The following is a 58,697-nucleotide window of genomic DNA, read 5'->3' as shown; positions in this document are numbered from 1 at the left end:
AAAAACTGTGAATTTTTCCTCTTTTGTTTTTGTATACCAAATGTTTTTTCTTCGCAATAAAGAAGGTTTTTGTTTTAATTCCATTTGGATTTTCATAAATTGACGAATGCAGAGTGTTATTTATATAATGTGATCATAATATACATATTAATTGAAGACCAAAGTCATTAAATTAAAATAAATTCCCGTATGTTTTTAAATGAAAAACTAGTATTGGGATTTTTTTGTTTCAAATTCTCAGTTAAACAGTGTCTGATAACTATGAAATTTTCAGGACAAATTGAATGCACGTGTACAGCCTCCTAAATAGTAAAAAAAAAAAAAAAAAGGGTATCGTCTTATGAATTAAATTAGTAAGTTGTAATAACATTTGTTAAAGACTTATGTGTATCTATAATAATAACAATATTGAAATTCGTTGGCGCCTATTGCACACAAGTATTTTATGCCCAACAGTCAGTAATTTTTAATGGTTTCAGTGTTGCAGTAGATCCATAGTCTAACATTGGCAGTTTTATTTCGTTTTGTGGCAGTAAAATGTAATTTGATATATCTTTTTCTGTAGTCCATTAACGTTTTTTTTTTTTTTTTTTACAACCTCTTTCATTATTATTTTATAACATAACGTCGTTTTTAGAGAATAGAGTGAATGCATCCCAATTTCTACCTATCCAATCAGTTAAACAAAATATAGAGGAGCTTCATGATCGTACCGCATTTATAAGACTCACTCTGGGACCAGCATAAAGTGAATTTTATAAGCTTTCAATTGATTGAGTCGGATTAAAAACATTAAAATCAAACAAACACTTTTCTGGATACAGCGATTTCGACTCAATTACACTGACACGCCATTGGTTTATATTTTGTTCATAAAATGCGTAACTTTTTATCAGATACCTGATAAGTAATAGCCTTTAATTGTCATTTGTTTTATAAAAATGTATTCATTTCTACCGAACTCTTGTATGTTTCTTGAAAGAGCTAAGTAAGTAGTAATGTAGAGTTAAGAATCGTTTTAGAAGATAAAAAATATATCGGAATAATACTTTTTTGGAAAATTTTTTGAATTAAGATTGCCTATTTATTACCTTTATAGCGAATACGCTTTTTTACCTCAATGAAATATTAACAAATTGCGTTACACGTATTTGAAACTTTTCTCATCATTATACTTTCATTTAACTTTCCAATCTTCATGAAATCGTGTTTAAATTAACGACATTCACCAAATGACAACTTTTTTTATTTTGTTCATGTATCAAATCTTATTTAAAATTCAGAACTATAGCCATAAGACTGACGTAAACGATATCAGTACTAATTTGAAACTCGTAACAATTCTTATAATATAGGAGACGTATACATTTTCAAATAAGATATGAATGGATTGAAAACTGCGTAATTTGTTTAGAATACGAAATTTAACGGTTTCAGTTTTTTCACTGCAGTGCCAGTTGGATATCAAATTCGAATTTTGGATGTACGTAACAACGGAACAACAACCATATTCATCTAGATAATATTAACGAACGTGAACCTGCACGGTTCGACGTTAGTCGTGACGAAGTAAAACTTCATCGTGGAATTAACACGGCGCGGTTACATTGTGATATAAAAATAATTTATTTTCAGATTTATTTCGTTACGAATGGAGTTCTTATTCTAATTACTATGTGATACAATAAATGATTATTGTACGACACAAAAAGCGATATTTCGTTCAGGCGTGGCGCATAGGCAATTCGGTGTGTTTATATGCCTAGGAAGTCATAACTGATTTTTAATGTGTTCACCAGGCACAGCATGAGAAAGGTTTACACTTGCATGCACAAGAATAACTAGTACGATTCGGCGTACACCTTGTTGTGGCTACCGTTTCACGCGTGACCGAGTTGTACGACAAAAAGATGTTCATTTTTATCCCGACGCGCTGATTGTCCAAGAACATAATGTCAGTTGTACGTCCATACCATAGGATTCGGAAAACAGATACGATTATTATAATCATTGCGTTTCACTCGACCTACACATTCGATCTTATTGAATCCAAAAAAAAAAAAAACAATCGGTAGTATACATTGTTTTATGGAATTTTGAGTAAACGTTCACAAATTATGAACGGTTGATCACTAGGGCTCGAAAGTTGATATATTTTGCATTTTTTTTTTTTTTTGAACTTTTTAGATGAAGCTCTCCTGGCCACAAATGCGTTTTATTAGTATGTGAATCCGAATAACTAATTTTTATTTTACATTTTTAAGTCATTTTCCCACATTTTTAGTTATTTTTACTGATTTCTCACTAGTTCACTTCTTACCGTTTATTGTTGACATTATTTAGATAAATTAAGACTTGTCCGATTTTATCTCGCCGATTAAAGTCGTCACATCGTTATCATTTTATAGTGAATAATAACTATTATATCTAAGTTTTATAATTTTTTTCGTAATATTTTCGAAATGGCGAAAATTAAAATGCCGCGGCGCGCCGGTTAGTGTTCGTTTGCGTCTCCCAATTACTTCAGTGGAAGTGGAAAGAAGTTTTCCCAAACATAAATATTTATAAACAGATAATCGTCGTGCATTTACTTTTAATAATATCAAATACGCTCAATTGTACAATACAATGGTTTTGATTTTTGAGTACTTCGTAAGCTTTGATACATTTATAAAACAAATATTTATAATTTTTTATATCATATTTTATGGGCATTTGTTGTCATTTTTATGTCATATTTTGAGTAATTTGTAAGTTTTAATAAATTCATATAGAACGTTAAAGTAAAATAGAGTAAAATATTTAATAAAATGTATTTTTATTAATTTAAAATCAATATTTGTAATATTTTTAAGTAATTTTTAAGGACAATGTTGTCATTTTTTTGTCATATTTGCATATTTTTTAGATAATTTTTTAATGTTTTTAAAGTCATCAACTTCCGAGCCTCAGTGATCACCAATAATTTGTTATTCCGATGGTTTAAAATATGTTTATTAACAATCCACCGTGATATATATATGATATACAAGAAAAAATAAGTAGAACAATGCTGTACATTTATAAACCTGGTTTTGTGAGAAGCTCTTCTAAATCAATTATTCTATCTTTACTTTCGGATTTCAAACAGTATTGTTACACTCTTGTGTATAGATCAGCGAAACGAAAACGATTGCAAGATTTCGTCTACATTACTGAATAATTCTTCAAGGGCTTATTATTCAATCATATAACCACGTTAGTTAAACTGAAACTAATAACGTTCCGTTACGATATTCGTGTTTGAAAAATGAATTGTGCACGCAAATAATCTCATCTGTAACTTTTATAATTATGTGGAACAGTCACTCAAGGCTGCGAACATACACAATAGTTTTATGACTAATTCCCGTGAAAAAAATAATGATGCTGTATTGTGTTTTGTTTTTTAGATTATGAATGGAACGAAGAAGCCTTTGATTTACCATGATGCATGTTTAATATTTTTTTAAAATTGTTCTGCCTTTGTATACGATTTCGATCAGAAAAATGTTCAAAGATTTAGATTTCTTTTTGAGTTATTTATACATAAATACAATAACATTTCTACAAATATTTGAAAAATTCATATTAACTAAGCTTTTTTTTTTATAAAATTCAACAAAAACACGAAATTCTACAAAAGTATTGAAGTTAAAAATTCATAAAACTTTTAATGCGCAAAGCTTGAAAATTAGATGCAAAATTTTTCAAAATAATTTTTGTAATTATTTAAAAAAAAATATTTACCGAAAATTCGCAAACATATTTATAAGCTTAAGAAAACGACATTTTAACGAAATTTGGTATTTCAACGTATTTTATTTATACGATAATTATAGAATATTTTTTGATAGAACAAATAGTGTAACTTACTTATCTACCTTTTTTACTATTTTTTTTTTTTTTTTTTATTCTAAAGTAAAAACTTTAAACTACCTTGTTAAGAAATTCGGTTCTACTACCTACTAAAATAACAGCTATATTTAGAAGTATTAACAGTGACTTCTGCTAGAATAGTTTTTTCGAGAACAATGGTAAATTGATTTCAAGTTTAAAAGACTAATACAGCAATATTCCTGTTTCTGTATCTCATCCAACCAAGGAGTCTCACCCGTTTTAATAATTTTATTTTCCTAATGAATAAGATATATATAATAAGATAAAGATAAATAAAATATATATATATAATAATATAATATATAATATATGAATAAATATATGGAATGAAAATAACGAATAATCACGAATGGAACAGTCCTATCGATGGTTTGCAATAGGTGGAAGACGACCTGAGGATCGATTTTATGCGTCATTTTAATAACGCCAGCCATCCCATCCCTTTTCGTGGGTACTTCGTATTCTCTTCGCATTAATGGGCCTCCCATTGATGTGATGACGAGCAATATGTGCAACGAATACCTACGAGCACACGGAATAGAAATGTTCTGAAAATTTAGAACATTATAAATTAGTGATGATATATTTACATAACATGCTTATTGGAGAATCTTTCAAGCAAAGGAAAGTTAAAATGAATTATTTATGAAAGGTTTTGACTCGTAAGATCGATTAACTTAAAAATTATGCATTTGTTTAAAATTTGATGGATCACTTGGGATTCCAATTGCCTTATTTTTAATACCGCATATACCAATGATGTCCAATCTTTTTTCATAGGCAGGTTATTTTGGTAAACAGTTATCTTAGAGCTGGCCACTAAATATAAAAGTACAAATAATATCAATATTAATCTATTAATGTTATTTTGTTACACATAGTAAGTATAAAATGTGCATTTAGGTACGTGTTGAATTGGTTTTAAAATATTTTATTGGCTACTGGAAAGATTACAGATCGAGTTGCACGCTGTAGGTACACATTAATTTGATCAGTACGCTATTTTAAGTGCACGGGTTATATCGTGAAATATATACTTGAAAATGTTTGAAAATGAAATATTACATTTAAAGAAAATCATATTTTATAATTATTTTATTTTATTTTTTGAATATTTTGTTTCATTTTAAAAAAATTGAAACATTGAATACCTCCGTGGGTCACATGTGGTTCGAGTCATATGTGGATTGAGCACTACTGACTTATACAGTTGTGTATAGCGTTTACTTTAACTAAACTTTTAATACTAATTAGATGGCATATTCTACGAAAGAAATTATATGGAATTCATAGTTCTATCTGCTAATAACTTTTTAACACTTTAATCCCTAGTGATTTTTGCTCGTGTCGTAGCTTATAAACACTATAGATTACATAGCGCCTAATATGTTTCTACAATTTTAAACTACCATCTTCCCGTAATTTCGGTGCAAGAGCTACTTTGACACGCCTCAAATTTGCAATAATTGTTTTTGATTATTATTCTTTACCAACACCAATGAGATTATATCAGCATAGTAATTATACTTATTTTTAGTATGAGTCAGCGCTGTTTATTTACACATCAATATAATGTAATACATCGCGTTTTTAATTAAAACCGTTTTTTTATACTTGAAGATTTAGTTAGATACTCAAATAGGTAACTCCGATTTACCGTGGGAGAACAATTTGTTTATTCTATTTTCGAGTGGTTAAATATACGAACAAATATTCAATAATATACTGTACATTCAAGTTCGAGAAAAAAATACATTACTGAAAGTATAAAGGATCACGTTGTTTGAAAGACGAATGAATTATGCAGTGTTCATTATAAAATGATAAATATATTATAAAAGTATGCGATGCGTTCCCGTTCGAATTACTGCTGTTCAGTGTGTATTTCATTTTCGGACGTATAATGATTTATAATAGTTCACATGCAATGGACTATGTCTTGTTTAATAAACAAATCCCATGTTGAATACACGTTTCCATAAACTTAATTGTAATTAAATAAAATATGTGCTAGCGTGTGCACTCAGTAAATGTAGTCACATTCTATAAACATTTTAAATTTGTTTTTTCGATATCAATTTGTTATCTAAATTGCTTATGACATAATCATTGATAATAATATACATAAACCTTAAAAAAAGTATACTTATATAGTGTTACGCAAGTGGGATATATTTAAAAATTATATTTACATTTTTTTTTTTTAATTCACCTTTGCTCTAAAATTAACGTAATACGGAATATAGTATTCGACTACCGTGCCCGAGTAATGAACGAAAGTATTTGATCGGATTTTGAGGTACGGAAATAATAGTACAATATCATAATGTGTGTTTTTGTATGAAAGTAAAAGTCGTAGGCTTGAGTCACCATAACTGGTCGCTGACAAACGCGATGTCGATCTGGGCGCATATATGTGGCCAAACAGGCGATCGTTTACCGTCACTTCGATCCATTTATGTTCAAAATGGTTTATTTATTTTTTTTTTAATTATACTTGTCATAGACTAGTAGATTACAAAATTTAATTATATTTCGTCCGTATGTGATGCAGTTTAATATTTATAATAAAAAAATATCTATTGTTTCTTTCGATACTTCTCAAGTATCGAATAGCCTTTGTTTTCGATACTCGCGGCCCCTTCACCAACGATCGCACAAGTAATGTAACAATCTGCCTACGTATGGAGGTCTGTACGAACTGGTCTCGAGTGGTAAATAATATAAAGCGATTGATTTGAAATTTTCTTTACAATTAATATTTTCATACGAAGATTGAGCTCGACAACAAATTTTGAATAAATTACGAAAATAAATTTATCATCGTTATATTTTATAATTAATATTTATTTTGATAATACGTGTATGTATTATTCATGTGATATGTGTGTAGAAGTAAAAATAGATAGTTTTCTATATTCTACATGGAGCCGAACCAATCTGTAAAAGAAGTGGTTTTAAAATCTGGAGCCCTATGAATACCCTAATAACCCAAAATTAATTAAAAAAAAAATATTCATCAATAGTAATTTATTCTAAAATTTGTTGATCTAATTGAAGGGTCCATAGAAATACCATAAATGTTTTTAATTAAAGTATTAAATAAAATTGAATGTCTAGAGCACTAGCTATAACGGAATTCTAGAGCCAAGTGGTACACAGCTTAGTACCATTGGTTCAGAGGACTAAAATGGTCGGAAAAGTGGTATTTTCAAATGGCTTACTCCTCCGCAGAAAATTTATTTTAACGGTTCGTTGTCAATATTGAAATACATTTCCATATAATTTCTGGTTATAAAGTTGATGACGTGTAGGATTACGCACATATATATATATATATATATATGTGTGTGTTATACTGTATACATTATACATATTACCAACGGTAATTTTTTTCGCTTTAATGTTAAATTCCGTGAAAACAAGGGGAATGTGGTTTATAAATTTTAAAACAATGTACATGTGTTATTTGATCTTAAAGGATTGACAACAACTCGAAAGACAATAGTGTTCACAATAAATCATGGTTTCTAAATATCGAGGTCGAATGCAGGTTCCTTCTCCTCTCTTTTCGCATTGTCAATGTCCTATTGTATTTATATATATTTTAAAAATATGTTAATTGTGTGTTAGTAAAATCTTAACGTCTTACTATAATTTCAAACTATTATACCTGTATTATATTTATATATTTATAGATCACATTGCACACGTTAAGTATAATATATGTGACACGAATGATACGACCGTGTCAGTGTCAGTCTTATGCGTACAAATTATTAGTGTGAGTATTACATATATGAAATTTCTCCAATTTCTACGTTTAATTATTATTACAACCTTATAGTAACGAGCCTAAACAATATCAAACTACACATTCTCAGTACAGATATATTATCTACGTGTATATTCGTTTGTTGATATTTTAACTGATCTAAGATAAATCAAAAATATAAATCGATTTACCTTATATCAGTAGTTCTCAATCGGGGTGATATGGACCCAGTATAAAGGTGACACGAAATCTCCACTAGAAAAGGAAATAAAATAATCGTTACTATCATGTAAACAGCATACCTCAAAGTTTGTATATTTATATATATATTAAGTGTAATTGATCCAAACGATACAGTTAAGATTGTTTATTACCTATTTTGATGTTAGGGCGATCCAGTGTTCGATTCTAGTTGCTAAAAATGACATGAACCAAAAAAGGTTGAGAACCACTGACTTATTTGATTAATATTGTACACAGTTAAAAACATAAAAGAAAATAATGTTTTTGCAATAGTTCCTGTACAAATAACGAATTGTATAATAATAAGAATACATAAATAAATAGTTTATGTTTAGAAATAAATATACAAATGCTTAGCCTGTAATATTGTATTTGTAATATACATCCAGTTTCGAATTAAAAATATAATAATGCTCTAGACTAAGCATTTATTTATTTCTATATAAAAAGTATTTATTTTTATATAAATATAATTGAATAAATATAATTAGAATAAAAAAAAACCTTGAAAAACGGTGGGTAGAAAGAAAAAATGAATGTATGACGCCATAGGCGGAAATCGGAGGGGGGATTGAGGGAACTAAGCCCCCCAGAAATGTAAATTACAGGCCTTAGCCCCCCTAACTCTAAAAATTGTGAAGTGACTAAGAATACAATAATTATTATAATTGTTAAATGCATTTTTAATAACTGAATTAAATATTCTGTGATAAAAATTAAATCAAATTTGTAAGATTTAACAAACTTATTGTCATGACTTGGAACGATCGTAATTAATGTAATATTAATAATATGTAATAATACCCACATTGGTTGTTTAATTTAATTAATTAATAATTTTTGTTTAGAATACTTACTTCAAAAATGTTTAACTTAACCTAATTGTTTTTTTGTTTAAATTGTTGAATATGTCAAATTGTCAAACTTTGCAAATTGCCTTGTTGAAATAAATAATTGCGTACAGGGGTACCTATAGGTATAATAATCAAATAATGCTTAGCCCCCCCCCCCACTAATTTCATCAAATTTCCGCTTATGTATGACGTATATAATTACTATGTGTTCCTTATAGTTTTCAAAATTTAATTTTGCTTTAATTAAATCAAATTTAAGATTTTAAAGTTGGCTTTTTTATTTTAAATCTAAAATAATAGTACCGGCCGTGTGACCGGCGTGAACAATATGCACCTGTTTTACGTAGTAAATTAGCCGAATAATATTCAAATCGAATATGGGACGAGGGATGTTGAAATTTACTTTTGAGATCGTCAAACGATACAACGGTTGTATAATCATTATACTATCATCGCGATTAAAATAATAATAAAACAAGTAATTACCATAATGCCGGAAATATATTGAAGGTGGGTCTGATATTATATACTTTTAAATATTATTTTGTTATAAACATAAAATGTTGTATATATACGGCCGCTTGGTGTTCTACAAAGAATATTATGTTTATATTACACTATACATTTGTTGAACGCATTTTCGAAACATAATGGTTTTCTTAAATCGGTTTTAGTGCAAATATCATCGCATCAATTAACAAATCATGAAATTGTTTAAAGAAGTAAAATTATAACAATTTAATTTTTACGCGTATATAAAAGTCATTCGTAACACATCGTTTGTCAATTAATAAATAATAAAAAAAAAAAATCAAAGGGCACTTACATTGCAGACAGCGATTATATATAAAATATATGTACTTGTCACGTTCTTTAATTGGATATTTTCTTGGACGAAGTTTTTGAAATCCATTAAAACGTATGTAGTGATAACCAGGGCTAGGATTTGTATGCAATAAAAAATTGTAAAATATGTATTTTATTTACAAAAATATGCAAAAATATGCATTTACATTTTTATAAGATAAACACAAAAATATAGTTACAAAAAAAAAAAAAAATTATTGAAATACATCAGTGGTTGACTGTTTATCTTAATACCATATAATCGAGAAATAAAATAAAATATATGTTTGATAAAAAAATCAAGTTTTATACTTTAATCAGCAGGGTTAGAATTAAATACGAAATATTGATATTAAACTATAAATATTAATTACGAAATATACTATAAAACATTAATTTTTCGCATTCTTATAATCGAAATATGCAATAATATTCATTTTATTCAATATATGCAATAATATGCATTTTATCCAAAATATGCAAAATATGCAAAATAAAAACACCGCCATTTATCTCATCATGAGGTAATTCGTGGACATTACTGATAAAATCAATAATCAGAAGTCGCAAAAAAAAACATGTTGTTGCATACAAATCCTAGCCCTGGTGATAAGATACAAACATCACAGACAGAACCTTTGTGGTATTCAGTTTTTTCTTTATTTCTAATCGATTCGATTACTGTTTGTTGAACAACATGTAGACAATATTGCTTGCTACTCATTGTTGTTATATAGTTTATGTCCGAATAAAATACGCTTGAAATCCAAGAAATTAATGAGCATTCTCGACATTATTTTTCAACGCATTTTATTAATTATATTGTCAATTAAGTCTAATGTATATCATTCGCAACTTAACACATTTAATTATTTTTATATGCAACACCATAAAACATGTCATCGCAATTAATATCTTCTATTTAATTATTTGATTTAGCAACGGTATGTATATCGTATTGAAATTCTAATTTGGGAAAAAACAATATTAATTTACGAACGTCATTTTTATTTTTATTTGATACGTTTTATAGTCTTCTTTTCTCTGCATATTTTAAAAGGGAACAAAGGACCAATTAATTATAGTGACCGCTTATATGCATTTAGAAGAAACGCGTTGCAGTTGAAAATAGATTTTCAACGTTTAATTCTCATACACAAATTGTTATGATACTTATAGCAGTGGCGTATACAGAAAATATTTTCGGGAGGGGCTACTCTGGACAGAATTAAATTAGTTAAATTACCACTGCTATCTAAGAATTACTAACAAGACACAATAGGTACTTATCTACATTTAATTTACAGAATGTCCCAAAACGATTTGACGTTGGACGCAAATTCTAAATAAGCATAAAGCGCCATTAAATTATAACGTACGTTTAAAATAATTTTTAAGTTTTTTAAAAAATTTCGGGATGGTGGGGAGGGGCTGTAGCCCACTAGGCTCCCTCCTATATACGCTTCTGACTTATGGTGTATACGATAACAAGTTGTATCAATTGTATTATCACACAATTATAATTACTTTATATCTAAATTTGTACTTCTTTATTAGGACAACCTATTACTATAGTTTTCGTAATTGGCTTATAGTAATGGGCCCATAAGCCATATTATATATAATGTATGAGTACGAACTGAGATGACATATTTCACATTTTATTTTACTTTGCCGGTTTATATTTTTCCTCCGAAAACAGAAAAAGGTATAAAGTAAAATCTGCTTGTACTGTGTATATTTCCATATTTTAGGTTTTTCAGCATAAAAGCGCTCATTCAGTGAGTGTTTTTGAAAAATGTATTTTAATTTTTTAGAAAAATTCGGGTTCGTTTACAATTATTTTTTTGTTTACGCTCCTGTTACCCGTGTTGTTTTATAATTAATAATTTATTTTAGTTACATCTATACATTTACTACCTAAGTAATCTTTATTTTATGTATTATAATGGCATTAAACAACTTTTCGTATTCGAACTAATTATGATTCCATATTTCTATAAATATAATTATCTTTTACAGTATTATAAAATATACATTAATTTTGTAAAAAATATTTTCGATAAAAACATTATTTTTAAAGATCAAAAATATATTTTAATTTATGTTTATATATACGAATTACGTTTTTTTAAATGATGGAAGTTAAAAGTTATCAATATTGATATAATATATCTAATTTCCACATAATGCAATCAATTTTACATCTTCAACTTGTAAGAAATCATGTTTAGAACGCTATAACAGTAACCATTTTAAATAATTTATGTATGTATTATCAAATTTAATTGGACGTATGAGCATTCTGGATTCTTTTGTCTCCTTAGAGGTTCACCTTAAACAATGTTTTATGCATTCACGTTTAATTTATTTTCTCTATCGTACAGTTATTCAAGTAATCAATTTTTCAATTCTATGATTTCCATAAATTATGACTTTCAAATCATTTAAGCACTAACAAAATTGATTAGTTTCTTTAACGAGTTGAACATAAGAGTACATATACATGAATGATTAATTCAAACTTTTTATGGTATGGTGATTTAAGATACTATAATTTGTTTTTACTTTTAATTGTTTTTTGTTTATAACCAGCTTTACTATATTTATAAAAATGGAAGTACAAAGGCGGTTGGTTTATATGGCTAGCACTATTAATGAACTCTTTGCAGATGTAAAAGAAATACCAATGAAATGTATTTTTTGAAAATAACCCAATTTGGTATTACTAATGTTTGTGAGCAAAGCAATTTACATAAATATATTGCTTTGGAGGATTTAGTCGTTTAATTCAAAAGGGGTTTTTTTTTTTTACTTTAATCTAGAATATTAGAAGTATTGTAAAATATTTAAATTTATTTTTTTAAAACCGAGAGATGAAGAAACAAGGAAAGCGTTTTCTAACATTAGTAACGTAATTATTACTTAAGAAAAAAAACACTGAGACCAAAATTATTAATTTTTAATGTAGATAGCAATAAGAAGTTGTTTACGATTTTATACACAAAAACAACGAATTGCTGCATTTATATGTTGACCTAAAAAAAAAAAAAAAAATAGGTAGATATAAATATACATTTTAAGTAAAAATGAGTACACTTATTCGAAATTTTAAAAACAAAATTAATTAATTAATTAAAATAAAATATTAAAATAATTAATAATGTATCAAATATTTTTGTGGTTTAAGCTAGCTCATCTCCTCGTGATGTACCCTGGGTAATTCTAAATGAACTGGAACGTACTTGGGTTATGGACAAATAAGACGTATTTTTTTTTGAGACGCACACGGGCGATACCTTATTCTGGAACTGTAAATGAGGGTCATTACAGGACTTGGGAACCTTCCATATGGATAAAGTAGAATCCAACTACAAAACATAAGGTAATATGTACATAAGGAACATAACATAAAAACTACATAAGGTTGAATACGAGAAGAAAATATATTTAAATTGAATTTCTCAAATACGCATAAAAATATTACGTGCTCTATGAAGATAAAATTATATAATGACAAATATTTAATGAGTTTTTTGTCTTATTTTTATGGGTGGTAAACATGATAACCCTACTACTGAAATCCATGTAACATAATAAGCAAGTATCAATGGCGTAGCCAAGATTTTAAAAAATGGGAGAGAGGCTAAACACTTCTTTTGACAGATTGGGTGAGAAAAGCTTTAAGAGTTCACTTATAAGCACCAAATTTAAAAATGTGTTTCCAACATTTTAAAATAGTCTTAATAATATTTAATTAACGGTAATCAGCTGCAGCAGCATCGCCACGACATAACATGTTATAAAAACTATAGTGATTATAAAATATAAGTGTTAGACGAGAGTCACCACAACTTTCACAGTAACCACCAAAAATATAGTAGTAATCACGGTAGACGTAATACGTTTACCAATGATAAACACCCGTTATTCGTCAAAATTTGGTTTGTATCAAAGTTTTAAATACTAAATAGTAGCACACTAGTTTAGTACATACACAAAAACATGATCTATAAGAGGACTATAACCCCCTTAGCCCTCCTTCCTTAGGCGACGCCAATGGAAAATAATATTAAAATTAATAAAATTTTAAATATTTTTGCATATCATTAAATTTACATGGTGTTTTACTTGATAGTTATAAATAATCGTTAAAAAAAAAACCATTTACTGATAGTACAAATAAAACTTAATAAACACATTTTTCCAAATCTTACACTCGCTTTTTATACCTATACCGATCGCCATCCATATCCTGTCTTTTAGGAGTCAGCAAGCGATGGAATACTTATGCTTTTGTGGGTTTAATGAAACGTTCGTGCAAATTGTTCGTTGTTTCTTTCGCCTTCGAAAAAAGTAAAGAGTAAATACTATAATAAGCTAGGGGCGTATTTTATGCGGGGCGAAGGGTGCGATCATCCCCCCTCCTTGATTCCGTATTTAAGGAATCAATCATAATATTAAAAAAATTTGAAATGTGGATCATTTTATAACGATACTAAGTGTCCAGGGGACCACAACTTTTTTATTACATTATAAGTATATCGTTAAACTATTCAAAAAGTGATTGAAATCGATAACATATAGTGAAATTGAAACGAAAAACAATTAAAATTAATATCGAATAACATAACAGAAAACGATTAACGATTGAAATATAAAAGAAATTGCCATGGAAAAATATTTATAACTATCAGTAAAATAGATTTGGAACATAATATTTTGGTAAAATTGACTTAAATTACTAAGTAATCTAAATAAAATATATATAAAAATGATATTTAAAACAGCAATAAATGTATCAACTAATAATATATAAATTAGCATTACCAATTATGATTCATAAATATGCTTTATGAAAATACGTCGGATATTGTCGGCGTGGAACCCGTATGGTCTTATCAAAAATAATTTTGATGAACACCGATGAAACATAAGTAGTAATGCACCATACGTAAGTTATAAATTAACAATAAATACATTTTTTACGTCGTATGTGCATTTTATTGTTGTTATACAACAAATATGATTGCTTTATTTATAAGTTATGAGATATGAGAATTACATAAAAAAAATATCGTTAATGCCATTTACGTACTGGTACGTATACGCGGGTATACGGCGTATACACATCAGTAGACTAGATTTTCGGCGTATACCTAATGTACAATATTATTTTACGGGTATACACTTCTAAAATAACTCGAAAACAAAAAAACTTATAATAATTTAATAGTTCATTGGAAAAAATTGTAATGAAACATGAAATTGATTGAAATATTTAGCTGTTGAAGATAACAGTGTACGTTGTGTTTAATGTATTTCACAGTAATAAATAACATTGAATAAAATAGTATAGAGCAAGGGTGCCCAAACCCAGGCCCGCGGGCCACGAAGTGGCCCGTCAACGCTTTTGGATTTGCCCGCCAACATCTATACTCTATAGTCTATGACATTTTAAATTATTATTAATATTTCTTTTAAGTTTAAATTTTGTTGTATATTTTATTTTATATACGTGTGTGTATCAAATTAGCACTAGGACCATTCCACACAGCAATGTTATCGGGTTTTCCTGTGATGACCGGATGCGTTTTACCCGAACCCGCATTTGTCGCAATGTTAATCGGTATTATTTTTATGTTTATAGATTATCTTGATTGTCCGTCGACGTAGTCGTCGTATATCGGCGAATTAAGATAATAAATTGTTATTCGAAATATTGTACAAACAGCGACCAAAATCAGTCGCTCCGCACCCGCCTTTTGCTACGGTCGTAAAAATAATACGTACAACTTAATAAATATTAAATTATTTTGTAATAATTGCGTTTATTCTGTGTTTTTACTTGTTAATTTTAAGCCAGAATGGCTCTCAGCAAACCAATTACGTCGAAATTGAAAGAACGTTCTCGGACATTTCACGAAGAATGGGAGATGCAATATTGCTTTACTGAAAGCAAAGCATTGAAGCCCATATGTCTTATTTGCTCCACTACGATTGCCGTCGCCAAAAAATATAATTTAGAACGGCATTTTAAACAAAATCATTCAAGTATTAATAAAAACTACCCGGAAGGAAGTTCTCTAAGAGCTGAGTTTATAAAGAAGAAAAAAAAAGAAATATTTGGTCAGCAGAATTTATTTGTAAAAAAATTTGATGAACTCGAATCTATGGTAAAAACATCATATGAGATATCTTTACTTTTAGCCAAAAATAAAAAGCCTTTTTCTGATGGGGAAATTATTAAAGAGGCTTTATCAATTTTTTCTAATAACTGTAATGATAAAAATATAAAAACTAAAGCAGACGGTATTTCACTTTCGAGAAATACTGTAACAAGACGAGTAGAGGAGATGTCAAACGATATTAGCAACCAAATAACACAAACCGTAACGAAATGTAAGTATTTTTCATTGGCGTTGGATGAAACTTGTGATTTGACGAGTATGTCACAGCTAGCCATCTTCGTGAGGTGTGTTGATGAAAATTTTAATGTATTTCAAGATTTATTAGAGCTCAGCCAGTTGGAAACTACAAGTACCGGAAGAGACATATTTATGAAAATCAAGGAATGTGTCGACAGAAAAGGTATAGCATGGGAAAAAATTAATTCTGTTTGTACTGATGGAGCACCCGCTATGACGGGAAAAATAAATGGTTGTGTGGCCTTGTTAAAACAGTTCTTAGGCCGGGAATTATTTTCATATCATTGTATCATCCATCAGGAAGCTTTATGTGCCAAAGATATGAAGTTTAATGATGTTATTGATCCTGTAGTACGCTGTATTAATTATATCCGAGCCAAAGCTCTTCATCGAAGACAATTCAGGGTTTTATTTGAAGAAGAAATCAATGAATTCGGTGAGTTACATTTGTATTGTGCTGTCCGCTGGTTATCTAAGGGTGAAATGCTGAAACATTTTTTTCTTTTGCGGAGAGAGGTCTTGCAATTTTTAGTAGAAAAGCAGGCAATGCCTGATGAGCGAGATTTACTTGAAAGTGAATCATGGTTATGCGATCTTGCGTTTTTAATAGATATTACACAGCACCTCAACATACTTAACTGGAAGCTGCAAGGGAAGGACTGTTCGTTACCAATAATGTTCAATTTGGTTTATGGATTTAAAGCGAAACTCTCCCTTTTTTTGACAAATTTGACTAGAAATAATATCGATCATTTTCCTACGCTTGTAGATATAAGAGGAAAACTAGAAAATACTTCACCTGACATCTCGAAATATCAAACACAAATTCAATTATTGTTGCAGTCTTTTGAGAACAGATTTCAGGATTTTGAGAAGGACAAAAATAATATTTTGTTTTTCATGAACCGATTTTCAATCACTTTTAGTGAAATACAAAAATATTCATGCAATATCCAGTTGGAAATCACAGAAATTCAAAACCACGTTTCCTTGAAGCAGATATTTACCGAAATTGTATCATCACAACCACAACTGCAGTCTTCAGAAAATGTATTAAAATTTTGGAAATTAGTACCAAAAGAAGACTTTCCTGCAACGTGTGATCTTGCCTTGCAGATTTCAAGCAGATTTGGATCAACATATATTTGCGAAAAAGCTTTTTCTACTCTAACCTATGTCAAAAATAAATATCGTAGTTCGTTAACTGCGCCTCATATTTCAGATTTGATGTTGTTATCAACATCAGATTTATCACCAGATATTGAAAAATTATTAGCTAATAAGTCTCTTCATAGGTCTCACTGATGTTTTTTTTTAAATATTATTAAAAATTAAAACATGTGAAATTTAGAATGTTGTTTAATTTAAATACCTATTTGTTCTATCTAATTAAGTATCTATTGAAAATAGAATTTTAGATGAATTATAAGTGTAAGAAAATCTTGTTCATAACATGGCCCACCAGCTAAATGTAATTGCAATTATAGCCCGCTTCCAAAATAAATTGGGCACCCTTGGTATAGAGTGTGAACTTTCAGCCCATGGTTCTAAAATCTGCATTACAGTGGCGCACACAGGATTTTTTTTTTGGGGGGGGGGTCAAGATAAAAATATAACACATTTTACATTTAACAAAATTATGCAAATCCTTAATATATTTTGACTTAAATAATAGTATTGATAATAGAATAGACTATTCTATAATCAATGATACTAGGTATTCAATACTAGCTCTTCATATTTCAAATTTGTAAAATTTATAAACATCGGAGAAAATGTCGGTGGGGGGATTTACAACTCCTTAACCCCCCCTCCCTATGTGTGTGCCACTGCTGCATCATGCAATTTATAACGCGCTACAAATGTATATCTTGTGGTGTTATATTTTAAAGTCTTAGTAGACGTTGTCAACATGTAGTTACAAAGGATTGATTAAATTTTTACGAACGTATCGAGAGAAAACAATTGATGAGCGAAGTGAGAAAATTTATTTTAGGATTAATATCCATATTTTTTTAGTGCGTATACCCACAAATATATTTACCAATACACCACTGGTTAAAGGTAATATATATATATATATATATAATATTTAAAATATATAATGTTATTTTACATAGTATTGATTGCTTAATACTACATTTGAAAACGTTTCAAATTTTATACTAATTTAAATAACTCAAAACGCTAAATTCTTCGTAACGTTTTAATTGTCAATAACGGTAAACGGAAATTTTTTTAAACATTTAAATTATTTATAGCGTTAAACGTTCAATTGCTTATAACGTTTAAATGTCCTATAACAGTAAACAATATATATTATTTTGATTTAAGCCCTGGTCCATACTTAGTGAAAAATCAAATAAAATATAAGCGAAACTTTCAAAACACACATAGGTGTTAAAAAATAACTACACAAAAGTCGATTCTAAGTGGATCCGGCATTAAATAAAAAAAAAAAAACCACAAATATTAAGAATTCACTTGATTTAAATGTTACCAAAAATTTTACTTGTACATTTTGAGCCTGAATTAAAGAAAAAATTCGGGTCGCTCCCCCCCCCCACCTCCTCGAAGTAAGTCAAAATACGCCCCTGTAATAAGCCAAGTGTTGTGTATACCATAATATATACCATAATGTACCGTAATGTGAAATTAACTCGTATTGCCACACGGATTTTTCGATAATATAGGAGAGAGTAAATTCAAGACGGAAAATGTTACAATTGTTTTTCGATCTAAACATTTCGATGAAAATATAACCGACGGTGCAGAAATGCTGGTCGTCACGGGCTGAGACGACGTCGTGTACATTTTCGTCCGGCCAATAAAGGGACGTGGGCTCCCCACGCGGTATGTTTACCGACGTGAGCCGTAAAACCTAAGGCGCCCATAGAAAATTCTCATTCTCAAGGGGGGGACAACATTTTAATTTATCAATCTATTTATAAATAGGAATGACCCACGATATAGGAAGGGGTTTACAATTTCACATTATACTATTAGATCATGTATACCAAACTGGAAGACTGTAAAATAATAATTATTTAACCAATTTACCATAAAAGTAATTTATTGAAGTTTTTATTTAATTATTAATATAAATTAGACACTTAAAATATTAGTTATATTTATTAAAATATTAATTTACAAAAATTATGGTTGAGTACACTCACACACATATACATACCGTCAGTGGCGTAATTGTGGGGGGAAAGTGCTCCCTCTGACAATTTTTTGAGAGATAACGGTATAATTTTGCCCCCCCCCCCCAGATAATCCAACAATACAAATAGCACCTTTTATTAATGAACTCTTATGGATAGTATTTAACGATATTGGTACCTAGTACATGCTACCTACAATTCATGTTTATCTAAACCATGAAATGAGTTAAAAGACATGTAAAATCAAACAATTAGATATAGTGTATAAAATACATACAATAAAAATATGTTTTAAACGGTGTGGGGGAGGGGTGTCAGGGTTTTGGTAATAATAAATATATTATATTGCCCCCCCCCAGGTTTTTACCAACCAGTTACGCCACTGCATACCGTATATCTAGAAATACACAATATTTTAAGAATTGATAATTATCCATGGAATAGAAACGAAAAAGCGTATTGTTATTTATAGCTGACATCCTGATATTCCAAACTAAATAGATTATTTATAAACAAATTATAGATTTTCATATATTAAATTAAATTTTTAAATCCTATTTAAATAATTATTTTCTGATCATGGGAAACAATTTTCCAAGATTTTTGACATTTTCCAGGGGGGGGGCATGTGCCTCCCTTGCCGCCGTATTTGGGCGCCCTTGGGTACAACGTTTCGCGCGACCGGTCGGGTTTCTGCGGAACGTTACTGGAGGCCGTGTTCAAACGACGGTCGCACGTCGATCGCCAAGCATTTCAATTCGATAGGATCGGAACGTGTTGCGCGTGACAAACGGACGGTTTTTGGCGCCTGGAATCGAACGCACGTACCGTCGCTGACCATCTACTCCTCGCGCACAACACCTGCCCGCCCGGTCGCACACGAACTCCGCGACAGTCCTTATGAATAATTGATCGTACCACGTTGGTGCGCGCACGTATTCGAAATGTCAATCCAAAGCGAACGTCAATGGTTATCAACACGCGCAAACAGTAGCCGCGCTACGCACGTGCAGACGGCGTTCCGTAACGACCGGGTCGGGTTTGGTGTTCGCCGACGACGTTGGTAACACTGATTTTCCCGCCAAACTGGTAATGTGTCGTCGACGCCGCCGCCGCCGCCGCCGCCGCCGGTATTCGTCGCGTTCTTGCACACACACGCGCAGTCTCCGAACAGAGTGTGTTTGGCCGTCCGCTGGTCGAACGTTAAAACGTGAGCGCGCGCGCCGATACCCGATTCCGTTCGTTTTCGATTATTTCTCCCCCGTCGTTTTTCCGCCGTTCGGGCGATCGCGAATCGTTTTCCGACGAAACCGGTTCGATTCGATACCGATCTGCTAGCAGCAGTCGACGGACCCGATAGTTGCGTCGTCGCCGCCGCCGCGCGCGAGTTGTATTCCAATCTTACGTTGGTGACAGATGTGATGGCACAGGACCGCGAGGACGTGGTGGAAATGCAAGACAAACCGGACGGCTGCCTTTCGGTGGTGGACGAGGAGCGCGAGCCCTGCCTGAAGGAGTCGACGGACAAGAACAACGGGACCGCGGTCGTCGTCACGCCGGCCGGTGACAAGAAACTGGAGAACAACAACACCGCCGCCAACAACAATGGCAAGTTCCACGCGTTCGCCGCCGTTACTAGTCTGGAGCAGAAACTCCGCGATAAGACTGGTTTCTCCAGGATCGGGTTGATACTGGTCTTGGCCGCGGTGTTCTTGTGCCTCGTCTTGATTGTCACGCAGCTTCTCATGTTGATCCTGTGGCCGCGGGCGCAACCCCCTCTTCTCGTGTGCAAGACGACTCCGTGTCTGAGAGCTTCGGCCGAGGTTAGATTTTAAACATTTTTCGTTTAGAATTAATATGAATATAAACGGGCATTTAATAACGACTGCATCTTGAGTCGTACGGTGGGGTACACGTTTTTTAAGGGGTAGTTGCAGGAAAAATTACCGATAAAATGCAATTTGTGAATAGTTGTATTCGTGTGAATACCTCTTTGTTACTGAGCACATAATATTGTTACGTTACTATTGTAGACTTTGAGTGAGAATGATTGGATGGCAAACGACTGATAATTTTTTTACGAGTGATCGTGGAAGGACTACGAGTTAGAAAATAATTTTCGAAATAATCCTGTGAGAAAAAATTTTGTCCCTTCCGATTATACGGAATTTTCAACTATTTTTTTTACCACTTCATGTGTCTCGGCAAAATTGAATCAACATTTATTGGTCAAAAAAAATATAAACTCTTACTGACAGTGCTTTTTTTGATCGCACAATGAGTGATTCTACATTGCGGTGGCTTTTTGATTTGTTGGCAAAGGTAATTTGTTTTCGTTATCGTGTCATATTCACGTTGTTAAATGCAAATTCTATGTTCAATTTTTTTGTCTGATGGTAACGCGATCAAATGCGTTCCTCGGCAGTGTTCCTTGATACATTTTTTTTGGTAGTAAATCTCTTTCAAGCGACTAATCCCTATTGGAGGATTTTTCCCGGGTTAAAATATGCGTGTGTTTTAATGAACCAGATGAATATTTAGATTAAAATGTTTTCGTTTTAATCGTCCAAAACAATGAAACTCGTTTATCTCGATTTGTGTACTACCGTAAATCATTCGAAAATTATTCCATTCGATCCATACCGATACCGGAATACCTGCGACGCTGTTCTGTGTATAGGTCGAAAAACGACTGCGGGTCATCGCAGTTATTTGTTATTTCTAGAAATTCTTCTTAGACTTAAACGTGTTCGATTAAGGTAGCATGATTTGAATTTATTAATTTTTTCCACTCCCCTGCCACTTATTGAACGTGAAATACCCGTATAGAATCATTTTGTAACCTATTCAGCATGCAAAAAGACCAGCACAGTATATTCGTGTATTTGATAGCAATAATACAAATCGAAATGTCGAAAACCTTATGGTGGCGGCCTGCTGGAACCCCTCTCGAGCCGACACAAAAGACCACCGCCACAGGCTCCGTACGCATTATTCGAACACGATCGTTGCAGGTACAAAAAGGGACGACGTCGGTTATTTTTTCCATTCTCTCCGTTTTTACGACCGCCATAAAAACGACCATACGTTCACCGTGTACACAGCGGTATAGTGTGTTTTTCGAATAAGAATTTCACGCCGCCGACGCATGTATGTGACTGCGGCATGTCGTATGATCGGTCGTCTATAAAATAAAATACTAAATCGTGAGATTCTGTAGGTACCTAAATTCTCAAAAAAAAAAAAAAAAAAATCGTCACAAATAATGTTTCTTTATACTTATAACAAACTGTGATAATAGTCGTTTATATCCACATCTACGTCACATTATACTATCGTGACATTAAATTATTGGAAAAATGCGTCATACGTGGGTTTTTAATCTGTACTAAAAAAATAAATATATCAATTAAATATCATTATTAATCAAATGTTTTTAATTCGATGTTGATTTTTTATCAATGCGTTCGAAAGTACTTTATTCTTTTACCCCTCTATACCCTTCGTATGTGTCTTAGTACAAGGATGTATGGTTTCCACTCGATTACACGATCCTTTGAGCTTCTGATCGGCCGAATCCTTATTGGCGTTTTACAAGTAAGGCCGTATTATTGTAAATTCCTGTAATTTGATATCCCTGATCTATGTGTATAATAATAACTCGTATATGGTTGAAACCACGTGCAGGATGTCGTTAAGCAGGTGCAGTTCGCGGATATCGACTTCTGTCGAAAGCGACATTGCGTATTATTATTATGCATTTTTCATTCGGTTATTACTTTCATTATTCTATCATCTCCTTCTGTACATTGGGCCAAAACCACTTGACTTTTGATTTATATATTATTATTGTTTCGAAATAACAACAAAAACGCAAATTTATAGTTATCAGTATAAGTCTAGTCTTAATAAGGTGAATACGAATCTATAACGTTAGGAGTATTGTTTTATGTACATGTGTTGTTAAAGATTTCCACTTACACTGGTTAGAGATTTAAAAGTGACAGCCGTAACGTAGTTCGATATGTTTTTGTTGGATGAATAGAGTTATGTGTGTTAGTATAAAGTATGTTACGTGAAATTTAATTTAAACAATTATTCAAGACCGGGTGAATAAATACAGACAGTTTATTAAATTTTTACGAATCAAACATGAATAATAAAAATGCTTGCTTTTATCCAGTTACATAATATTATGAAAACATCTATTCGCACCGAATTACCTGCAGTGCATCACATCGTAGACATATTGAATTTTTGTTATATCCCCAAACACTTTCGTGTTTTTTATTTAATTTTTTTTATCTATTATTAATCTTATCAAATATAGTACAATAAAATAATGCTTGTCATATGGTGTTAATTTTATTGATTTTATATGTACACAATCTGGCCAGTTAAATTAATTTACATATGTTTTTTTAGAACAAATTTAATTAATATTCACGTGAACTAAGGACGTTATCGTATACATAAGTTGTATATATTTAAGTGTAGATATATGTGCATACATACATTGGTTTGATACACATTACACTTGGACGAATAATTGAGAAGTGTGTAAATGTTAGTGTTATTATTTTATAGTGTTTATTACGTTTTATCGTGAAATTTGAGTATATTTATTGGTAGATAGTTATCGTTTTTGTCGATGGAAGTTATACCATAGGGCCAGATTTAAGGAAGGGCTAAGTTGGTTGTAACTAAGAGGCTTCATAAATTCGGAACCTCACACTTTTGTTATTACAGTAAAATGTAATTAATTAATTCTAAATTTATTTTTCTATGTAAAATTAAATTATCATCCAAAATATAATTGGTATTTTTATTATTGACATATTTGAATGGAAGTAATTTATGTGTAATAATAATTATCGAATTTACGTACATTGCAATAAGCATTAAAATTGAAGAAAAAAATAATGTTTAATAATCTAAATAAGACAAGTTTTTTTGCCGTCCACGATAAAAGTGCACTTAAAGTTGAATTAAACTTGCTATTTATAACACGATGGTAATCAAACAATTCTTCGTCAAAAAATAAATAATAACTTGTAACTCATTAGATAACAATAACATTATTATAACTAATTAGATGAGTTTAATCAATAGTATCAACAATAATTTTAATGTTCGGAGGTTCAATAGTAGTAAAACTATTATTAATACAACTTATTAGTACTTACGTTTTTTTTATTTACAAAATAGCAATTATAATAATAGTGTAATAATTTTCCACAAATCATTAATTTAAGTCGCTTAATATGTTTCATTATTATAAGTACAAATGTACTTGATATATCTCACCAATTTAATTCTTGTTATAATTTATTATTAAGTTAAATGTAATAAATATCAAGTACTAAATAATAAATGTTATTTAATTAATAAAAATATATTATCCTTTTTATTTGTTAGGGGTCCCATATTTTATTGAGCCCCCAGGTTCAAAAATAAATCTAGATCTGTCCTTGGTTGTACTTGTTATAAAATCACGATAAAATTGTAGTTCGATTTGTGTGTAAATGTATAAAACCAATATTTAATATCTATTGTAGGTTGCCTAATTTATATTATTTTCCTGAAGCAATTTTGGCATCTTACTGATAGGATTTGGTTTATATAATATTCCGCAACGATACCATCTTTAATCTTAACACTGGCTTATGACTTAGGTGTGGCACCTCGTTGGTACAAAACTTATCCTATACAAAAATCACATTTCGCTGAAAACGTAACTGTATATAAGATAACAATTAACAAAATAATTTTCATAAAATCCAAACTTTTGAACTCTTTATGCTGTATACGCTTGTAGTATGTAACTGTATGCGTATTATAAAAATTAGATACATCGTTTTATTTATTTCCACTCCCAAGTAAAAAAAAACCTTATTAGAATACGTTTGTTTCAAAATTTAAATTTTTTCGTAAAGCGGTTTGGTTCATAAAACGTGCTTGAATTTAAAAAATCACAGATGAGTCATGCATAAAATATTTTCTGTTATATTATTCAAATTTAGATATATTATATGTGTAATATGTATATATAAAAATTCATATAATCTGTGTATAAACTATATATATTTTATATTGCATAAAAAATTACTATCATATAATAATAATTATTTGTTAGCGTGTTTAATTTAATATAATAATGATTATTAGATTATTATCCACAGAGGCAACGTGTTTGGTAATTAATGTCGAGATGTTTATAATTACTTGCAGTGAAATCAGTCGGAATACGTTGTGTACATTTTTTTTTTTTTTTGTTTACTCGGTAATTTTGGGATAAATTTAAAACGAACAATTAATTTTTCTTGCATTATTGCAAACTGATAAAAATGCATTTCTTAAACTCGATATAAAGAACTACAGTTGTAATTGTTTTATATGTCCATCAATCAATATAAAAATAATTTGATTATTTCAGTTATATTATTTAGGTTTATCAATTGTATCAGTAAGACAATACATTAATTGCGATTATTTATTAGTTTTGAGTGGTGTTATAGTTTTAAAACCCGTATGCAACAATATGGTTTCCAATACAAGTAGTGTCGGCTTTCAATACATTTAAAATTTAAAATGACGTGATACCCGTATACCGTCTCAAATCAAAAGTGTGCTGTCTTAATTAACTTGGTTAATAATAATTATAATTAATACATAATTTATCAAATTAAAAAAAGAAAATATCTCAAAGATAATGTTCTATCCTTCTTGTAAAATATAGTTAAACATAGTAAAGGAATAGTGTTTTTATGTTTATTCGAGTATATACTATAATTATATTAATAATACTGTAATTTATTCGTTGGACAGAATTTTAAATGGAAATATGACACAATACTATATAATATTATACGTAGGTATTTAAAATTTCGAGGGGATTTAATGTTTTATTTGTACAATTGATGATTTCTAGTTAAGTTATCACGAGCCGAGATTTTATTACATATCGTGATTAGACAGTGTACAATCATCAACTTTTCTCTCAAAATTTACGGTCTGGTTAAAAATGAAACGTTGATTGTTGGATATTTAAAAATATAATATTAATATTTATGATACGATATTTCGAATAGTCGTTTAAACAACTGTAAGATTTTGTGTACTATTGTGTATCGTAAATTTCATAGTTGTATGTCATACTCACGACGAAGATGAAACGGATTTACGTGGGTTCTGATCGTGTTTGGTTACAATGGTGGTTCACATCGTGAATCGTCCTCGGCGTACGAAGATATATTAGTTCTATTTCGTTTCCGTTAACCGGAACCTGAACACACACGGTTGGTGTTGTATGCGTCTCTCTGCAGTTCAACTATTATTTTTTTTTTCTTTCTACTGTTATGGTTAAGCGTGAGAAGGCATCAGAGAATAAGAAACACAAGCATCTGGTCACGTGTTAAATTATTTTCCATGTACATTGCCGCATGAAGAATTTTCTCGCAAAAAGAAAAAAAAATTACTTACATAAAACAACCGATTGTCAACTTTAAAAGTGTCGAAGACTGGGTTTGTGTGCGTGTGATGTGTACCAAGACCATTAGTCATACCCACCGAAAATGAGAAGTCATCGTCGATTTCAGCACGATTTTGTGTCAAAAACAAGATTTTTACAACCATTAGGTATTCCGAAACGATACAAGAGTCAATGACACTTTTAGTCGCTTTAATTGAAAACAAAAATCGTGGCATTCAATATTGTTATTTGTTACTCGAAAAAATCGTAAATCATTCATTTTGTATTCTGCGATATCATGCCGATTTTCAGACGAGAATATCAATCTCGAACAGTGGTGGTTCACATACATGATGTTCAAGGAGAAGGCAAAAATAAAGCCAACCCTCCCTCTCTCCATATATACAGATTATAGGTATAAATGAATAATAATGTTTATTTATTAATAATATTAACCTTTAACATTAATATACTAAAAAAATATTTAAATTTATTGATTTATAAAATATACCTTATAATAATTATATAAAATTTGCAGATAGGTGTTGTTTGGTCAGCGATATACTAAATTAAAAAAAACCAAATTCTAAAGAAGGGGGGCTACCCCCCTTATAATGGTCTTTTTATCCGGAAAGCGTACCTACGGATATTTTTTATAGGAAATATTGGTTGAAAACAAAATTGACAACCCATCATTAACCAAGTATTTATTAATCCCGCTCAGAATATAAGGAGTGTTTCATGTAGACGTGTGTTTAAAAACGGTTGATTCAGACACAGTACGTCGTGCATTGACGCCTACTCTTGTATAAAGTGCGAAAAGCGAAAAATATTTTAAAATATTCTGACACATTGGTACAGTAATAATTTTGATTAGATGTACTGTATGTAAACAAGGAGGAAATAATCAAACTCGAAATTATTAACTACGGAAGTAAAATAAACTGATAGGTTGGTTACGGTCTGCGCTCTCTGCTATTATGGTAAAAATGAAAAAGTAGAAATACGTCATGAAATCATGAATCATGATGTGATAATTATAAAAATATATACTGTACTATATAATATAACTAGTGTTATACAGTGTACACACAATATTATGAAAACATTAAAAACACTTTTCTGTTGATAATATAAAAGTTGAACGAATCGAAGAATGTTGTCTCAGTGGAAGACTATACGGATGACTTCTAAACATCATATTTTCATATCGTAAAAACGTCGAGTGCCTATCCTGCTGAAATCGGCAGACGTATAAGTGTAATCGTGGAGATCCACAATGCAGCCAGATCCGTCCCGCGTGTGTGATAAATGTGTTTGGACTAACAGAATGTGATGAGGAGTAAAGGGATATGAAATAAAATATGATGCAATATAACTACAGATTATATAGACGTATATGCATTTTAAGTGTTAACAAATATTGCGATAACATAAAAAAAAAAAAACATTTGTTGCTTCGACTAGCAAATCCTATAAAATTAATAATTGTCGATTGGACGATTAAAAAAAAAAAAATTATCTGAAAGATTTATGCGAATTTCAACCGTGGAGGTCACAGTACCCTAGGAGGCCTATACAGGAGACGTGTAAGCCCGGCGCCGAAGTATTGTAATCGCACTAGGTTGCTTAGGTATGATCGTTTCGTATTATTATTCACTTCAATATTTATTTTATATATTTATCTAACCAAAATTAAATAATCGTTTTCATTGATTTATTTTCTATAAATTGAATTATGAGTTAATCTAAATGATCTTTAATTACTTGTTGTTTGTTAGATTATTTAATCTCATGTATAATTATAATTCTTTAAATTGTTTACGTAATATACGTTTAGAAAAATATGAGAAATCAGTGAAGGGGCTGCATACTACCAGGGGGTGGACACAACACGGCGGCAACGAAATAAGCGGCCATTTTAATTGAGGTACTTTTGTTATCAAATTGTAATCAGTGATAACTGATACTCGTTATTAATTGTAATTTCAATTATGGTAATTGTTCAATATGTGTTCTACCATCAGTGTGAAACATGGCGATCTACTGGGTACCAAGAAATTTTTACTTGTGGATCATTTTTTAGATAGTATGTCTATCATAATACAGGCCCAAGTGCAGGATTTCAGAATGGGAAGTGTTTAAAAAAAAAAAATGTATAAAATAGAATTATCGATGATTAAATAGTATTATACAGGTATTTATATAATTTTTTTAAGTATATTAAAAACGTTTATATTGATATAATACTATAAAATGCAAATCATTGTTGTAGTAAATTTACAAATACAATTGAAATACATTTACAAAAACACAATTTATATTTTTTTGGTAATGATGGGAGGTTGGAGGTTGACCCATGGTCATACCATAGTATAAGACTTATAAGTCCCCCAAATCTCAAACTCTTGTTGCACCTAAGATCTTGAAAAATAATACTATTATTAGTAACATTTGAAAATGCGCAGTAGCTTATAAAGAATATTACTACCGTTTCATGATAAAATAAGATGCTACTAACTTCCTACTGTACCTCAAATAAAATGGCTGACTGATTTCATTATTGTCCTATGCTGCCCATGTAATTTGTTATCAGTGTCCATTCTGTTTTATTCTGTGATACTACTTGCGTTCCCCAAAAAAGTGTATTTTTCAGGTAGTAAATTCAACAGGTAACTTTCGTCTCATCTTGGGGACGCAATTCGACCATATTATTTTTCTTATCTGCTATAATAGTCATGACCGAGATGCGTCCATCAATATTATGTGTTACAATAATCATGTATGTATAAATTGTGTATACGGTATAGTATCTACGACTATCCATAAATTAATATTATCAGCTACTATATAGAGTTTCAGTTTGATAAAATTAATTTAATTAATTTAACCATGACAATGTTCGGTTGTCGCCAAACAATTTCCGAGCCGTATTTATAAAACTGAAAACTTTGGAAAACTTTAAATGTAATTAATTACTTGTAATACTTATTTTATGCTATGGTTATGACATATTTGTGTTGGGACGTAACTTGGCTGTCTCAAAAGGTACTCTTGGACGCAAATAGGCTATGATCTTTTTTGAACCTTTTTTTGGTGGGATGCAAATTACTGATAATAATCTCGGACGCAAGTAGTATGCACCGAGTGAAGGAGTATATTTCGCGAACACCACACTGTTACATATATTGTATAGGATATAATGAACTCGCCAATAATTTTATTAATACCATTCGACATCATGTATCGCGTAACAACGTACATTCCGAAATATATTAATGTATTACAAGAAAGTGGCACGTTTAAATATGTATTTTTAGACAATCGATGAAAACAAAATTAACACGTGGCCCCAGTGTTCTTGAGTGGCGTCACTCCATTCCTCTCTACGATACCCGTGCAGTGTAAAACAGCACGTGGCCGTGTTTCTCCACCGCAGTGTTTTCATCAAGATTCGTATATCCATTTGTATGACGCACATAGTTTAGATGTTTAATAGTTCTATAAGTATATACGTATTTATAATAGGGAGTAGTATTGTAATATTCAAATATATTTGCCGCTTTTGTCTTCTACGAACTGGTTGCTTGGTTGCGAGTGCCTGCCGTCCTTGGGCGCGGAGTTCTGAAGCTGTCTAAAAGAAATGGAAGAAAAGGAAAAAAGAAACAGTTTTTGTCCTACCCCCACCGCCGCAGGAGTGTCGTGTTCTCGTATTATTCGTGCACATGTGTAAGAATAGTATATATGTATTTAGTATATTCAGTACTTTATACCTGTATAATAATACGTGTGTGCGCTCTCGAATGTCGATCTGCTGCCCACGCGCGCGTTTTATGTTTGGATTATAGTCCGTTTCATCGACCAGCTGAGATAGTAATATTCTCAGAGGGTTTATGCGAACGCGCACGTGTGTAGGTATACCTGTCTCTAAAGTATATTCAAATATACAGCGCCGATTGTTCCTTCAAAACGTAGGTTTCCCACTCTCATGCATTGTTGCCATTGCACGGTAATGTTGTAAATATTATTTTTGTTACTAGAATTTCAATACCATTAAGATTATAAAGATTTTTCTGTACGTACAAACGGATTTTTATCAATTTGATTTCGAAGTTGACTTGGCAACTTAACATTCGTAAAATGTGTATTACTATTAGTGATCGATTGATCACCGAAATCGGACGGAAAACAATAATTTATGATGATTGTTTGATGAGAGTATAGCGTATAGAGAATATAATCCCATAGCGAAGCCGACATTATAATTAACTCTGAGCACTCTAAGAATAGTATCTATCGGTTTTCTATACGTATTAATATGTACTTATATTAATGTAATTTTTAGTTATTTGTGACATTTTTGATTTACTCCACTATTTTCCAATGAATATTATAAGCAATTCGTAATCATGGAATTCCTCTGAAATAAATCAGTTCTATATGCGAATTTGTTGACTCAACGTTTGAGCAACACCCATTTTATGTGTCGAGACATGGGTTTTCACTACTGGCACGAGTTTTAACATTAGTTTCGCTATATGTATTTATTTGCAGACGTCTTATTTAATGTTCATACGATATTATATGTGCATAATATGTATTTAAATATTATGTTGTTTTTTTGTGTACTTATGTTACTTGCAATTTAAATGTTTATTTAAAACATTGATTTTATGTGAGCAGGATTAGCAGGATAAAGGAGGTTTAACAGTAAATGTAGAGCTGTACGCGTTGTTTTTTGCTCTAATATTTTCTAATTTTTATAATTGTATTTGGAGGACTAGTTTGTTTAAAGTCTATAATTTTATATTAATTTTTTACACATGCTGCACCATTTTGCAATTCATTTTTTCGCACACATTTTTTGAACGACTTCTCATGGCCTGATGTTTATGCAATTAAAAATACTTAGAGCATACCGTCAAAACATTTTCTGCCATTTATATATTAATCTGTATGTACTTTGATAGATTGATAACCTAAAATATCGATTACTCATCATTTGAGAGCATAATAAAATCATAAAATCTAATATTAATTATATCGGATTTAAAACGTAAAGTAAAATTCTAAAATTTTTGACCGCTTTAATATACACTATTCTTAAATTGGATCCAACCTTGATCTTTATGACGAGACTCACGAAACCATAATTTAATTATATTTGTGTGATTCTGTTTCATTATAAAAACATTTGGCACAATATGATCATTAACGGTGACGAGTTTTTGATAAAATATTAAATGTATATCAAAGAATATCAAGTTAAAGAAATTATATTGTAGAACACGAACTAAAGTCATTAAAAAATGAATCGTGCTAGGCTAAATGTGTTTTTGTATGTTTGTCTTCAATAAAATTATTTTTATAAAAAAACGGTTAGGAACCGATTTTTTGTTGAAATTCAAAAATCATTCGACCCTGGGGCTTCAAAGAAATGTATGAGTGTGTGTTTGTTCTCGCATGCTTGTGTATTATATCGGTTGAAAATCATTTTTTATTGAACATTCATAGTAATATCGTAAATGCTCTCCATTGATGTTAAACAAAACATTTATATTAAATCATATTATTAAGTTGCGTGCAAAGACAGCTCAACAGTTTGTTAGGCTGTTATTTGGTACGCCAAACGAATTCAAGATGATGCGTCGCATAAACACGACGAAACTCGATTTAAGAACTGTTGATAAAACTATCAACAGTCGCGATAATCGTTCAAACGCGAAAATCGGTATACTATGGATTTAATTTTAAAATAAAAATAAAATATGTTTCTACTCGTGACGTGGTGTTAATTGTTCATAATAATTACGTGTGCGACGAGCGTAATACACAATCGTCGAATTCGTTGGTGTGGTCAATATCGAGGAACGGTGTTTCCTTTTATTTAAATTTTTTGTTTTCGCTCTTCTTTTTGTGAGGCTACGTGTACACGAGTATTGTTGGTAACTATACACAACTACTAGATGAGTGACGGGCTATATCCAACCGACAATAATGGGTACCTATTCGGAATGATTTATATTACTTAAGCGTGAGTTTATGTACGTACACTGGTGCACGACGAGTCGGCGGGCGAATTTCGCTTCAGGGGAAACCTCGTTTTTTGTTCTTCTTTTTCTTCATACTTCTTTCCGTGCAGCCAGTCTTGGCATTCCGCCGCCGCTGTGTACTTTGCACGGAGCGAGTGTATTGTCTGGCGTGCTTGTTGTTCCATATATTATTGTGCGTACTGTACATTGAAAGTAGACGAACGAGAAAAACTAATCCAGTATGTACGCCGGTAACGGTATAAACGGGAATTCGCGTGCGTTTCGTATCGAAGCTCGTCGTCGTTGTTACTGTCCGTATTACATATAAAATGCAGTTTGTCGTACAAGTTATAATTTATATATATATAGGTACAATAATGCCGCTGAAAAATATTATTATTTAGTTCTTTATAAATATGGCGCGGTTCGGTGTAAAAAAAAAAAAAATTAGTCCTTAACGTTATGTCTAAAATCACGTGCTTCTATTATAATGTATTTTGTGTTTTATTTGTGTGATTAATACGCTAGCGGTAGATTCAGAATTAGATTTTGGGACGAACCGACAAAGAACAAAGATATGCGTGTAATTTATTACTTTGTCTATTCATGTTATCTTTTCAAGATTTTAATATCTATAATGACACAGTTACGTTAAACGTAATAAAAATGTTTTCTGGCTAAAAAGTTTTGATTATTTTAAATATTGCATTCAATAAAAGTATTCTTTTAAAAGAATCTGTTTATGTATATGGACAACAGACAAATATGTTTTGGGTCATTGGAATGGGAGGGCCAATGGCAATGTCCCGTTTGATCTCTCTGGGATTCCGTCAGTGACCACAGTGTTGTATACAGGGCGTCTCACAAATATTTGAACTGGTGAGATATAAATGATATCTTGTATATATCCCATTTGATACGTACTGGTAAATCTCCGTTCAACACGCTGTATATTAATATATAGCCTTATGTTTCGTAATTATTTTAATACTCATTTTACGCCTTCGCGTTCTTCGATTCAGTTAGTCCGACTGCAGTATAAAATGGTATTACAAATGTGCATGTATGCATCATAATTATACGTGCGTCTTCGTCATATAGTGTTATAATTACACCGGACGGATCGAGAACTGTTAAAAATCTTGAGTTTTCACACTTGCCTCGAGAAACGAGCAAAATTATACGTGTGCAAACGAGGCGGATCAGGTTTTAGTTTCGTTTTCATTAGTCAGAGCGAGGAGTCGAGTCTTCAAATACTCAAATCTTGGTTATAACTCATTTTTATGTTTTGTAGACATGTTTTTAAAATTTAATTATGATTTAACCATATATTAATTGCACTATAATACCGTTCGATGTAATATAATTAAAGCAAAATTCAAACCATATACCGATAGTACCTACGTCTGCCGAAAAAATGATCGGTTTATAATGTAAACAGTTAATTATTAACAAAGTAATTATTTCATTATTTTTGTAAGCGAATTCTTAATAAACGTGAACGTCAGACAAGTTTTCTTCAGCGCACTTTCAGATTATTACATTTATCTGTGTGAATAAAAAAAGTCATTTATCTCCGCACCGTTTTTCTGTGTATTTTTGTGTACATTATCAGTCGATGCGTGTGTTGTTTCTGATTTTTCAAGTGCATTCGAACGAAATGCTACTTCATAATGTGTACACAACACTAGTACTACAGTGTACGAAATAACATTTTCTACGGTATATATTTATACAGGCCAAACGACTATTAACTATTATTCATAAGCTAAACGAAAGCAGTTTTGTTCAACAACTATAGAACATAAAATTACCATCATTATAAATTTAAATTTGTATTTTATTCACTGAATTTATGTATTTTATGAGCTAATCTAATGTACTCGTATGTTCATAATACAGTCAAAGTAAATTTACCTAAGAGAATCACCAGATAAAGGAGTGTAATTTAATTTATGGCTGAGAATTTGTTTGAAATTCTTTGAAAATTATAAATAAATATAAATTGCTGGTGAGATCAATTTTGTAATGGTACTAGGTGCACGCACACGCATATATACATGGTTTTGTATTATTGTTGCATTAGTGGCGAGCAATGAGCTGTGTCAGTATTAAATGAAATACCAATTTTTTTTCATCGTTGTTTTCTGTTTTATTTTATCCAGCAAACTAAAATACGGCGGGTAAAATATTAATTCACGCGACTCAGCGATTATAATTACAGTTTTATTTTACAATAAATTATTTTCTACAGTCACAATTGGTTACGCGCCTTGTGTGTATGTTATAGATGTGGCATATTGACAATTACGATTTTACTCGTCAGACTGAATTCAATATATAATAGCGCGTTAAATTGTTTTGTTCGAAATGAAAAACGAACTAATCAAACAGACATACGTGCACCGACTGCACGTTATATTGTTGTATAATTAATACTATTGTTTTGCATATGTAAATAAAAGTATTCCTATATTAGCCGAAAAAAGAGTCATGGATTTGTTGTAATTTATATTTCCCCTTCAATGTAACTTTATTGAGTATATGTACTGTATATATATATGATTCTCATATCACGCGAGTGCTGTGTGAATATGGCTGATAGTTTTTTTTTACTTTATGACTGGTACGTTGATTAGAGACGTTATATGATCGTTGAGTAATTAAATATATTTGCGAATCACTGCTACTCAATGACTACTTATTTTAACCTAACTTTGTTTAACTTAAAGTCAAAGTGGGCGAAAAGGAGAGAACGAATACGAGAAATGAAGTGTAATGTTTGTCTTATAAAGTTTTATTGTTGGAATTTTTCGTTTTTATTGTTTTATACGGAACATAAACACGAGGGGCGAATCACCTCTATTTAAATACTCTTAAAAAATCTTTAAATCGTATAAACGTAATGTGTTACATACGCGTAAAACACGTCCGATTATATAATAATATGGTATACACGTACATATCACATACGAATTCGTTCCGTTGTCCTCGTCACTGTTCAAACGTACGCGTAAAGTTTCTCTAAGCTGTTGCAAAAAAGTGCAAAAAGAAATCAAAAATGAAGAAAAAAAACGATACGATAATGTCACGGGTCGCAATTTAGGGATAAGATTACCCGCGCATGTGGCAGACGATATATCTGCTGGGCACGCAATAATACCCGGGTGTTGTACGATGTTACATAATTTATTTAAGTGTAACATGTTTTGCATGATGAATGAACGATCCGGTGTCACCGCGGGTGGCTGTTCGACGCCTTTTTTTTGCTCCGATGACTTTCAGCGGCTAACTTTTTACCGCAGCCTCCACCCCCGTCACCGCCGATGAACAATGCATCACGAATGCGCCAAGAGACAATGACGGCGATGACAATAAAACGACATTATGACGTGTTTTCGGGGTTAAACCGTTCGTGTGGAAATATGACTCAAAGCAAATACGTGCATACGGATACTATTCATACAATGAAACCTGTCTCATCGTATTTGGTTCAGTTCCATGTGATGAAACTCACCTGAATCCAAAAACGTTTCTTCGATCCCGTACGCGATTATGTTTTACTAACCTAACCTGGATTGTTCGACAGCTAGCTGTATTGCATTTGTTAAGAAACGAAATTTTCTTAATAATATCGTAATAAAGTTAATCAAGTCTTTAAGTATAAATTAATAAACTATAAACGTATTATATTATTTGTTCAATTAACACCGTTTAGATTTGACCTTATGATGTGTGTTCGACGATTTTTCGTGTGATACTTGTATTACTGAAATAATGTTTGCGTTAATATTGTAATACGTATTTCGTTATAAATAACGTATTTTGATCAAGTTCATTGCCTTTTAATATTAAACATTTTTCAAAATTTGTACTATATTTATATTTTTTTTTTCGAGTACATAGTATGAGTCTATTAAATATACACGTTGACCATTTTCACAGGGCTATAGAACCGGCGCTCATCAAAACCGCACACTTACCGTTCATAACCGCACATTTTACATCGTTCAATACTGCACATATTTATTCTATTGTTAAAAAGGGAAATTTGAAAGGTCGGTAGTTCAAAACCGCACATATTTGGTGTACAGTTCCTTTTTCTTTGCACACTTTGCATGTACAGTTCACGTTGACGGTTTCGTATGTGTTCCACACAAAATCTTTTTTTAATCCCAGGACCTACTTGGGGTGATGTTACATAGCAAATCGGGGGATTTTTTCGTTTTTAACTGTCTGAACGAGCTAGTGATCCCGCTCGGTCTCGAGGTGCACTCATGGTATTTTAGATTAATGTTTACGTAATTGATATATATATATATATATATATATATATATACATTTGTGCGGTATTGAACGGTTTAATTTGGCGAAAATATGTAGGATTAAGTTATAAAAGTGTGCGGTTATGAACGACGCCCTATAGGATGACGTTTAATTGAAACCATATTATATTTATGTCGTTGGTAGTTTATAGTGGAATAATATTTAATTTATAGAAATAAAACTAAAAGAAATTCATAACCATAACAATAAAAATAAAAAAACACTCGAATATTATGTAGTTGTAGTTTGAGGTTTACCAGATGATAAATACTCGGGTTAATGAAATAAATATCATACGCGTTTTATCTTACTCTTTCCATACTTGTATTTTACCTACCCTTCTCGTGGTTAGAGAGATACAACAGTGTTAGTATCTCTGTGAATTGTCATAGTATATTATACTTTTTCGACCAGGCGGGTGGTGTTTTCGATGGAACACAATGCGTATTGTACGATTTTCGTTTAAATCAGACAAATCTTATGAGTTACTTGAATCATGTTCGCGTGTACGTTTTAGAAGTATAGTAAACAACATTTCCTCTGCTACTGCTCATTAAATGGAGCACATTATGGGTCGGTTGAATTATGGCTTTTTTTTTTCTTTCGGTGGAAATAATTATCTGCCGCGAAACTATACGTATTGAGTTTTCCCGAACTGCGGGTGTCCGGTTCAATAATAACGGCGAGCACACATTTTATATTCTACGATCGTCGAACAGGTTTTTCGAAAATTTCTAGCCCGTGGATGATGTCCACTATAGTGTACCATCGTATACGAATTTTACGAGGGTATTACATTTTAGTATATATTCGTTGCGGTCACGTTTAGTAACATAATACGTATTGTAAACTAATACGTAGTAATAATAATAATATTCACGACTTCTACGTACTGTTTATGTGTCGGTAATATTTATTTTACACCGCAGAAAATGATTAGTTTTTTTTTTTTTTTTTGGCGTTCCCGTCGGCCTTTTATTCGACTCGCACTCGTTCATCACTGCTCTTCGCGCTCCGGTTCAGAAACGTTTTTCGGGTCGTCTACCTCTGCCAAAGCACGCGGCAACTGCAGATGTACACAATAATAATAATAATAAACGTACGTACAACTGCAGGTAATATACTATTGTTCCACGACACGAGCTGCGTGCGTATAATATTATAATTATTCCCCTTTCCGTGTGCGCGTGTGAGCTTTAGTGTTTGTGTGCGTTTGTATTTCTCGTATTTTTACGTTTTCAGCCTGGTGCTGTGTAATCGCGGAGTGATCTCGGTACGTGTATACGCTGCATTCTTCTGCGGCTCGTAGGGAGACTCGGACCAGATATTCTGCCGCGTCGGTGGCGGCAGTCGGATCGGCCGTAGGGTAACGACAGCATAAAGAAAATGAGAGAGAGAGAGAGAGAGGGACAGAGATGAACGATAATTTAGCGGAACACGTTCGTTTCTTAAGACTGGTTTCCTCTGTTCCGCCCTTTCCTGTACTGTATTTATTTGCAATGGTTCTCAAACCCGTGGAAAGAACGCGGCCGAAATAAACGACTACTGCTCTAGAATAACTAACCATATGCCCGATCGCCACGTGCCATTTGTCACATCCCGTGACAATCCGCCATCCTCGTCCCCTCCTCCGACGAACGCGAGAACCTCTATATTTTAACATGTTTACCCGACGCGAGCTGTTATATCTTTTGGATAAAAGCGAATAGAAAAGTTTACCTAACGACGATTTTCTATAAATATGCTCGTAATTGGGTTCGTTCACGTATAAATAACGACGGGGGTGAGCCGTGTTGAGGAAATAACGTCGCGCGTTCGAGTTGATGACTGATGGAACGGTTAGTGTAATACGGATCACTTCTTATGTAATTTTGTCGTATGCTGCGGTTTCGTTCGGTTTTTGGTAAAAATTCAGCAGAGCAAAAGATATAACTTTATTATTTATAACACTTAAAATACGACTAATGCGATAACATAATATAATACGATCCTAGTATTAAAATTTCGCAAATATCTTGTCCAAACATTGCCGACCGAGGGATAAGTTTTTTTTAGCAACCACTGATCGTATGAAAAGTAGGTAGAAAACAAACGTGTTCTGCATATTAATTTGCGAACGCAAATGGTATTCATAATTTAGCATATATTTAATTTATCTATAAACAACTGATGCTTGAGGCTGATTATTAAAATTGGAGCTCACATTGTAACCGTTATCGTTTCGCCCCCGTACTATTTTACTGTAAGCCCTAATATTTATGGAGAAATAATAAAGATTGTTTTTCTTGTACCACTCAGGCTTTGAGCTTGAGCTTAAATTAGATTATGATTATATTGAACATCGCAATCAGTATGTTTTTGTCAACTCATAACTATTAAAATATTTATGAACTAATACGTTTTCATATCAAATTTGTTTTGTGTGAAATATTTTATCTTGACACTCATATTTTATTTTATTTTATTAGTAATTTTTATTTATAACATGGGACATTTTGCGGTTCATCAAAATGACTTGTATAATAATGATTAAATGTTTCCGCCTTATCATGGTTTATAGAATAATACTTTTTACTTGTATACAGCAGAGATGATAAGCAAAGGTCATGTTTGAAAAAACAGTGTTTGAATAGTCGCCTGCTGTTTATTTTGCAGGAAAAAAAATCGAATTTATTGATAATTCATTAAAAAAATTGTAGCATAATAATATTTAACAAGTACATTATAATATGAGTGTATACTTGGGTATATATATGTCTTTAACGAAGGTAATATGTTATACGTACCGTATTGCTTTTGCACGTGATAAAACCTGTTGAAAAGATCAAACTGACAAATAACCTATTTTTTCTTGCACATCGCTAAATATTTCGACTGGTGGGTGTATGCATACATTTACCTATAACTAAATGCAGTTTTCATCTGGTTTCATCGACAACCGCCCTCTTAAGATTCAACAGATGTGCTCGCGTGTGTGATGTAAACCAGGTCGGACGGGCGTATAAATCAGCGAAGTATGTGATCTGTACCAGGAACTAGTACATCGTTGTCGCCGTTCAATATTTAGGACTCAGGAACACGGTATATACTCGATACGTGACGTACGGTTTATTATTGTGGTTATTTTTGCAAGTGCACTCTACATGCGCGGCCACGGACGTGAGCGTGTTGCAGATTAATCGTTACCACACAATATACGTTATAATATGCTATTTATGATTCCAAAACTTTATTTCACCGTACGTTTGAAAGTTCCGAAGTATAAATATTATTTTATAATTATATATCATCTATTTGACGAAAAGAAATATTTTTTTTTTTTTTAATAAATTTATATAATAAATACTTATAGTAAAAGTTTATTATTCCATAAAAATATTTGTTGTTTAGAGGTTCGACTATATTTGTAATCGGGAGAGATGACCGAGACGACGGGTTCGACCTCCGCCCGTGTAAATATATTGAAAAGTTTTCCGAATATCCGAAAATGTTTCAAGGGGAGTGGGTTTAAGAATAAATATCCTGTAGATACAAATAGGAAAAAAATCAAAACAAATAAATATTAGGTACAATCGATTTTAAACCGTTTAATAATATATTATCTGTAATTTTCAAAGCGGTGAGGTCCATATCACCATGCTCGTATATACGCGTTCAATGGTTGCAGGGGACACATTTTGAGCAGCAATATTACAATTTAATAAAAATATTAAATTTTTTTTAAAAAATGTTATTGTATTATATCATCTCCACCGACCGTCTTCGCGTTGGAACTCGGACACACACATTCCCTGCCGCGGACTGTGACGAATTCAATTAAAACACACGTATATATATATATACGCTCCACGCGCTGCAGTGTGTCCTTAACCTTGCCTATTGTTGAACGCGGCCACGACCTCCTAGTGAAAGTATATTATATACAATATAATTGTGTCGGACTGTGTTATAAGGACTGAAAAAAAAAATAATAATAATAAAAAAAATAAAATAAAGAATATACGTTATACGCGCACCGCAGTCCCGGTAGGCACTCCCGTGCATTATACGCCGTATACTATGCGTGCATAATGTTCGTATTGTAACGTCGTCCGCAGTGAAGGGCGCGGTTCGAGCGGGCGGAGTGTAAAATGAAATAAAATTAAAACGTATTGGCCCATCCCGATCCCGATAGGACACCGAACACGGTTCATTAACCGCATACTCGTACTGTACGCGGGGGTTACGCGTCGAGATTCTCGGGGTAAAAAATCATAAAAAAAAAAAAAAAACCCAGTAAATACGTGTACAAATTGTTACCACGCAAGCGAGCACGGACGACATGGTGACGGTGCGTTTATTTTCGTCGTACCGGTCATTTGACGAGTGGACCGGAACGCCTCTCATCCGTTTCGGAATTCGTAAAAATTCCCTTTAATCGTCTACCGCACGATGTTGTTAGGGTGAGAGGGAAGGACATCGCGTGTACACCGGTGTAGTTTATAATGTCAAGACGTGAATTCATTTTTCCATGTCGTTGTAGTATCATAATGTCGTTAAATCGTTTCAGTAGCGATTAGCAGCAGTACGATATTATTTAAATTCATGAAACGAAACGGTAGACAGTTAAACTACGTATAAGGTAGCCTTTTCGAAATTTATGCATTTTTAGCGTCGTCGATGTGTTTGTGGGTGTGTGCGTCTTCTCAATGAAATCCGTGAAATTATCTTTCTAACTACGTTCATATGCTTTACATGTATACGCATATGATTATAGGAAGGTAGAATGCTTACTCGAAAATAATTTCTGGGAGGGCGTAGACGACTGATTCCATTAGCAGTGTATGGTTACAAACTCATAACAAAACCACTGCGCTTGCGGTGGCGGCGGCGGGTACCTTTGAAAAATGATGAGAGTGCCCATATGGCTACATAATACAGAACTGCAGGAATAACTATAAAACACCGTCTTGTGTCCGGCTGATTATTTTTCATTTCGTTTACGAAATCGAACACGGGCAAAAGAATTGTACTGCGGTGATTTCGATTGTCATAAATACGTTCATTTAAACTGTGTACACCCCTCAGCGGCAATCGTTACTCGAATGCAGGTACTGTTGGTTCGGTGTTGCGTTCATATTTCACCGTTGTAGATCCGCAGCTAGCGCACAAAAAGTATACTATTATAACACCCGAAATGAATACTAATTACGTTCCTGTAGTAATTATTTAGAAAGTTTTTTACCCAATGCTTATTAATCGATCGACAATCAGATCTGATTATGAATGTCATTTGCGTGTTGTCATATCCATGTATTATGTTGTATACTCGTGAACTTAATTTTGTAACGACTGTTGGATGCGTGTCTAAAATGAATAGGTAGTGTCTATTGTTTTGACGTTACGACACATGGTACGGCAATAGAAACCTTACCTAAAACGCTTTATATGATGTCTGGTACTAAACGGTTGTAATAGGTCGTTGGTATATACATATAGATACGTATTATATACGTATAAAAATGTTTTACAACACTTTATAAAAACAATCGTGGAACATCCATGGTATTTCGTTTGGTAATTTTTTTTTTGATTTTTTTTTTACACAACGCCTATTGCGCTTCTTTGAGTTTTAAAATCGAATTAAAGCGTGGAGTTAACGATCCGCGACCGAATATACTACTACAGGAAACTCTTTGTAATTATTGTGCATGGAAATCCGTAACATACTGTTGTGTAATAAAATCGTAAATTTCTGTTTAAAGGTTTTGCCCAAAATAAACTTTACACAACCGCCGTGCGAAAGCTTCAGAGAATACGCTTGCGGAGGATGGCTACAAACCAACTCGTTGCCCGGGTACATGAGCACTTGGAGTTTGAAAAATCGGATTCAACAAGAACGTAAGTGTGCGGCGCATCGAGTGCATCTGTTTAAATTATTTTACTGTAAAATAAACATTTGTTAAACCGTTTGTTTTGAATTTGTATAGAAAAAACAATGATCAGGAACATGGTTGTTACTCTGCGGAACGTTGCCAGTTCGAACTCGCTGAACTGGAAGATGAAACATTTCTACGAATCGTGCATGAATCTAGACAATATTGAGATGGACGAAGGAAAACCTTTAAAGAAGATTATTAGTACCAAACTTGGTATGTTTCGTTCCTTACCTCTCTCGCGGGTGGTCTATTTCAAATATTAATTTGTTTCTCCTTATTTGTATTACAGGCGGCTGGTCCGTGTTAAAAGATTTTGACTTTAATCAATGGGACAAGGATTTTACCATGGTACAATTGCACTCCAAATACAGCGTAAACCTGTTCTTTAAGATAAACGTGGTACCGGACGATAGAGCTGCGGGCAAATATATAATTCAGGTATTTTGGGATTATATCATACGTAATTTTACTGTTTGGTCGTTGTTAAAATCTGTATTACAAAACGATTTCAGATATCTCCATCCGGACTGGGTTTGCCCGATCGAAGGTATTACGTTAGAAGTCCGCAAGATAAGGTAAGTCCACGCGCAAAGAACAACGAAAATGTTCGCTAGTCTTTTACGGTATTGTAAACTCGTCATTATATTTTTGTTTATGCAGATAGTGATCGCGTACAAACAGTACATGGTAGACGTATCGCAACTATTGGGCGCCACCAGTAGTGACGCGTCGTCGTTCAGCGAAGAAATATTCAACTACGAGAAGCGCATCGCGGAAATCACACCGCCCGGCAAACAAGAGGATCTATTGGCTTCTCACCAACGGTTTACCGTGGCAAGAATTAAGGATTTTGCCTCACTGGTATGTTTTTTATCATAGTAATGCACAGATCACTACTGAAATGGTTACGCTGTTCCACAGCACAATTTAGGTGGTTTGGTATTTACGGACAAAATTATATCGATTTCGTGTCTCTCGTGTTATAGGTTCCACTTTTGCACATCTTACAATCGAAATTCCCAGAAAGTAATATCAATGACGATACGAACATCTCGGTTGTGTCGCCCACTTATTTTAGCAACCTGTCCAATCTGATATCGTCATCGGATCGCAAGTAAGTTCTTAGTTGTTATAATATAAGGGGTTAGCGTGACGCCAAGTACTCTCTTTTTACTAATAAAACCGTGTTTTTGTTTTATTGTTATCTAGTGGGTTAAATAATTATTTCATGTGGAAAATGGCCGATGCTTTTGTTCCATACTTGTCGGTCAAGTTTAGGGAAGTTGTCAAGATCTATACAGCCGAACTTATAGGCGAAAAAGATTCGCCACCTAGGTGGGAGACTTGTGTTTCTTTGCTGCAGAAGTTCATGGGCTTCGGAGTGTCTGCTTCGATCGAACCACAAATCGAAAACAAGGATAATGTAGTTGCCGTAGTCAACGAAATTTTCTACAATATTAAAGAGACGATCAGATCTTACATAGACAGCAATGAACATTTGGAATCTGAGTTGCGAAGCCATGTATTGGGCAAGGTAAGAACATCAAAAACTTTAAAAATATTTCTCGGCTATACGTACTCGAGTTAATCGTTCGCCCGTTTTAGTTGAACAACCTCACAGTACAAGTCGGAATACCCAGCGAAATGCTCAAAGAGAATTTTGTCAACCAATTCTACAGTCCACTGCAGATCCAAAAGCTCGACTTGTTCTCGAACATAAACAGCGCGATATCGTTCCTGCAAGATTATTCTCAGGTCAAATTAAAGGCGACGAACGAAGAACACTACGGGTAAGTCGCGGGAATACCGTTATTTGCATAACACAACAATACACTACGATTCAGAACTGTTTTGTCTATAATTCACTGTCGGATGTACTATCCGTAGGTGGTTGGACGATTTGGTATCCGAAAATCCAAAAGTGACCTACAACGTGGCCAACAACAAAGTCATCGTGCCCATGGCGTTGCTCGCTCGGCCATACTTCGAGGTCGGCTATCCCGAGTAAGTCTTGTGTATGGTAAACAGTATACACGTTATCCCCTCCCCCTCGGACATCCAAAAACTCGTGCCCGGATTAATCGTTGTGACCTTTCGTAGGGCTATATTGTACGGCGGTCTAGGCGTGGAGCTCAGCTCGGCCATTTTGTCCAGCGTGTACCCGCCCGGTGTCGCGTACGGCATTGACGGTGTTCTTTTGCCAGCCCATTCCACGGCGGTTAACTTGAGCGCCGCCGCCACGGCCGAAGCCCGTAAGTGCCACGGTCAGATGTTCTACGTACTGAGGGACCAAAAATTCGAAATCAGCAACAACACGGCGCTGACCGCCATGTTGTCTGTATCCAGCGTACGGTTCGCACTGGAGGTACGTTTATTATATGTTGTCCCTGACCGATAACCACTTTGCATAACCTAAAGTAACCTATAACGCGATCGGGTTCTGTACGAGCTGTGAAGTGGCATGATTCGGTGACCACCGTTGACCAACCGAATCGACCTACTGGTACGGCATAAAGGTAACTTCCGCGTTGCCATTATACGTGAACTGCGATTTCTGAATTTCTGATAAATAAAATCCACAAATACACCGTAGTTAAATGATAAGATAACGAATCCAAAAGATAAAAATATGCAGTTCTAGGATTCTTGACAAATTATCAAATCTTTATCTCGTTTTCTCAACATACAACGTGATATCGGAAAAAATTACGATTTAAAGTAAAATGTGCATTATGTGTGAGTAATAACAGTTGTGTACAACAGTTGATAGATAAATTGCAGTGAAATTTCCTAAATTTTTCTGAAATGCGCTCAACAGATATCGCTTTTTAATTAATTTTGTTTTGATATTCAAAATTTTTCATTTCTCACTTTATCTTAATTTTCTTCGGCAACTCAGATTTCATCACTTAATTTTATGATTTTTCCGACTTACGTTATTTCCGCCCTTTTAATTGTTAAGATTGTAAAAAAATATAAAAATGTAAGTATAAATATGTCGTTCATCCGAACTACAAAACAAGATGGTTTACAGGTACATTGCGAGAGGGTCAAAACCGCCCAGGGATTACAATATAACATTCAATTATAAATTGGATTTACCTTTGTTGATTTGCATTGATATTTATTATTTGATATTATTATCTGTCATGACTGTACATATATTTTCACGGGATTCAATATCATTGTTATTTATGTTTGTGTAGAGTTTGTCAAAGAAAATACAATCAGCACCTCATTACCGTCAACCGGCCATGGAATCCTATGAATACGATACATTGTTTTTCATAACATACGCTCAAGTAAATAATTTTTTTATCGTTATTGCGATTATTGTGTATTAAGTGTTGATAATGACCTCGCAGACAAAAAATAAAACATTTTGTTAATTATTAATCGACGTTCTGAAAATGAACGTTGAACGTTCAGTTAAAAATTGATTTTTGAACGTTGATTTTTCACATTTAATATTATAAAAACCACGAAAATATTTTTAAATTTTTTATTGTTCTTTAATGACATTTTCAACGCACCTTAAACTTTGTCATTGATGACGAAAACACGTTAAAACAAAAATATAGTTAATAAAATGTTTTCTGTGGTGTTACAGTCTTTGTGCGCAATCAAATCACGTCAAGTGCAAGAGTTAGACACCATGTTCGATATGATGTCCGACGAATCTGTTTTGTAAGTATTAATTGTACATAGTTTACCTAAGTTTGCGTACGGTCAACATTTAATATTGTTGAATCATTCGTTCTTGATGAACGTTTCACGGCGTTTAAGTTAGGCAATGCGTATAGCGTACGCGTGTACGTTTCAAATATCTTTTAAGGCGTTTACTTTTGCGTGCCTGTGTTATTTTCGTTTTGTTTGGTTATTGGCTGTTGTTTTGAGTGCCGAATTTTTGTTCACAGATTAAGAACAATCGCCGATCACTCGGAAGCGTTCAACAACGCGTTCAAATGCACTGACAAATCAACGAGAACTTGCAAGTACATTTACTAATGGACTCGGTGTTAGTATACTGCATGATTATTGAGCGTCCGGAAATCCTAACTTGACCCAAACGCGCAAGACGACGAGTCTGGAACATTTCATAAATATTTATTTACGATTTTTTTTATTCGTTTATTATTTTTTATTATTATCGTCATCATCATTTATTATTATTATTATTATTTTATTTTAATTATTATTATTGTTTATGAGATAATGTTTGCGCGAAACAAGACCATGACATAATTTTTTTTTCAGACTGAGTTTAACGCGCGTGCCCAATCATTTTTACTGCATATAGTATTATTATGTACTCCAAACACCACAAACGCATACATACTCTACATACACATACATGCACGTATTGATTTCATGTACTTTGATGATACTAAAAGAGTTTTGATTACAACTTTAGTCATGACTTTCAAACAATTATTCACTTTGCTTATACTCATATGTGAATGTGTGCGGTTAAGACTGTAAATGTGGTTAGTGACGGTTTTTTTTTCTATACTGAATATTATATTTAACCACTAAATTAAAGTGTCAATTATGTACTACGGTACAATCATATTAGTTAATTTCACCAACTCGCACTTGGTATGATAAGACCACATAGTCTGTTGGGGATTTTGCATTTTTTTTTTCTCTTCTCGTATTATATACTGTACATATATTATATTGTATACATCAATTTAAGTCTTATTTGTTGTTGATATTGTATACCTTTTAAATGTAAATATGAGTTTTTACCCTCAACATTTTGAAATTAATGTTTAATTTAAATGTATTGTATTAGACTAATGATTTTATTCTAAAAAAAAAAAAAAAAAATTTAAAATAATAACCAAAATACTATAGTTTTAAGAATTTTCCATTAAATTAAGATATTTTGATAAACTGTGTACTGTTTTCTGTATTATTTTAACCAATTCCAACTAAATCCACATAATCATATTAATATTCCTTTCTACTTTATTATTTTAATACTTAAGCATTCTTTCATCTTTTATATAAGTCGAGCTATAGTTAATAATAGATACGTCTGTGTTTTATGGTAGTATTGCTACTAAGACTGCCTACATCAATATTTTAATAATTTATTATTTATGTTTTATAGTTGTAATTCTTCATTGAAACTATTGACAATTTAAAAATGTTGACAAGCATAAGATTTAAAAATAGTAAAATTGAATATACAATTTTGAAAAACTGGCAATGAGCTAATGAACGGGTTTTAAAAGTCTAATTACCTTTGTGCAGAGTCTGTGGCGTAATTGTGGGGAAGCAAGTGCTCCACTGACAATTTTTTGAGAGATAAAGGTATAATTCCCCCCCCCCCCTCAGATAATCCAATAGTACAAACAGCACCTTTTATTAATGAACCCTTATGGGTATTATTTAACAATATTGGTACCTAATACCTGCTACCTACAATTTATGTTAATCTAAACCACAAAATGAGTTAAAAGACTTATGTAAAATCAAACAATTAGATATACTGTATAAAATACATACAATAAAAATATGTTTTAAATGGTGAGGGGGAAGGGTGTCTGGGTTTTGGTAATAATAAATATATTATATTGCCCCCCTAGATTTTTTCCCAGTTACGCCACTGTGCAGAGGTACAGTGTAAATTCAGCACATCAATCCAAGATTTCTAAAAAAAAAATCATTAATTAACTAATAGAAACTATAATTAAATGCTCTGGTGAATTATTGTTTAAAGTTTATTTGTTAAAATATTTAAATAAGAGGAATGTGGTTTCCACGAAAGCCTATTATTTGATCTGTTTACAAAACATTAAATGAATCTTTCAAAAAGACCGTTTCCCCGCACATTTTCAAAACTTGTTTTATGTGATAGATGTGTTTATCTAATAATAATGCATATTTCCTGCGAGACCTAACCGCTATATCATAGTTGGTTTTTTATAAGGGAATTAAATAATACAAACCTTTTTCAATTTTTATCTTCATTTAATTTTAATTTCTAAAAACTGTTTTTTACGTTTCTCGAAAATTTTCATTTTATGAAGATATGGCCTTTTCGTAATGACCGATTCAATTAGTTATTTAAAAAAAAAAAAACTATATATTTTATTGGTATACTTTCGGAGGGTACACAATTATATTACGCGAGCATGGCGACCAACTTAATTTTTTTTAAAAGCGCGTATTGAACACTTTCGTCCTGCACCCTCTCATCCCATCCGCGGTCCACCGTTATTTCAATCTGTACGCGCCTCAGCTTGTAGTCTTTCGTTTTCGTACGCACGTCAGTGCAGGTCCACGTTGCGCGAGGGGTCTTTTGACAACCTTAACGGTTTTATCCATCAGACGCGTAGACCATAACGTCTTCGTTACGCGCGTTTCGTGTTGACGGTCTTGGCACGCGTCCTCGATCGCAATTATTACCAGAAAAAGCTGCAGCCCGGACCGTCGCACGCTTCGGCGAACCCCTCGCGGCGGCGTCGAGTGACGTACGGATACAGGATACAGGATGAATCATTATGAGTGCACGACGGATTTATGTCCCTCCGAGGAAACGACAATTAAAATCGGTCGCCAACGCAAGGGGATCACGTATTATTATTATTATTATGCGTACCGATTATGGGTGTCCGGAGATTGTCCCTTGTAACGCGCAGCGATCGAACAAAACGATATATTTTCCGGGGGATGTAACGAGCAGTAAAAACAAATAATTACGAACATTATCGGGTTGCACGCCGTCGGATGTTAGAAAACGTGGTTATAATATTGTTTATCTTTTTTATGACACTGTCGGGACGCGCGTTCGCGAAACGTAACACAACGAATCATCAAATTCGTATCATCAAGAATACGATTTTACGACCGTCGTCGGCGTTGATTTTCGATTATGTCTACGAGGAAAGAAATATATGTACGGCTGCGCGCGCGTACTGCACGGATTAAAACGATATTAATTGATTGTGGCACGTGACGGGGAATGGAAGAAAAATTGTAAAAAAAAAAAAATTAGGTGAAAACCGTAGGGGTTGCCGCGCGAGGATACGAAACTTCTGTCGTCAATCGATTATGTAAAACTGTATGTATTCGCGCGACACTCTACGTCGGATTCGCTGCGTAAGTCGAACTTGCGCACAAGTTAGCCGGTACAAGTGGTACCGATTCGTTTTACACTATTTTCACGTTACGTTCTGGTCTGTCGTGGTTTTCAGACCGTTTTTCCGTAAATCAACGCTGCCAGAAGTGATCAACGGTCGATACGCGAATACCTGTTCGTTTTTTCGCGTCCGTTTTGGCTTCACGATCACACGAACATTAAACGTAACGTAACTCGGACCACGTTAGGTGTGTACGGATAACGTTGATTGGCCGTGGTCAAACGGATCGGTTTTCTCATTACCCGCCCTATCAACGTTCCGATTATGACGTCTAAAAGTCCGGAAACATTAACCGAATAGTTTGGTTCGTGCGAGGAGAACGATGTTCTCATTTGGAAAGCAAAACACGATTACGCAGCAGGATTACACGAAGTAAATGTACGAGTTCGAAAAATGTGCGTCTAACAAGTGCACGTCGCACATATTCCTTGAAACGGACTTTGAAAAAAAAAATAAATAGTTTAAGCGTAAAAAAAAAAAAAAGGGATGAACATGTTTAAAAACTCAAACTGCATAATTTATGACGGAAGATCAAAAAAAAAAAAAAAGAATCCGTTCCGGGTTACGTGGTACCGAAACGTGTGATCGGACTGCGAGCGGTACAAGAGGTTGAATAACATTGTGATCCCTCGTCGCGATGCGCAATAAAATTCGCAGCAGGCACGTGGTGAGCACGCCACGTGAGTTCTTGTGCTGCTATTGTTGCAGTCGACGGGTCGTGGTGACCAGGGCCGGGTTATGGTCATAATATAAGTGGGTGAGGGGGATATTACTTTTGGAGAGGCTCTCTCGTCCAAAAAGGAAGGGTTACATTATTATTATAACAATAATCTTTACCTACTCATGTCTCTTAAAACAAATAAAAACGATTACAATCCATACGGTTCAAATGTACGTACATCCCAAATTTGTGCGGACCAAATAAGAATCGTTAAGATTTCTAAATTAAATTTATGTATACATTTTTAAATGTTATTGTTTCATGAACGTTCACAAGAGTCAATAGCTCAACAATAATTAACGACAGTGAACGTAGTTGAAAAAAATAAAAGTTATTTCTGTAATACATTGTAATATAAACTTATGAACACATATTTTGTAGTTTTGAAATGCATTTGTTTGTTGAATCTTAAACATCTGCATAGGTCGAAATGTTTGATTATGTCTGACTTTTTTCATGAATTTTCGCAAAAATCAAATAAACAGTCACCAACAAAACTTAATTTGCCAGAGACGTAATAAATTTCATAAAGACGCTTTAAGGTCTATATACTTTCTAAAATGTTCACTCATCACACACGATGAAAAATATTCTTAAATTATTTAATTTTAACCAAAAATGTTTATTTTAAAAAAAAAAAAATATAAAACTGTATTAACGAAATACAATTAGAATCCTTGTTCTGCAAAGAAAATATGTCAATGATTATTATTTGTTTACCTTTTAATGATAATTTATGAGTTTATAAGTGAAACGAGGAATGAATTTTTTTGTGAGTCTTTCAACACGATTTCAACCAGAAAGAGTGTTCCGATCATCACGATCACAGAATAAAAATGGAGGTTTTGGTGTTGGTACTCCGAGGAAGGTAAATTTACTAATTTTCTAACAGTTTTTTTTTAATATTTACGAAAAATTATACAAAAAGTTATTAAAAAAAACAACAATATTTACAGAATACAGATTTTTGAAAAAAATTAATTCTTGTTTTATCATAACCAGAATAATAATAATTGCAGAACATATTTTCCTGAATATTCTTATCGCTGGTATAATTTTCAAATGATAATAAATATGTGTTTGAAAATGTCAAGCTTTCGTAGTTTTTTCGTAAAATAAAGATAAAATAATTTTGGTCAATCCTGGAAAAATAAACTTAAAAATGTAATAACAAAGTTTCTCGTGCATTTTTTTACAAATAAATAAAAAAAAAATTGGCATAATTAAAAAAAAAATTATTTATGATGTTTGAACATTAAATGTTGATAAAACTCAATAAAAATCATTTGAATCGACTTCCTTTTTTTTTTTTTTAATTGAAAAAGCTAAAATAAATTTTATAGTTAAAAGTTGAAATTTGGATATAAGATTTTTATTTTATATTTTATGTATCTATTGGCATTTTTTGATTTTTATCAAATTTTAATCGAAATCAATTATTGTTGGCTAATACGGAGAGAACAAAATTGCATTATTAGTTGTTATGTATTGATATTAAAATAATATTTTGCATATTCGTAACTATTAGTGATTGAATCTGTTTGTCAATTGTTTATAGTCATAGAACAATATCAGTTGATTTATATCAAGTGTTAAATCATTTTCTAAACCTCCGCACTAATTGAGCATTCATATCAGATTCGACTGAAATAAATTACTACATTTATTCAGATTTTGATTACAGTGTTCTTAGTTTTTGTTTTGAAAAAGATAAGCTTTTGGTATTTTTTCAGAAATATAACTTAAGAACAGAATAATATTCTAAAGATGAACAGTGTACCAGTTGTGTCCAACCTTACGAGCACAGGAGTTGCAGGATACAATGGCACCAGCTATGCCACTGTTTTTCCGGCATTACCAGCTTTAAAGACGTTGAGCAACATAAGGGTCAAGCGGCAGAGTGCAGTTTCTGAAAAACAGATTAAAGTTAGAACTTCAACTGTAAATGATGTAATTCATGAAGTCATTTTAATAATATTTAATTAGTATCAGAACGATCAACATGATTACATATCTTTGCGATTGTAATGTGACTGATGCGTTATCACGATTATAACCATGTAGTTAGTTCAGGGCAGTGGTGTAAATACGGGGGGGGGTTAGTTTTCGGGTTCAAACCCCCCCACCAGGGCCAAAAAAAAAAGGAAAATTGTTTTATTATTAATGATGTGTAATATATTCGTAGTTTCATTATTACGCTTTGAACTTAAAATATACAACTATACAAATATTATGATAAATAATTATATTGATAGGTGTTTGAAAAGTTTTGTTAACAATGCTGTTTTTATATTCCAATAGCTATTAATTTACTGTAATGTAAAAGTAAACTGTAAATTGGTAAAATATTTGTATAAAATAATATCTGTTTATAGCAGTAATTTATCTTATTTATCTGTGCAACGAAAAAAAAAAGAACGATTATTTTTGTTAACCCTGCCCCACCCAGAGCAAGATCGAATGGACGCCACTGGTTCAGGGTATTATATTTTATCGAACGTATCTTCACTTTTAAGATGGATAACATATCCTCTTTACGTAATAGCCTAAGCCCAAACGGTCGCTGTCATCATCGCTTTATTCTCCTATCCATACGGGGAAAAAAAAGCAAACCATTAGTTTTGCCTAATCGTTTCCCTGTCTTGGCCAACGAAGGGGACAACGAAATTCGACACCTCTAGTGATGTTGCCAATGTAATCAATGGATCTATTTTAAATCTAATTGTTGACCATCAACATGACAACATTAGGGTTCCGACAATCTATGTTCGGAACATTAATAACTTCTTTTAAAAAAATTATAAAATGATAATAAAATAATAGAATAATAATTTTGATACTATAGGTCATCATTATTAAAATTTTAAATACAATATTTTCTTTCTGTATGAATAGTTAAACTTTAGAAAGTTTTTGTGGATTTATATCTGGTGTAAAAATAAAATAAAAACATAATTTTTATTCTGTAAAATTTGTAGGTATTTACAATAACTGCCGAAAATTGTAATTTGGACGATTGTAAACCACGTGGGGGAGAAAAATCTAAAGACGTATTTAGAAAAATTGCTTTAGAAACTAATGTGGAAATAGAGATCAGCACATCGAAAAATATAGACTTGACTTTTCTCGTCAGAGGAAAAAAAGTTAATGTTGATCAAGCGAAACTTAAGATCATCGCTTTTTTCCAAACCCAAGTAAATTATTTGTAATTAAGTATATTTTTGTGCGCAAATTATGAATTATGAATTATATATATATTTTTTAATATTTTTATACTTAAATGTGCATAATAATATAAAATTTTTGACGAATCATTTGTTATTTTATAGTTTTTTGTACGCATAAATAAATATGATATAATATTTTTTTCTTTAGAATATTACTCGTACTATTAATGTTACTAAGGAACATCATGGTAAATTAATTGGTAAAAAAGGAGCCGTCCGAAAAGATATCGAAATACGTACCGGAGCACGTATACATATACCTAGCATTAAAAATACGTCCGAGATTATTAATGTTACCGGAACAAGAAGTAGTACGGCAAAAGCAATAAAAGTATGTACCAAAAATATGATTTAACGAATCGAAATATAAATTTTTTCAATTATATCCCGTATGATTGTGGTAACCACTAAAACTATTCATTAAAATTTTAAAACCGTAGATATTATTTAAAACATTTGGATTATTCTAAATCTTAATTCATGTATCACTCGGTCAGTGATTAGTGTACAGTCAAAACCATTATCACAATCAATTTGAAATGTTGGGCAAATATAAATTACTTGTTACTATTTATAAAAGTTGTAAGGAAAGATTGTTGCACAGTTTTGTGCCTAACTAGTTCTAAAACTAGTTGTATACATTTTTTCATTTTTCGATTATCTAAGGGGACATTTTGTCTTGTTTAATATGATAAATTTAATAAATACTGATCGAAATATTTGTAAACTAATATCGAAATAATGTTAATGTAAATAAAAATTGTAAGAATTTGACGGTTTTGCCCTTTTTTCGATCTAAAATATATTTTTTGCATCAAAAAACAAATTGATCAAACTTAATATAGTCAAATCTCTCGCGGGTATCGATATCCGACAAGACGTTATCCTCAGTGGTGAGATGGGCCATTTAACTATGTTATATATAAAATCATTGTATACTTAATTGTAATTTTTCTGGCCAATATATATATATATATTATTATTATTAATTAGATTCTTAAAAAATACTTGAAAATATCATGATCTCTAAACTAAAATGTAGATAAAATTATTGAAATTCAACAAAAAGTCTGAAAATTGACCATAACTTTCCATTATATATGTATCTTAATAGTTACTAAAAATTAGCGTTATGTTAAAAAATAAATTTATGAGCATTTGAAAATTGAATGTTGACAAAAATCGATATCGATTTATTGAACGTTCATTTTTAATACATTAGGTTTAAGTTTTTATAGAATTTCTGTTGAGAATTTTTTTTTAAAAGAATTTACCTTGTCCCAAAAAAAATATACAAGTCTTATGTATTAAAAAAATTGGGTATTTCAACAAATGTCCATCATGTAGTTTCATTTGTGATTTTCTAACAATTTAAATTATTATTAGGAATTGGAGGAAATTATATTGAAGTTAAAAAATGTAAGTGAAAAAGAAATATTTATTGATCAACGTCATCATGGAGCTATGATCGGAGTTAAGGGTAAAAACGTTGTACAATTTCAAGAAACCTTTAACGTTAAAATTATATTTCCCAGTCCAGGTAACTAATAATGTTAATATATTTGTTTTATCGCATTTTGTTTATTAATAAATAATATTTGGTTCGATATTTTAGACGCGGCTAAAAACAATTTAGTCAAAATACGAGGTTTGAAAGACGATGTAAATAAAGCGTTTCAATCAATATCTGAATTGGCTAAGGCATTGGATGAGTCTTTAAAATTTCTCAAACCTGGTGTTGGAAATAAAGTTGTGAATGATAGCAAATCAAATTCCTGTTAAACGTCGAGTATTATTATAAAAGATTGATATATTCATGTTGACATATTATAATGTAATATTTATTAAAATAATAATTATATAAAACATCATTTTTTGTGCATTTTATATAAATATACCTATAATGGCTTTCAAAATTATTGTGGGACCTAATTTTTAGTGTGCACTTCTGGAATCAAAAGTCTACGCACGTCATGTTTTTTCTACCATTAACCAATGCGCAGCCGAAGCAGCCATCGTAACTCTAGAAGAGTTTTTTCACAATGCTCCAACTGCTGCGATCACTAACCCCTAAACATATACTGAACCCAAGGACGCCCATATGGAATATGGAGGGACAAGGGAGGGACATGTCACCCCCCTGGAAAATGTCGAAAATCTTGGAAAATTGTTTACTAAGATCAGAATATATTTTTTATTATTTTTATTTCTTTATTATTTTTTATTTTTATTATTTTATAGTCTTCCAGTTTGATACATATATAATGTAAAATTGTAAACTCCTTCCTATATCGCGGGTCATTCCTATTTATGAGTAGATTGATAAATTAAAATATTGTCCCCCCCCCCTTGAGAATTTTCCTATGGGCGCCCTTGACTGAACCAGTGGTGCCAACTTGTATTTTATTTAAGGGCAAAGTATAAAAATTTGTTAAATTTGATGAACTCGCAAATTCTCGCAAATAACTCGCAAAATATTGGTATGGTCTCAAGTTAATCCATGAAAAGGGGTGGCCCAACTTCACGTACATCTTATTGATCTAAACACTTTTCTCGGGCGTCTAAAACGGATAAAAAATGTTTAGGAACAGCTATGTACCGTCGTTCGGATACCGTCAGTCCAAAAGAGTTACATTTATTTAGTTTTTATTTAGTTAATAAACTTAATTTCAAGTTTATTAACTAAATAAATTGCGATTAATTTATCATTATTATTACTTATATGTTATCTAAAAAAAAAAACATAACATAATTTCAAGTTGTGTTTTTTTTTTAGATAACATATAAATAATAACAATAATAATAATAATAATGATAAATTAATCGCAATCGCATACAATTAGAACTCTAACATACTTCCGGTGTTGAAAATATTAATTTAATATATTATATTATATTTTATTATTTTATATATTTAATATTAATATTAATTTTCAACATGAACAAAAAAAGATAATAATTTTAACATTTACAGATTATACAAAATATATTAAAGGCGTATGCGATAAAAAAAAAACAAATAAGAACTTAATAATAATTTAAATTAGTTATCAGGCTTAATTAAATATGAATAAACATCATTTTAGTAAACAAGCTATTTATAAATGATATGAAAAAAAAATGAAAATAAAAAAAAATGTGAAAAATAATTAACATTACATGTATAAGGAAAAGCCAACATCATTAATTTTTTGTTTGACACATCGTAATGAATGGATATCTTACAGTTTATATTATCAAACTTTTAATCGATATTTTCCTCAAAGAGAAGTGAACACAACGTACGAACTGTCCTTTTTACTTTTCGCCTTGTACCTCTTCGGATCGGATGACTCTGTCAGACCCTCGGTAAACGTGGTTGACTAGTCCCAATCGCCACTGTAATGAGGGTAGATTGTCCTTCTACTCCATAACCACTTTTCCCACGTTCAACTTCGGACCCTTTTCTTTGCACCATTTGGACTATTTTTGCAGCTGACACAAATACTCTCTACTCTAACGATGCCATAATTGTTGTGAGTATTGAGTTACTATGCACCATTGTGTCAGTTGATTAATTAATAGTGCAGTTATTTCGTCCTCTGGTAGAACGGCCAAAGAGTCTCCTATAGGAAGTGCCTGGAAGTGAGAGGGTTAGAAGCAGAGGGATCCATCGATAAGGAAGTCAAAGGACGCGAGGTTAAGTAGAATTCGGCGCGCGTCGATACAGTACGTATTTATTCGTATGTATAACAAGATTTACCTAACACCCTTTCCAACAGCATTTTCATACACTTAATCGCAGCCTCTCAAAGTCCACCGAAATGTAATGAACGAAGATGGATGAAACGACATTTGACACTCATGTCTGTGATATTTCTTTGTAGAATTTTCTGTAGTTGATTTGATTGAAATAATTGATATAATTCTTTTAATTTTCTATTGGCACCTAAAAAGTTTTTTGCGCTATGTATAACAATACTTGTACCGCGGCGGTCGAAAAATCGGGCTTGTACCAGTTGCCCCCAAAAGTACATTTTTTTATACCAATTCCCCCCAAATTACCTAGAGCAAAATGTACCAGTTGCCCTCACATGTTAATATAAACACGATTACAATATATAGCCTGTAAAATAGGGGAGGTAAATATACAAATTATAAATAAAATTATTTATAAAAATAATGTAAGATAGTATAAAATGATAAAATCAAATTTTGATATTTGCAATTATATATGATATTGTATTTTGTAATAAATAATAAATAAAATATATTATACAAATAGTATGGATAAAATGAAAATTGTAATAATTGAATAATAACCTACTGCTAGGTGCAATGCCAGGATTTTATAAAAACGTAAATTTAGACGCGTTTAAGTGGATAGCCGATTTATAACGATATTAACGACAGTTATATTACGCTTTATCGGAATACACTAGTTATTATCATTTATTAAACCTATCTTTATTAGTAATTTTTTTTTTTTTTGTTAGACATTATTATATGATACGATGAATACCTATATATATATATATATATATATATGTCTTTGATAGGTACATTTTAGTAGACGAAAAGCACTGACGTTGTTAACACGATGGAAAATATTACGTGAGTGTAAAGTGAAAAGGGCAA

General features: G+C 32.0%; 2 protein-coding genes across 2 annotated transcripts; both read left to right on the top strand.

Annotated features, from left to right (window-relative positions):
- Positions 1 to 14,875: 14,875 nt before the first annotated feature.
- LOC112686896 (general transcription factor II-I repeat domain-containing protein 2B-like) lies at positions 14,876 to 17,663 on the top strand. The gene is made up of 2 exons (XM_025559368.1): positions 14,876 to 16,038; positions 16,144 to 17,663. Exons 1-2 carry the CDS (start codon positions 15,504 to 15,506, stop codon positions 17,367 to 17,369), a joined length of 1,761 nt encoding a protein of 586 aa, XP_025415153.1. The 5' UTR covers positions 14,876 to 15,503; the 3' UTR covers positions 17,370 to 17,663.
- A 2,989-nt stretch (positions 17,664 to 20,652) lies between these two features.
- On the top strand, positions 20,653 to 47,723 carry LOC112686894 (endothelin-converting enzyme homolog). Its single transcript, XM_025559366.1, has 14 exons — positions 20,653 to 21,054; positions 42,805 to 42,940; positions 43,030 to 43,191; positions 43,268 to 43,416; positions 43,491 to 43,553; positions 43,639 to 43,839; positions 43,965 to 44,092; positions 44,188 to 44,512; positions 44,584 to 44,768; positions 44,866 to 44,982; positions 45,079 to 45,343; positions 46,185 to 46,280; positions 46,589 to 46,665; positions 46,896 to 47,723. The coding sequence occupies exons 1-14, from the start codon at positions 20,653 to 20,655 to the stop codon at positions 46,984 to 46,986; spliced, it is 2,397 nt and encodes a 798-aa protein (XP_025415151.1). The 3' UTR covers positions 46,987 to 47,723.
- Positions 47,724 to 58,697: the final 10,974 nt, after the last annotated feature.

The sequence above is a fragment of the Sipha flava genome, unplaced genomic scaffold (genome assembly GCF_003268045.1).
Source record: "Sipha flava isolate LNK unplaced genomic scaffold, YSA_version1 329_pilon_pilon, whole genome shotgun sequence".
Classification (NCBI taxonomy): domain Eukaryota; kingdom Metazoa; phylum Arthropoda; class Insecta; order Hemiptera; family Aphididae; genus Sipha; species Sipha flava.
The sequence above is the reverse complement of the archived record's forward strand: the minus strand, read 5'-3'. Positions and strand labels throughout refer to the sequence as shown.

Excerpts from the sequence above, each read along its gene's own strand:
- LOC112686896 (XM_025559368.1), top strand. The coding sequence starts at position 15,504 with ATGGCTCTCAGCAAACCAATTACGTCGAAATTGAAAGAACGTTCTCGG. Across the intron at positions 16,039-16,143 it reads AACACAAACCGTAACGAAAT|ATTTATTAGAGCTCAGCCAG; the intron begins GTAAGTATTTTT and ends ATGTATTTCAAG.
- LOC112686894 (XM_025559366.1), top strand. The coding sequence starts at position 20,653 with ATGGCACAGGACCGCGAGGACGTGGTGGAAATGCAAGACAAACCGGAC. Across the intron at positions 44,769-44,865 it reads ACGAACGAAGAACACTACGG|GTGGTTGGACGATTTGGTAT; the intron begins GTAAGTCGCGGG and ends TACTATCCGTAG. Across the intron at positions 46,281-46,588 it reads TTTTCATAACATACGCTCAA|TCTTTGTGCGCAATCAAATC; the intron begins GTAAATAATTTT and ends GTGGTGTTACAG.